We start from the raw sequence: 72089 nt of genomic DNA on the forward strand, positions 1-72089 counted from the left end.
ACGAATCCAGCTCCTTCTAGAGTTTTCACCTTGTCGCCTAGTAAGGTTTGTGCCTTTTTGAACTAGCTAAATACTTGGAGATGGAGTAAGAAGGAGGGAGCTATGGAGAGCTCACCCTTAACCTCATGTAACAAGCATGCAAAAGGGACTTGGTAGATAGCAAAGAGAGGGTAGAGAAGAAGAGAGATGAGAGCATCACCATCCCTACTTACATACACCGACAATCAAGCACACAAGCAAGTAAAAACACAAGCTAACATACATCCACAAGCTCAAATGAGAGAGAGAGAAAAGGCAAGCTCAAATGAGACTAATGGGATTGTCCCTTTTCATATTCAATAAAATGACTTATATACAAGAGCTTATAGTTACAATGGCCGGCTGCCCATTTACAATTAGGGGTCCAAAACTAGTCTTTCTAGCTCTATGTACAACTATTTCTCATGACCGGCATTACACAAGCCATAAGATCAGTCATCCCATGTCTCTTGTACAATAAGCACATTACGCGGTTACAAAAGATAGATTACAAAGTGTGTAAAAAGTAATGTTAACCAGAGTGGTTAACATACCCCTCTCTCTAATACAGGTTCGTCCTCGAAGTTGGCCAAATCTATATTTTAGTAGATCGAGTAGGTGTTCATGAAATTGTGGCGCAAGGTTGGAGTAGGGGGGGCTTGATGGAAGACTTTGTAACTGGTCCAGAAGGTCATCTCCATCATGTCTTCAAAGGTCTGTAGGCGCCAGGCGGGCATCCACATGATCCACTCGTAATAATAGCCAAAAATTTGCTTGAGGACCCTACGCGTCTTCATGGTAGTGGTCCTAATCCAGAAATGACTCTAGGAATGTGATGTTCAACTAGAAATCGTTGTTGCGGCGGATGAATTTGTTGAAGCGTTGGATCATTTTATCTTCGGTACATGGCTGCTCCAAACCAAGGAAAGTTGAACTGCAGCTTTGGGTTCTTCTTTTTCTCCTCGTGGAAAACATTCCACGCCCACCATCTTTGTATAGGAAGGTAGTCCGGGTTGATGTGAAGTGCATGGGGCGTGTTGCAAATAGGTGTCCCAAATGCATGGCTTGAGGAGGAAGGGGTGCCTCCAGGCCGGCTGCTTGCCCCTGAGTTCGAACGTGATGAGGCAAGCAGTGGCGGGTGGCCAATGGTATCCTCCACGCTCCCTTGGTGGGTGTTCCTGCTGCTACTAATGTGGTGATGCTTGGCCTCAAGGTAAGGGCACATCACATGGATGTCCATGGGGTCTGTTATGCGGGTGATGGGTGCTGCTTGGAGCTATCACTTGACCAGGATGGCAATTTCCTACTCAAAATCTATGCGGTCAAGGGGGTACCGCTAGGTAAGAGGGTTTAGTGGAGGTTCAACCTCCTCACGCTCCAATGGTGGGGCGAGGACGGCGGTGGCAGAATCATTCCCTCTTCGAGTTGTGGTTTGGGAGGGGGCTGTGGTGTTGATAGGGGTGGAGGGTCCCATGGGCGAGGTGTGCATTGAAGAGTGGTGGGGGTTTTGTTGAGGTGGACGGGATGTCGCGGAAGGTGGTGTCCATGCCCAGCTACTATAATGATAAAAAGGGTGGTGAAGATGGGGTTGGTGAGGGAGGCTGTGTGGTAAAATGAATGGGGGGAGAAGAAGTTTGGGGATGGAAGAGTGGAAGGGTGGATGGAAGAGTGGAAGGGTGGATGTGCAAGAGGGGGGTGGGGATGGAAGAGTGGAAGGGTGGATGTGCAAGAGGGGGGGTGGATGTGCAAGAGGGGGGTGGGGATGGTGGGGGTTGGTTGGTATTTGGGGTAGAGGAACTGGGTGTGGTGGAGAGGGAGGTGGGGGAGATAAGGATTGTAGGGGTGATGGTGGGAGGCTTCCTTGGCCATCGTTACCTCTGTCTTGGGTGTCAGGGGCAGGAGCTGCTTCTGTTGTGTCTGCGTTGAGCCGTGGGATCTAAAAAAAGCTTTGACAGCTTCAGCTTCCTTGGAGGTAATATCCACAAGAAAAGCAACGTGTGAATAGTCAAACTGGTAGATGCTAGTGGCGGCCATCACTTGCATTTGCTCGTAGCACCTGTGGTATAAGATGAGGAGGCCTTCAGCACACAATAAGGTGGAAGAGCATCAGCGTGGAGGGAGAGGCAAGGACTGTTTACCACGTGCCATCCCATATCCTGTAGATAAAGCAAAGCCTCTGTCGTCCTCTGGGAGGAGTGGGGGTATGGGCATAGACCATCCGAAACAGATAGGTCTAGCGAGGGGAAGCCAAAATGGAGAAGGTGACTCCAACTGATAAAAATGACTTGCAGAGGGTTTTGAGGGAGTTCGTAGAAGTTGTATGTGTGGGTGAAGGAGATGAGGCCCTGAAAATAAAAGTGGGGGATAAGGGTGATGCTGGCGATGGGGAGCTTGGTGAAGAAGTAGGAGTAAATCTGGTGGGAGAGGGGCTCATCTAAATATACGTTGTGTTGGAGGAGGTTCAGCCAAATGCTCTTGTAAAATGGAGGTTAAGGAGCTGAAATGGGCTTTGTGGGGGGAGGGCAAGGACTGGGAGCTCCGTGACTGTATCCATCAATGCATCCACCTTCTGATCCATGGCGCTAGAGGAGGGAGTAGAGGGGGTGGAAGGTGGCTGTATTACGTGCTTAACATCAGTACAGTAATACGTGAATGATTACCCTCTTAGCACACACCATTAATTGGAAAGGTGACTTATAATGCTAAATGAATACAGAAACGATTATACACAGTGCGACATAGTTAATGCTCCACTAACATAGACTACTGAATTATCGCATGAAACACTGATTGATTGATTGCTTGATTGCTCTGAATACACAGGCATATAGCCTTTTAAAGAGTTACATAGTTGCGGGATTCAAACAGGCGCGACCTGCTGTCCAATAATGACTTTTCATGTAAGGTATGCACTACGGCATTACGCTTGCAGTCCAGACTTCAGACTTGCGGTGTGCAGTCTTGTGGTGCGGCCCACATAACACTTGGCATGCACGGTGGACTATGCGAACCCACCAAAAAAGAACTGCTGCAATCCACAAAACAGCAACAATTCTACTGCGGCCGATCCGCACCACGTCGATGCATTCTAGAATCTGCATTAGAAGTGTTGGCACACGACTTGATGATCCTTCATGAGTTTGCTGAGAACTTCCCAAAATCATCCAGCAAACTACTGACTTTCACTGGTTTGGATCCCTTATCTTTTATAGGGGACACCCTACCCAGATCAACGGTTGTCAACAAGGACTAGTGAAAATTTGGAACAAGCTTAAGTAATTGTCCCAACTTGATCTGAAGTGGTGCTTGCAAGAGTTCATCCTAGTCATTGCCTTCTTTTGATTGCTGCCCCGCTGTGCTGTTGAGGCCGTGTAGATCCCTCCGGCACCTGAGCGGACTACTTCTGGGGAGACGACTCAGAAGAATCTGCAATCACTATAACGTTTTCCCGAAAGTGAACCACATGTGAGGTTTTCACAGCCTCAGCTTTGGGTGCTTGCTCTCCTAAACCCAAGAGGTAACTTGATGCGGCACTTCTTCCTGTGCTGGCCAATCAATGTTAGCCTGTTCTGCTGCTTGAAATAGAGGCCCGACTCTTCTTACTAAAGCACGTTACCACACAAACTTCTGGATCTCCCTGCTCATCAAGAGACTCAATTTGAACCATAGATACACTTGGTTGCTTCCCCGGCCTTTTCTTGTTTCTCTGCCTTCCTGCGTGGTCATACTCCTATGCCTCTGGGCACTCTGATCGCCAACACCCTTCCTCTGTGTGTAGAACAAACAGATGCACAGTCGATCACTGCCTCGGCCACCCCGACCCCGACCATGGCCTCCTCCTCAGCCCTAGCCTCCACTGGAGTAGCCACAAGCATTATTCGAACTGCCTACTGTTTGAGCAAATGCCACCGCAGGATCTTTTTCCTCTTTATCCTTCCATTGAATGGGGCTTCTAGCCCGTCGGCCCCTCCCATTATAATAACAATCACTGGTATTATGAGAATTAGAAGTGTAGATGGCACACCATTTCTCATTGAGTGCACACTCTGTAGAGCAGGATGACCCGAATTGCGGCACGTCAAGCACCAGACCTCTTTCAACGACTTAGCAGTCAAGGATTCCCCAGACACCGCCGTGCTGACCTTCCCGCCCTTGTGGGTCTTCCTGGTCGCTTTCACCGGTTCGTCATCCGAATCTTCGCTCTACTATTGTCAGAAGAATCTTGATCTGGACTCTCCTCATCCGAATGTGCTTCCTCCCATGAGATGAGCTTTTCCCTGACTTCTTTGTGGATTTCCACCTATTGGGCATGCCTTTGTCCTCTAGGGATTCTCAAGCCAAGATTGCCCTCACAATCACATTTGGCAGCGCTGTGGCAACCTTATCCACAGTCGTTATTATTAAGGCTGTTCGGAGATCCTTAGACAAGCCCTTGTTGAGAAAATAGTCATTGAGCACCTCTTGTGCCTGGATGTTGGTTTTGAGGAACCCACTGTAGCATGACCCAAAACCGAGCTGCATAATCCTCCATCGTGCACTTGCCCTGCGTACGCATGCGTAGTTTTTCCAAATTTTGGGCGACAATCTTTTCCACTGGAAAGCGCTGCAAGAACACCATCCTCACTGCATTAAAATTCTGACAATGATACACAGGGTATTCCGCCAACCATCAGGAAGCCTTCCCACTCAGAGTGGACTCAAACACGGATTCCATACGTAATTGATCCAGTGGGGGCAACACATTAAGGTTGTATGTCTTCTCAAATTGTCGGATGTGAGCATCTAGATCCTTAGAAGATTTCCCACCGCAAAACTTTGCATACTTAATTTGTCCATGTGGTTGGGCCATCTGTTGGACGGGGGGAACTACCAGTGGTGGCTGTGTTGGTCCCGAGAACAGTTGTGCCAAACCACCGCAGTTGGTGAACTCAGAGGAGTTAACAACCACCTCTCCTCTCGCGGAACATGGGGAGGGGGGCAAGAATAGCTGCGCTATCGCTCGGGGAATGCCATTGGGAGCGGCATCCCACCTTGGCAATTGCAAAGAAAAGGAACAAGAATCATCTGCCGCATCATCGCCCATCATCCTTCGAATGATGACGCCGTGGCCACCCCGTGGGGTAGGAACCATCAAATCACGAGGTCCGTGAGAATGCGTGCGCATGCAATCGCATCATCAAGAGAACATCATGGTCGCCAAGTGTATTACGTGCTTAACATCAGTACAGTAATACGAGAATGATTACCCTCTTAGCATACAACATTAATTGGAAAGGTGACTTATAATGCTAAATGAATAATATGGAAATGATTATACACAATGAGACATCGTTAATGCTCCACTAACACAGACTACTTTGAATTATCACATGAAACAATGATTGATTGATTGCTTGATTACTCTGAATACACATGCATATAGCCTTTTAAAGAGTTACATAGTCGCAATGGGATTCAAACAGGCACGACCTCCTATTTACACCCCTTGAGATCCAATAATGACTTTTCATGTAAGGTACGCACTGCGGCATTACACTTGCGATCCAGACTTCAGACTTGCAGTGTGTGGTCTTGCAGTGCGGCCCACATAACAGTGGCTATGCTGCTTGGGCCCTTCGGCTTCCTCCATCTGGTGGATGGTGTCTTGTGAAACCTCCCGGTATCTCTGAAAATCCTACTTGGTCTCAAGGGCCCCTCCGCAGAGTATCAGCTTTAGCTTGATCTTGGGCTTCATAGGCAAGGTTCTCTACGATTGTGAGTTCATGGTGTGCCCACCACTGAGGAGCTTTACAAGCTTGTTGGAGTTGTTGCCTTCCTAGAGGTCAGTGATTCTAGCAAGGGCATGCTCGAGCTGTTGTGTCTATGCATCAAATTTGGCCTCGAGCTTCATGTTATGCAAGCACACTTAGTAGAGATCTTCAGACACCTGTCTCTCATGTGCCTTGGCTAGAAACATCTCTCTTTGTGAAGAAACGGCAACCACTTCCTATTGTTGACGGTAGATACAATCCATCATTGATCAACTGCCTCGCCAAGTGTGAAAATCCTAAGGCAAAATTTGGCATGTCGCCATGGGTTGCATGGATGCTCTCGATGTAGGCACGGCAGGATCGGAAGCTACTTGAGTGTGGTGTAGCGTATTCTACTGGGAAGCATTGGAGGAGGGTGGTCTAGCCTCAGTGAAATATGGAAACTCTATAAAGTGATGTGGGGGTGGTGTCTCATATAGGTTTTGCTGGAAGAAATCTTGCTTCTACTTCTTCTCTTCCTCCGTGGCTTTTGTGGTTGTTTGTAGTTTGCCAGCTCCTCCTATATGTAAGGCTTGGACTATAGGTGGTTACCTGCTCTGTGCCCATGGATTCTTGGTGGTGCCTCTTTGCTGGTGGGGAGAGGGTAGATGTTTGGGGCGAGGGCAGAGACATGATGACTGCATTATGGCCACTTAGCTGAATGGCACGGGGTAACTCCTCCCACTCAGCCATATGATAAATGACTTTAGTAAGTAAAGTAGCTACTTCTTCTAGCTTCCCCTATGGGTTCGAACAAACTACATGAAGCTCTTTGAAAAGATACTCCACCCAATTCACCATCTGGCCCTGGTGCACACGGGCCAATGTGGTCATGCTACACCTGCTAAACCTGTCCGTCTATGGTGTGGTAAAAATTGCAGGGCACATGTTGGCATAATCAAATCCTCTTTGGTTATGTTTTCCCACTCGACCCCATCTTTGTTCGAGTTGCCTCTGTATATGCCCCTGGTGAGCTTGGGGGCATTGGTGAGCCTAACATATGGCTGGTCTAGGTTGGGGAGCTGCAAGGCATCTCTGATGAGCTCTATGCTGAGTTGTACCCTATGTCTCTTGCCTTCATTGTCCAAAACCTCCACTATGTGCAGGTTGGCATCATAGATTTCTGTGAAGTACAAACTGTTATAGAGATCAGGTCCCCATGGCTCCAAATTAGGCAATCTCCCTAGGCCCAGGTGCTCTAGCTTCAATACAACCGCGGGGTTGGCTGCTACTACCCGGTAGCATGGCCTTATGAAATAGAGGAGCTTGTGCTCCACCTTGTGGTTATTCTTCATTAAGGAGTGCACGGTGTGGCTATTCACCTACTTCATCAAGGCCTCCCCTAGATGGGAAAATCGTGTGGGGTGGCATACATACTCCTCAAATCTTCTCCTTGTCGGGCACCTCCCTAGAGGAGTTTGAGGTGTCAGTCATGGTGCAGAAAGGGTGAGAGGATGTGAAAGCTCAAGAGAAACTTTTGCAAGAGTCTAGCTAGAAGGAAAGTGAGGAAATGAGGGGGTGGGGTCCATATTTATATATTTTCAGAAGGGTATGGTCGTGGCATCACTAGCGATGACCGTGGAAACTGGAATGAACGAGCACATGATATGGATCAAATGGACATGGCATGTGGAAAACTAAAGCAAATGGGTGTGGCATCTCTAGCAAACAACCATGGCATCATGATCAAACGGTCGTTGCCTCCTATGGTGTTGGTATGGGCATGGCATGTTGAAACCTAAAGTGAACGGGCGCGACATCTTCAGCAAAACAACCGTAGCATCATGATCAAACAACCATGGCAGATGGTTGAGGAAGGAATAGCTAGGGCATTTCACTTTATGCTTTAGAACAGTCGTGGTGGCAAACTTGGAATGGCCGGCTGTGGAATTTCTATTATTTATTTATTTGGGCACCTTGAATCAATTTTTGTACCCATAGGCTATGCTGATAGCACCCCATTGTGGGTTTTGTACTGATAGTGTGCCCAATTCGCCAAGGTGAGAAGCTGATTCCAATTTGGTGATGGCGAGGTGGGGGGAGGTACTTCCTTGAGGAATTTAGAAGCTGTTGAAAAGGGAGTACCTGAGACTAAAGGAGTTGGTAATGGCGTTGTAGTACTCCATTGTAACCTCACAATGACAGATGGAGGAGTTGCTGACATTGAGGGTATATCATTAGTCAGCTTTGTTGGTGGAAGAATGGGTGTTAGAGTGCCATTGTGAAGCTTCTGCTTCCCTTTTTCTTGGGCAGTATTTGTGGCGGAGGCCACCTTGGGTTTCCATTCAAAGATAGGGGACTGCTGATGAGTGACACGAGGTGGAAGTTGGGGTTGGGGAGATTTGAGCTAATTTTTGGACAAAGCTCGTCGGGGTGGTCATTCCTAACCATAACCAAGCTAGCTTCACCTCCCATTCTTCTTCTTCAAGGTCAAAAATTTGAATCTCAGGACCAAAATTGGGGAATATTTTCCTAATTAGGTTTAGTTGCTAATCAAAATGTTTTTTCTTCCCTAACGCAGTTGTGAGGACCTTACACATAGTGATATATGTTGCAAAGTGCCCCCCATCACAAGCAAAGTGAGCCTGTTTAAGAAGGAGTACATACTCGTTTGCTTCTTCTCTCACTGAACCATCAGCATTGTGCTTGACTTTATACACCCACTTACATCCAATTGCCTTATTTTCCTTAGCAAAGGCACTAACTCCAATGTTGCATTTGCATCCAATGCTACCATCTCCTCATCCATGGCATCTTCCCATTTCTTATTTCAAATTTCTTGCTCAAAGCAAGTGGGCTCAATCTCATGTATTGATTTTACCATGTAAGCATAATGATGGGTTGTATATCCATCATATCTCAACCTGTCAACAGGGTATCTAACCCTTGTAGACTTGCATACACTTGGATCACTGCCAGGTATCCTCGAAAAAGCCCTGGTTCCCCTTACACCAGGAGTAGCCACACAGACGGAATGCCAAGCTCCTCATCAAGGCTCTGCTTAGAGCCACTAGAGTCACCATCCACATATGACAGGTATCCTCGAAAAAGCCCTGGTTCTCCTTACACCAGGAGTAACCACAGACGGAATGCCAAGCTCCTCATCAAGGCTCTACTTAGAGCCACTAGAGTCACCATCCACATATGAGTGACCTGCTGTGATAGATCAGGCACAAAAGGTTGATCTAACTTTTCCTTCCCTTTTCATGATACATGTGTACCTGCATCATTCCTCAACTTGCCTGTTGTTGTTGCTGACCACGGGCTAACCACGGGCTAACATTGGATCCACTACTCGAGGACTCCCCAGGTCCACTCAACACCTGTGTACCTGTTGTTGTTGCTGACCACGGGCTAACCACCCACGGGCTAACATTGGATCCACTACTCGAGGACTCCCCAGGTCCACTCAACACCTGTGATTGTTGCTCTACATGTGGTGCAACAACGCTTCTTACATCCACATCTTCTGTTGCCTTCACTATTGGTTGTGATGTGATGTAAAGAGATGTGGATGAAATGTGAGATGATGTGAATATATGTGGATGTGAAGTGATAGATGTGAATGTATGGATAGATGTGGATAGTCATGTATGTGAATGATTGGATGGATGTGGATGAATGAGATGGCATGTGTATGAATGAGATATGATGTGGATGAATGAGATGGCATGTGTATGAATGAGATATGATGTGGATGTGATGTAAAGTGGATGGAATGAATGAGATATGATGTGGATAGATGTGGACGTGATGTAATGTGGATAGAATGTATGTGATGGAATGGGGATACAATGAATCTGATGAATGTGAATGGATGTGATGTGATGTGATAAGTGTGAATGGGTGAGATGTGATGTGAAATGGATGTGATGTGATATGATGTAAATTGGGATAGATGTGAATGGATGATATGTGATGTGAATGGATGTGATGTGATGTGATGTGATGTGATGTGAATCGGGATAGATGTGAATGAATGAGATGTGATGTAAAATGGATGTGATGTGATTGATGTAAATTGGGATAGATGTAAATGGATTATATGTGATATGAATGGATGTGATGTGATATGATGTGAATGGATGAGATGTGAATCGAGATAGATGTGATTTGATGTGAATGGATGAGATGTGAATCGAGATAGATGTGAATGAATGAGATGTGATGTGAATGGATGAGATGTGAATCGGGATAGATGTGAATGAATGAGATGTGAGGTGAAATGGATGTGATGTGGATTGGGGTAGATATGAATGGATGAGATGTGAATGAATGTGATGTGATGAGATGTGGATATGGGTAGATGCGAGTGAATGAGATGTGATGAGTATAAATGTGGAAAGATGTGATGAGATCGAAAATGGTATGATTGGATGAGAATGGATGAAGGACGTTGGAAATACATATGATTGGACTTGGATTAAGTAATGTGGATTGATGTGGAACAATGTGGAAAGACGAGAGTTTGTTACTGAAACTGTATTTATGACCTGTTTTTAAATGACTGTTTTATGTCAAGAATGCTGGTGAAGCATTTTGACCGTCTTATGAGGACGTCTCACATAGAATGGCCGGCCGAGGTCTTGACCAGCCTCGGTTTGATTTAAATGGTGAGCTTCCGGTAGTGGATGAGGGACCAAGGAAGCGGCCTATGAGTGAAGTGCTAGGTGACCTGCGAAGAGTCCTAGAGGGTGCTAACCATACAGTGCTCAGGCTCTGGGTCGCCAAAGATACCCATTCGTGGGTCAAGATCTGCTGGTTGATCTTGTTGATCTTCAACGGAGAGTCCTTGTGGATTTTTATAAGTGAATATATTTCCGAGTACTGTGAGCTAGACTATTGAAAAGGCCCCTGAGTGGACAGGTGGTGAGCGTTCTGGTTGCTAATGATGCCATAGGTACACCGATGAAGGAATGATTAGAAACTAGAATTCAACCGGATACTTTGGAGGATTATGATCAGTGATACTATGATTTCATTAAAAGATTGTTTTAAAGTGAGCTGAATTTGTGAAACAGGCAATTTCATATTGAGCGTGTAAGTGGTGTAACTATCTTGAAGTTTGCATGAAGCCCCAGCTAGGGGGCTTGGGAACTCTTTTTCCTTGTACCCGGGATAAAAAATAACCAAATTCCTAAACGGATTCTATCACTACAGTGGTTGGGCGGTTGGCTAACCCATGGGACTGGATGGGGTTATATGCTGGACTAATGGATCCCTAAAATGAGACTCAATTCTGTTATGGTACGATAGATGAAGTAAATCCCAGACAGTCCTTGTTCTATGGAAAAGAATCAACGGTTATGCCTCTCAATGAGGAAAAAAGCGTTGGTCTCTATGATCCAAGTGCAAGTCTTTTCCTTGATCTGATCATGTGACTTACGGGTTTGGTCGGGTTAGTTTGGTTAGTGGATGACCTTAACTACGTTAGAATAAAAATATCACAGAGGAATCATCCATGCTTTCTGGGGGCGAGGGAAGTTTTTCCGGGTGTGGTTTTGGAAGTATTGAGAGATTAGTCTCTTGTCCGGATATCCGTGGGCGAGGCCTCGAGTGAGAGGCTCTGTCCCGCGCAAGAAGTGCTACTTCCACTACTAGCACCCCTGAATTCGTTGCGCGGAGGGGGCAGGGATCTTTCATACAAGGCAAGATTGGTTGCCTAGGGCTATGCGCAAACTTATGGCATAGACTATGAGGAGAGATTCAATCCGATTGCAAGAATGGCACCTGTGAGAGCTGTCATTGTTATGGCTGCAGCGAAGGGTTGGTCTTTACATCAAATGGATGTAAAGAATGCTTTCTTGCATGGTGATTTGCAAGAAGAAGCTTACATGATGCAGCCACGAGGTTATGAGAGTGATGCACATCCAGATCTTATGTGCAGGTCACACAAAGCCTTGTATGGCTTGAAGCACGCACCCAGAGCATGGTCAAACAAGATCGGGGAGTATCTTGTTACCATTGGATATCCAATGTAGATTTTTCACAATATGTGAAAAAGACAGATAGATGGATCATGCTATTAGTCATCTATGTGGATGACTTGATTATCACTAGTGATAATGATGCATATACATGATGTCAAGATGCTTTTGAAGCAGAAGTTTGAGATGAAGGATTTGGGTGAGCTACGGTATTTCTTGGGCATAGAGGTGGTGAGATCACTCATGGCATTTTGCTATTACAGAGGTAGTATGGCTTGGACATGTTGTCCAAGTATGGTATGATAGGCTGTAAGCCTATTTCAATGCCATTGGAGTAGAACACAAAGCTTTCCGCAGATACAGGTGAGCTTTTGGAGGACCCCATCCACTACATATATAGGCGCATAGTGGGTAGTTTATCTACATAACCATTACGAGGCCAGACTTGAGCTATGTTGTTAGACTTGTGAGTCAGTTTATGCAGGCTCCTAGGAAGGCACACTTGGATGTGGCTAGACGGATCCTCAGGTACATAAAGTCCACAATTAATTATGGACTTTTCTATGAGGCTGGTACAGAGATACAGCTGCATGGGTACACAGATGCTGATTGGGTTGGTAGTATTACAGATAGGAGATCTACCAGAGGCAGAGTACAGGGGTGCTGCTATGGCATCTTGTGAGGTAGCTTGGTTTGAGAAGCTACTTGGTGACATGGGAGAGCCCGTGGATAGGGCAATTGTCATAGATTGTGATAACATAAGCAGCATACAATTAGTAACCTAGTATATCATGCTAGAACAAAGAACATTGAGGTGCATTATCACTTTTTGAGGGAGAAGGTTCTAGATCTAGTATATGTCAACACACATAGGATCAGGTGGCTGACATCTTCACGAAGGTATTGGGCACAGAGAAGCTCCACAGGTTTAGGAGCTTGCTTGGAGTATAGTGTGTGGAGTTGAGCTCGAGAGGGAGTGTTGAGATATCGAGCTCAACTAGTGCTATGGCAGACTTTGATGACCCCGCCTGGGTGATAGCTTCCGCATCTACACCACTGGCATGGTTGGTGAGATTATGGGTGATATGCGGACAGTGGGATGATAGGCTGTGTGATAGCCATTTTGGATTACTAGAGACTGGCATAGTTATACCACCAACCCATTTAGTCGGGTTTACATTATGGACCGATCCTTGTATGTTGTAGTAGTTGAGTACTAAACCATATAGTGTGTACTCTTATCTTTATGTTATGTTGGTTGAGTAGAGACGAAGAAGATAGATGAAAATTCAGCTATCCATCTCTCTCTTGTGTCTTGCTCTCTCTTGTGTGTGTGTGTTTTCTTGCTACTGTTTGAAGCTCTCCCTCTCCCCCACATTTTGGGCCTACATAGATTTCAGAAGTGGCACGTGCCTTCATGGCTGAAAAGAATATGCCACATTACTTTTGGGCAGAAGCAATAGCAATTGCTGTGTACATTATTATGAACATAACACTCACTGCAGTTGTTCATGATATGACTCCTAAACAGAAGTTTACAAGCATAAGACCGGATGTGTCTCACTTGAAAGTGTTTGGGTGTATTGCATATGTACATGTTCCTGATGGAGTGAGAACAAAGTTGGATCCAAAGCTAGAGAAATGCATCTTCATTGGTTATGCTATGGAGAAAAAAGGTTATAGATGCTATAACCCTACCACCCATGAGATGCGTGTAAGAAAAGATGTTATCTTTGATGTGAGATGAGCAACTGGTCCATTAATTCCAATATGCTAATAATTTCACTTTTACTATTTAAATGATTGCATTCCAAATGTCATGGGAATTCCTCTTTTATCATTTAAATATTTCTCATGCATAAAATAAATTGATCTAAAACTCCTCTTTGAATTTAAATAAAATATCCATTAATTCCAATATGCTAAGAATTCCACTCTTCCTATTTAAATGATTGAATTCCAAATGTCATGGGAATTCTTCTTTTATTATTTAAATATTTCTTATGCATAAAATAAATTTATCCAAAACTCCTCTTTGAATTTAAATAAAATATCCATTAATTCCAATATGCTAAGAATTCCACTCTTCCTATTTAAATGATTGAATTCCAAATGTCATGGGAATTCCTTTTTTATCATTTAAATAAAATTACCATAATTTTCTCTTTTCTTAATTGTTTAATTATACATAAACCTTAAAAATTTATTTTCCATTGAATGTGATGAAAATCATTCTTTTAGCCTAGGATATTCAATCCTAGAATATGGTAGGAAGTCCCCTTTTCACATTATGCATAAGAATGAATTATGTATCAATTTCTTAAAAATTTTACCATAGCTCCGCTACTATTACTGACAATTTTTAATATTTTTGAAAAGAATAAGACTTAGTAATGTAATTATGATAGTATAACTATATTTTAATCTTAAATCCAATTTATGGATTTAACTCATAATATTACCATAATTTAGTAGCATATAAGTATAAAAACCATTTTCTTAACCTCTAGCTTCACAAGCCTAGAGTTTGATTTGTGAATTGAGAATTTCTCCATGAGAAGCATCAATTCAACAGAGAATTGGTCATAGGAATGACCATTCTTTGGGGGAGAGAGAGATAAACATAAAAAGCATCCTAATTAAGCATAAATGTAAACTTTTCTTAATTATTCATTTACAAATCTTAAGAAAAGCTTGATTTGCATTATAAACACTTAATTTAGAAACTTCTCAAGCGCTTGAGAGGGAATGAGAAGTGAAAACATTGAGAATAGTAGAGAAAAACCATAAAATTACACTTTACCTCTTATTTTTGCTTGCTTCTCTATCTTAATCAATTGATTAGTGTGTTGAAAGGAAAGCTCCAAGGATGGTTGAAGAGAGAAAGAGAGAGGCTCCACTCTCTCCAAAAGTAGAGGATTTTTAAGGGATAATAAAAAATATCATTATTTTAATGTGATACTGGCATGGTATAGTTTAGAGATTGTTTTTACAAAAGACCAAGGATCTATTCATAATCAATGGAGGCCTCTAACCAAGTCCAACTAGGTTCTAAAATTTTCCAGGTTCAGTTTGGCTGAATTTGGACAAGATTTGGACCTAGTCTAGCTTCCTTTTTAATTTGGTTTAATCCAGGAGAGAGGAGAGATAAAAATATCTCAATTTTTTTGAGCTAAAAACGCCACCACATGTGTGAAATAGACGCCTCCTTGAAGTCTCCCCCCTTCTTATTACCAAGGTGTCAAAAATGTATCATTATACCAAAATATCTCATTTGTTTAGTAATATCTCATAGTTTTTTTAACTAATAAACCTTGTACTCAGTCAACTCTTCATCTTATGTGGGCATTTACTCATTTTTGGTTATTCTCTTTTATTCATTGGATTTATCTCCTCCCCACACTTGGATTGATCCTATTGGCCCATAGGAACCTTAATTGGACCATAATCCAAAAATTTCTGAAAATCTAGACCCTTAGGCTAAGGTGCTTTATACACATTTTCAATTAATTCTAATTGCACATTGGAAAGTTCTTTTTGAATTTTTGTTTCAGGGGAAACCATTTTAGACACTAGGAGGATTTTTATATCAAAAAATATCTCAATTTTGGATTATCTCTCTCTAGATATTTTCTCTCTCGAGGCCAAAACAGGATCTTTCTTCTATTTCAGAGAGGGGAATAATTACAAGATCAGAAAGGAAGGTTCTTACACCTGTACACCTCAAAAGCTCGAGGGAGGAATCTAACATCCTACCCCACTTAAAAAACGTGATATGTCCTCATCTCATAGTTGGAGGACAAACTCTTTCCTATAAGATCCCAACTGATTTTAGGATTCCTTATAGTCTGGTCAACCCAACAAAATCATGGGATAAAGATCCCTTCATATAGAACTCATTATCAGATAACAATGCATTCAGAACATATCATTTATATCCTTAACACAATAATGGTCCATTAGACCGAAAATTCCATCTGAACATTCCTCCATGGGAATTTCAGTTATGCAGGTTTTTAATTTGTCATCCCTTAACTTGATCCACTGGGTCAAGTGTTAATAGTAGCAATCTGTCAGCACAATCCACTAATCTCATAGGGATTTGATGAAGTCACAATCATCATTCCAGTTATCATCATTCCAGTTATTATCATCATCACTGGGATTCGTCCCATTCATCCTCATTGTGCCTTTGTTAAACTAGAATTCAGGAATCATTATCTTTCAATCGGAATCCAAATTAACTCATCAATTCTCAACCAGGATTCTAAAATCATATAAACCAGCATTCGAATTCATCATCTGGATGGCAATTTTTGCTTATAATTTCAAGGTCTTAGATTTACTTGTATATACTGCCAGTAAAGAGCTGCAGTTATACCCTCAGTATATACGGGTAGTCACGGTCCTTGGAATTATAAGGTAAATACCATCATGTCTAGGCCTCAAGTCAGGGATTCCATACAATTGTGGTACTTCCATCTGAAGACCCAATTACAAATTTATGAATCTTCATTCTGAATATCAATTTGTATGAATTTCATCACACAATTACAACCTTTTACTGCTACTTCAAAAAATTTTGACATTTTTGGCTTCTCAATTGATCCACTTTAGCCAATTCGCTCTGATACTAGCTGAAAGATCCATGCTCCCTTCATGCAAGGAATTTGGGATGCTAGTAGTGGAAGTAGCTTTTCTTATGCAGGACAGAGCCTCTCACTCGGGGCCTCGCCACCGAATATCTAGACAAGAGACTAATCCCTCGGTTCTTCCAAAACCGCACCCGGAAAAACTTCCCTCGCCCAGAAAGCACGGGCAATTTCTCTGTGATATTTTTATTCTAACCTAGTCAACGTCATCACTAACCAAACTGACTCGACCGAACCCGTAAGTCACATGGTGAGATCAAGGAAAAGACTTGCACTTGGATCATAGAGACCAACGCTTTTTTCCTCATCGAGAGGCACAGCCGTTGATTCTTTTCCATAGAACAAGGACTGTCCAGGATTTACTTCATCTATCATACCATAACAAAATTGAGTCTCATTTTAGGGACCATTAGTCCAGCCTAGCCCCATCCCAGTCCCATGGGTTAGCCAACCGCCCAACCACTGTAGTGATAGAATCTGTTTAGGAATTTGGTTATGTTTTGTCCCGGGTGTACCTAGAAAAAGAGTTCCTAGGCCCCCTAGCCGGCGCTTCATGAAAACTTCAAGATAGTCACACCACTTATACACCCAATATGAAATTGCTTGTTTCACAGATTCAGCTAACTTTAAAACAATCTGTTAATGAAATCATAGTATCATTGATCATAATCCTCCAAAATATCTGGTTCAATTCTAGTTTCCAATCATTCCTTCATCGGTGTACCTATGGCATCATTGGCAACCAGAACGCTCACCACCTGTCCACTCAGGGGCCTTTTCAATAGTTTTTAGCTCATAGTACCCGAAAATGTATTCACTTATAAAAATCCAGATGGACTCTCCGTTGAAGATCAGCAAGATCAACCAACAGATCCATATAAAAGAGCCATGGACTCATCCGTTGAGGACCAACAAGGTCAATCAACCAGATCCATACCCGAATTCAGAAAACAACTCTTACTCCTTGTTCCAATATCTTCCTCGATGCACACATGGGTATCTTTGGTGACCCAGAGCCCGAGCACCGTATGGTCAGCACCCTCTAGGATCCTTCGCAGGTCACCTAGCGCTTCACTCATAGGCCGCTTCCTTGGTCCCTCATCCACAATTCCGGAAGCTCACCATTTAAATCGAACTGAGGCTAGTCAAGACCTCGGCCGACCGTGCTACGTGAGACGTCCTCCGTTGACTCTCTGTTAGTTGTTGCAACTTTATTACTTAGGTCTCCACGACCTCATTCATAAGACGGTCAAAATGCTTCCCCAGCATTCTTGACATAAAACAGTCATTTAAAAATAGGTCATAAATACAGTTTCCATAACAAACTCTCATCTTTCCACATCAATCCACATTACCTGATATTAAACAGTCATTTAAAAACAGGTCATAAATACAGTTTCCATAACAAACTCTCGTCTTTCCACATCAATCCACATTACTTAATCCAAGTCCAATGATATGTATTTCCATCGTCCTTCATCCATTCTCATCCAATCACACCATTTTTCATCTCATCACATCTTTCCACATTTATACTCATCACATCTCATTCACTCGCATCTACCCATACTCACATCTCATCACATCACATTCATTCACATCTCATCCATTCATATTTACCCCGATCTACATCACATCACATCCATTTTACCTCACATCTCATTCATTCATATCTATCCCGATTCACATCCCATCACATCTCATCCATTCACATCGCATCTCATTCATTCACATCTATCATCCCGATTCACATCACATCACATCACATCACATCACATCACATCACATATAATCCATTCACATCTATCCCAATTTACATCATATCACATCACATCCATTTCACATCACATCTCATTCATTCACATCTATCCCAATTCACATCACATCACATCCATTCACATCACATCCATTCACATCACATCACATCCACATCACTTTCACATCCACATCCCTTTACATTACATTCTTTCACATACACATTCACATCCATTTACATCACATTTACATCCATTCACATCCATTTACATCACATTCTTTCACATACACATTCACATCCATTTACATCACATTCTTTCACATACACATTCACATCCATTTACATCACATTCTTTCATATATACATCCACCTCCATTTTCATCACATTCTTTCACATACACATCCACATCCATTTACATCACATTCTTTTACATACACATATACATCCACATATATTTACTTCCCATCTCACCCTTTCACATATCCTCTCATCTCATTCTCATCTCATCATTCACATCCACATCCATTTACTTCACATCTCATCCACATTCATTTTCATCACGCCACATCCTATCACTTCCCATTCACATCTTATCACATCCATTCACATCCTATCGCATCCCATTTACATCTTATCACATCTATTCACATCCTATCACATCCCATTCACATCTTATTCCCATTTAGTAGCTTTTCCTACTTCGATACCGATAATGGGACTTTTTTCTAAATTTTTGCCAATTGTTTGGCTTAGATAAAGGTTCTTTTTCTCGACGACTATTTCCATATTCTTTCTCAATTTCTTAAATGAATCATATTCAATATTCCTCTTTTGAATAAAAGAATTCATGGGATATACAAAAATCAATTCTACCCATATTTCCACTTTTGATAAATATTCATAAATTGAATTATACTAAAAATTTCTCTTTTTTCCATTTAATTTCTTGGATCTCAAATATCATGGGAATTCCTTTTTTTTACAGTTAATTGCTTGAATTCTAAATGTCATGGGAATTCCTCTTTTATCATCAAATAAATTTATCTAAAATCCCTCTTTTCTTTAATAAAAATATCCATTAATTCAATATGCCAAGAATTTCACTTTTACTATTTAAATGATTGAATTCCAAATTTCATGGGAATTCCTCTTTTATTGTTTAAATATTTCTCATAAAATAAATTTATCTAAAATCACATTCACATCTACATCTCTTTTCAGCACACCACATCTCATCCACATCCACATCACTTTCACATCCACATCTCTTTACATTACATTCTTTCACATACACATCCACATCCATTAACATCACATTCTTTCACATACACATCCACATCCTTTTTCATCACATTCTTTCACATACACATCCACATCCATTTTCATCACATTCTTTCACATACACATCCACATCCATTTACATCACATTCTTTCACATACACATCCACATTCATTTACTTCCTATCTCACCCTTTCACATATCCTCTCATCTCATTCTCATCTTATTATTCACATCGACATCCATTTACTTCACATCTCAGCCACATTCATTTTTATCACGCCACATCCAATTACATCCCATTCACATCCTATCGCATCCCATTTACATCTTATCACATCTATTCACATCCCATTCACATCTTATTCCCATTTAGTAGCTTTTCCTACTTCGATACTGATAGTGGGACTTTTTTCTAAATTTCTACCAATTGTTTGGCTTAGATTAAGGTTCTTTTTCTCGACGGCTATTTGCATATTCTTTCTCATTTTCTTAAATGAATTATATTCAATATTCCTCTTTTGAATAAAAGAATTCATGGGATTTACAAAAATCAGTTCTACCCATATTTTTACTTTTGATAAATATTCGTAAATTGAATTATACTAAAAATTCCTCTTTTTCCCATTTAATTTCTTGGATCTCAAATATCGTGGGAGTTCCTCTTTTTACATTTAATTGCTTGAATTCTAAATGTCATGGAAATTCCTCTTTTATCATCAAATAAATTTATCTAAAATTCCTCTTTTCTTTAATAAAAATATCCATTCATTCAATATGCCATGAATTTCACTTTTACTATTTAAATAATTGAATTCCAAATGTCATGGGAATTCCTCTTTTATCATTTAAATATTTCTCATAAAATAAATTTATCTAAAATAAAATATCCATTAATTCCAATATGCTAATAATTTCACTTTTACTATTTAAATGATTGAATTCCAAATGTTATGGGAATTTCTCTTTTATCATTTAAATATTTCTCATGCATAAAATGAATTTATCTAAAACTCCTCTTTGAATTTCAATAAAATATCTATTAATTTCAATATGCTAAGAATTCCACTCTTCCTATTTAAATAATTGAATTCCAAATATCATGGGAATTTTTCTTTTATTATTTAAATATTTCTCATGCATAAAATAAATTTATCTAAAACTCCTCTTTGAATTTAAATAAAATATCCATTAATTTCAATATGCTAAGAATTCCACTCTTCCTATTTAAATGATTGAATTCCAAATGTCATGGGAATTCCTCTTTTATCATTTAAATAAAATTACCATAATTTTCTCTTTTCTTAATTGTTTAATTATACATAAATCTTAAAAATTAGTTTTCCATTGAATGTGATGAAAATCATTCTTTTAGCCCAGGATATTCAATCCTAGAATATGGTAGGAAGTCCTCTTTTCATGTTATGCATAAGAATGAATTATGTATCAATTGAATAGAGAATTGGTCATAGGAATGACCATTCTTTGCGGGAGAGAGAGATAAACATAAAAAGCATTCTAATTAAGCATAAATGTAAAATTTTCTTAATTATTCATTATTACAACTCTTAAGAAAAGCTTGATTTGCATTATAAACACTTAGTTTAGAAACTTCTCAAGCTTGAGAGGGGTTGAGAAGTGAAAACATTGAGAATAGTAGAGAAAAACCATAAAATTACACTTTACCTCTTATTTTTGCTTGCTTCTCTATCTTAGAAGAAGACCCCAACCAATCAATTGATTAGTGTGTTGAAAGGAAAGCTCCAAGGATTGTTGAAGAGAGACAGAGGCTCCAGTCTCTCTAAAAGTAGAGGATTTTTAAGGGATAATAAAAATATCATTATTTTAATGTAATAATGGCATGGTATAGTTCACAGATTTTTTTACAAAAGACTAAGGATCTATTTATAGGTGATGGAGGCCTCTAACCAAGTCCAACTAGGTTCTAGAATTTTTGAGGTTCAGTTTGGCTAAATTTGGACAAGATTTGGACCTAGTTTAGCTCCCTTTTGATTTGGTTTGATCTAGGAGAGAGGAGAGATAAAAATATCACACTTTTTTTGAGTTAAAAACTCCACCACATGTGTGAAATAGACGCCTTCTTGAAGTCTCCCCCCTCCTTACCAAGGTGTCAAAAATGTATCATTATACCAAAATATCTCATTTTTTTAGTAATATCTCATAGTTTTTAACTAATAAACATTGTACTCAGTCAACTCTTCATCTTATGTGGGCATTTACTCATTTTTGGGTATTTTCTTTTTTATTCATTGGATTTATCTCCTCCCCACACTTGGATTGATCCTATTGGCCCATCCAAAAATTTTTAAAAATCTAGACCCTTAGGCTAATTGAAAATCTACACATTTTCAATTAATTCTAATTGCACATTGGAAAGCTCTTTTTGAATTTCTGTTTCAGGGGAAACCATTTTAGACACTAGGAGGATTTTTATATAAAAAAATATCTCAATTTTGGATTACCTCTCTCTAGATATTTTCTCTCTCTTGAGGCCAAAACAGGATCTTTCTTCTAATTTAGAGAGGGGAATAATTACAAGATCAGAAGGGGAGGTTCTTACATCTGTACACCTCAAAAGCTAGAGGGAGGAATCTTACATCCTACCCCACTTAAAAAACGCGAGATGTCCTCATCTCGCAGCTGTGGAGGACAAACTCTTTCCCTTAAGATCCAACTGATTCTGGGGTTTTTATAGTCTGGTCAACCCAACAGAATCATGGGATAAAGATCCCTTCATATAAAACTCATTATCAGATAACAATTCATTTAGAACATATCATTCATATCCTTAACACAATAATGGTCCATTAGACGGAAAACGCCATCCGAACATTCCTCCATGGGAATTTCAGTTATGGAGGTCCCTTAACTTGATCCACGGTCAAGTGTTAATAGTAGCAATCTGTCAGCACAATCCACTAATCTCATACGGATTTGCTGAAGTCACAATCATCATTCCAGTTATTATCATCATCACTGGGATTCGTCCCATTCATCCTCATTGTGGCTTTGTTAAACTTATCTTTTTTCAACTAGAATTCAAGAATCATTATCTTTCAATCAGAATCCAAATCAATTCATTAATTCTCAACCAGAATTCTAAAATCATATCAACCAGCATTCGAATTCATCATCTGGGATGTCATTTTTGCTTATAATTTCAAGGTCTTAGATTTACTCGTATATACTGCCAATAAAGAGCTGCAGTTATATCCTCAGTATATACGAGTAATCACGGTCTTTGGAATTATAAGGTAAATACCATCATGTCTAGGCCTCAAGCAAGTCAGGGATTCCATAGCATTGCGGTACTTCCATCTGAAGTGTAAGATCCCTGTCCCCACCGTGCAACATTTTCAGGGGTGCTAGCAACGGAAGTAGCACTTCTTGCACGGGGCAAGGTCCCACACTCGGGGCCTCGTCCATGGATATCTGAACAAGAGACTAATCCATCGGTTTTTCCAAAACCGAACCCGGAAAAACTTCCTTTGCCCAGAAAGCACGGGCGATTCCAACAGGATTACTTTTCCCTAATGTAGTCAAAAGCCTTAACTAACTGAGCTCATCTGACCGAACCCGTAAGTCCCATAGTCAGATCAAGGAAAAAGACTGTGTACTTGGATCATAGAGACCAACGCTTTTTCCTCATTGAGAGGCACAACCGTTGATTCTTTTCCACAGAATAACTTTTGTCCGGGATTTACTTCATCTATCGAACTAAACAGAAATTTATTCGTCTCGATTTACGGATCCATCACTCCAGCCTAACCCCATCCAGTTCCATGGGTTAGCCAACCGCCAATTAGGAGTTTGGTTAGGTTTTGTCCCGGGTACTAGGGAAAAGAGTTCCCAGGCCCCCTAGCCGGATTTTAAAGCAAATTTAACTCCAGTCACAACACTTACACACCCAGTATGAAATTGCCTTTTTCCTAGATTCAAATGTATTTAATTCAGTCATTTAATGAAATCATAGTGTTACTGATCATAAACTTCCAAGTATCCGGTTGAATCTTAATTTCCAATCATTACTTCATCGGAGTATCTATAGAATCATTGGCAACCAGAACGCTCACCACCTGTTCACTCAGGGGCCGTTTCGATAGTTCCTAGCTCATAGTACCCGACAGATAATCACTTATCAAGATGGAATCCTCGTTGAAGATCAGCAAGATCAACCAACAGATCCATATAAGAGAGCTATGGACTCATCAGTTGAGGACCAGCAAGGTCAATCAACCAGATCCATACTCGGTTTCAGAAAACAACTCTTACTCCTTGTTCCAATATCTTCCACGATGCACGTGTGGGTATCTTCGGCGACCCAGAGCCCGAGCACCGTATGGTCAGCACTCTCTAGGATTCTTCGCAGGTCACCTAGCGCTTCACTCATAGGCCACTTCCTTGGTCCCTCATCCACTGTAATGGAAGCTCACCATTTAAATCGAACTGAGGCTGGTCAAGACCTCGGCCGACCTTGCTACACGAGACGTTCTCCGTTGACTCTTCGTCAGTTGTTGCAACTTTATCAGGTAGGTCTCCACCACCCACGACCACATTCTCAAGACAGTTAAAATGCTTCCTCAGCATTCTTGACATAAAACAGTCATTTACAAACAGTTCACAAATACAGTTTCTATAATGAACTCTCGTCTTTCCAGATTGTTCCACATTAATCCATTTTACTTAACCTAAAACCAAATCATATGCGTATCCATTCTTAACCAAATACATCATTTTCAATCCCATCACATCAGATTCATTCACTTCACATAACATCCATTCCTATCTTTCTTAAATTACATTACGTCTCATCACATCCATTTCTCATTACATCTCATTCATTCACATCTTATATCATTCATTCACATTATGATTCACATGACATTTCATCTCATCCATTCGCTCATATCGACGTCATATCCATTCACATATATATTCGCATTCATTATTCCACATACACATCCACATTCATACATCCACATCCACATCTACATCCATACATCCATTTTCATATCCACATTCATACATCCACATCCACATCCACATTCACATCCACATCCACATCGACATCCATACATCCATTTTCACATCCACATCCACATTCACATCTACATCCATACATTCATTTTCACATCCACATCCACATTCATACATCCACATTCACATTCACATTCATACATCCACATCCACATCCACATCCATATTCATACATCCACATCTATACATCCATTTCCACATCCATATTCATACATCCACATCCACATTCATACATCCACATTCACATCTACATCCATGCATCCATTTTCACATCCACATCCACATCCATACATCCATTTCCACATCCACATCCACATTCATACATCCACATTCACATCTACATCCATACATCCATTTTCACATCCACATTCATACATCCACATCCACATCCACATCTATACATCACATTCATACATCCACATCCACATCTACATTCATACTTACACATCCATATCCACATCCACATCCACATCCACATCTACATTCATACATACACATCCACATCTACATTCATACATACACATCCATATCCACATCCATACATCCACATCCATATCTACATTCATACATACACATCTATATTCATACATCCACATTCACATTCATACATCCACATCCACATCTACATTCATACATACACATCCATATTCATACATCCACATCCACATCTACATTCATACATACACATCCATATTCATACATCCACATCCACATTCATACATCCACATCCACATTCATACATCCACTACATCAATCTGATTCTTATCACATCTCATCACATCTATTTATAGAATGTAAGAGAATTCTAATTTTTTGATATAAAGATTCTTTACGCATCTAATTAGACATAAAGATAACTTTAGTAGGAATAACACTTTAAAAATCCTTTTATGCATCTATTTAGGCATAAGTTCAATTTTAAGGAAAATAACACTTTTGAATTAAAAATAAACCTTTTGTGCATTTTACTATGCATAAATTCCATTTTAATGAGAATAACACTTTCAAAATAAAAATAAATCTTATATGCATTTTACCATGCATAAATTTAATTTCAATGAAAATAATACTTTTGAAGTAGAAATAAATCTTTTATACATCTTTCTATGCATAAAATCAAAATAACTCTTTTGAATTAAAAATAAAATTCTTTATGCATCTTTCTATGCATAAAATCAAAATTGATGAAAATAACTCTTTTTGAATTAAAAATAAAATTCTTTATGCATCTATTTATGCATAAAATCAAAATTGATGAGAATAACACTTTTGTATTAAAATAAATTCTTTATGCATCTTTCCATGCATAAATCCAATTTAGTAGGAATTACACTTTTAGAATAAAAGAATTTCTCTTATGCATCTAATTTATGCATAAAATCCATTTATGATGAAAATCACACTTTTAATATAAAAAATATCTTTTATGCATATGTTTATGCATACAAATCATTTATGATGAAAATCACTCTTTTAATATAAAAGAATTTCTTTTATGCATCTATTTATGCATAAAAATCATTTATGAGATGAAAATCACACTTTTAATATGAAAAAATATCTTTTATGCATATGTTTATGCATACAAATCATTTATGATGACAATCACTCTTTTAATATAAAAGAATTTATTTTATGTATTTATTTATGCATAAAAATTATTTATGATAAAAATCACACTTTTAATATAAAAAAATATCTTTTATGCATAGATTTATGCATACAAATCATTTATGATAAAAAAAACACTTTTATAATCAAAATAACAATTTCAATATACTTTCTTCTATGCGTAGAATTTAATTCTAAAGAAAGTAACACTTTTTTAATAAAATATTTTTAGTATGCATTTTCTTATACCTAGGATGAAAATTAACACTTTAAGAATACATATACGATGGGAATTACTCTTTTTGAATTAAAAAAAATAAAACTTTTTTTTCACAATTTTAGAAAATTTTGCCATAACCTCCTTTGTATGGTTGATCATTTTGTAATTTTTTAATTCTCTAAAATTAATTGGAAGTTCACCAAGAGTATTGAAATCATTCTAATGTAAACATTTTCTACTTGTCAAAGCGAAACATTATGAAAAACTTGATTTTATTCATTAATCATTAAAGAATGGTTAGATTTACTAAAGAAGAGAGGGGAATGCCTTTTTTCAATGTGGCATAACATCATAATCATTTTAGAGAAGACAAAAATACTAAAAAACCATAAAATGAAATAGAAAAGAGAAGAATCTCTAACTTACAAGGAAAATTTGAGAGCTTTCCTTTGGCTTGATGGTTTGAGGGATCTACTCTTGTTTGAAACAAGAGTGGCTACCAATCTTTAGAAGAGGGACGGTCAAAAACTAATGAATTATAAGTAAATTCACAGTTTTTGGCTCTTGGGAGAAGCAGCGTAACATTGCAAAAAACACTATTAAGCTTCAACAAAGGGGGAGGCTTCTATTTATAGGAAAAAGAGAGCCTCTAACCAAGCAAACTGATTCTAGAATTTTCCAGATCAGTTTGGTCAATTTTTGACCATTTTTAGGTCAGTTTAGCTTACTTTTTGGATCTAGTTGAAACAGGAGAGAGGAGAGATAAAAATATCTCATTATTTGGGAGTTTAAAACTCTCCCACACAAGTGAAATAGGCACCTCCTTCATGAGGGGAATTCCCCTATACTGAGGTGTCAAAAATGCATCATTTCTTCTAAATATCTCTCTTTTTAAACTAATAACCTTGTCCTTAGTCAACTCTTCATCTTATGTGAGTATTTACTCATTTTTGGGAGAATTTTCTTTATTTCTTCCATTTATCTCCTCCACACATTTGGATGAATCTTATTGGCCCATAGGAACCTTAATTTAAAATTTCGAAAAAATCTTGACTCTCAAGATAAGGCCTCTTGAACAGATTATACTTGATTTCTAATGCACCTTCTGAAAATCTTTTTGAACTTCTGTTTTGGGGGAGCTTATTTTAATAAGAAGAGATATTTTTCCATCCAAAAATATTTAAAAACTAAATTACCACTCTCTAGAAGATTTTCTCTCTCTAGGCCAAAACTAGTAGAAACAAGATCTTTTATATTTTTGAAGAGGGATTTGACTATAGGGAAAGATACTGGACATCCTGAGAGGTTAGGGAGGAATCTTACATTCTACCCCACTTAAAAAACGCGAGATGTCCTCATCTCGCAGGTGGAGTATGATCTCTTTTATCATCTTCTTCTTCTTCTTCAATCACTTCCAGCGTTACTGCCTTGGAAGTGGACGGCCGATTTGGGAACAACTCTCTTTGACTTCCTCTATTATGAGGTGGAGGTCTTGCATTACCTTGGATTCTAAAATAAAATATCCATTAATTTCAATATGCTAATAATTTTACTTTTATTATTTAAATGATTGAATTTCAAATATCATGGAAATTCCTCTTTTATCATTTAAATATTTCTCATGCATAAAATAAACTTATCTAAAACTCCTCTTTGAAATTAAGGATGGCAAAGTGAAGTACCTTGCAGATATACTTCATCATGTTCCGAACAAAACAAAGAATCTGGTTTTAGTTGGCCAGATGATTGAGTAGGGTTTGCAGGTTCGGTTTAACCCTGATGGTTGTTATGTGGAGGAAGACTTTAAAGACAAGTGCAAGTTGGTTGCAAAAGAGGTAACAGAGTGGGCAGAATGTTTACATTGAATGTAAACATGCCTGAAGTGAGTGCTGCGATGTTTGCAAATGGTTCAGGAATTGTTGCAGGCACAGACATTTGGCATAAAAGAATTGGACATGTGAATGTGCAGAGAATGAAGTCTATGCAGACTAAAGGAATTGTGACAGGGCTGCCAAAGTTGAAAGTTGAAGGTATGCAGAAAATATGTGAAGCATGCCAATTTGGAAAGCAAACAAAGCATGTATTTCCACGTGACAAAAATGTGAGCAGAAATGCACTAGATGTTGTGCATTCAGATGTATGAGGTCCTACGAAGACCATGTCTATGGGAGGCTGCAAGTATTATATGTGACATTTATTGATGACCACACAAGGAAAGTGTGGGTATACTTCATGAAGGAGAAAAATGAGGTGTTCACTCATTTTCAGAATTTCAGAGTTATGGTTAAAAAGCAACCAAGGAAACATGTAAAGTGTCTAAGGTCAGATGGAGGGGGAGAGTACTTCTCCAATGAGTTCTCTGAATTTTTGAAGAAGAATGGTATTCAGAGGAGACATTTTACATGCAGATACAATCCGCAGCAAAATGGAGTTGCTTTGATGAGCGGAAAAACAGGCACATTGCTGAGATTGCGTGAGCATTGATGGGAGAGAAAAACATATCGCATAGCTATTGGACTGAGGCTGTTTTTACAGTAGTTTACATCATGAACAAGACTCCAACTGCAGCCATACATGATGTAACTCCAGAGGAGAGGTTTACTGGCAAAAAACCTGATTTGTCTCATCTGAAAGTCTTTGGATGCATTGCATATGTGCATGTGCCAGATGAGCTGAGAACTAAGCTAGATCCAAAAGCTAAAAAATGTGTGTTTATTGGGTATTCCCTTGAGCAAAAGGGATACAGGTGTTATAATCCTGCTACATGTGAGTTGAGGGTAAGCAGGGATGTTGTTTTTTATGAGATAAGTAGCTGGTATGCTGCTGAAAAAGAAGCTATTGGACTGATGTGAGTGGAAATGTGATTGCACAGAATGCAAGTCAGCAATCACAGTCTTTGAGTGGACCAGGAGAGTCCTCATCTACTGGTTGAGTTGATAGACCATCATGGAGTGGTAGGTTGCGTCATAATACCAATCCTGCAAATGTGATTAGTACATCACATAAAGGTAAAGAGAAAGTGGTTGAGCCCCTTAGTATGCCTGACATTTATGCAGGGCATTCTCATGTTGATGGAGAGTCTAGTGGCTCAGAGATGAGCCTTGATAGGATCTTGGGATACCAGCTATGAGAACACCTGGTGTAAAGAAGGCTATGGAAGCCATGAATGCCATTAGGGAAAATTTGGACTCAAAAAGGGGCCTTGTAAGAGATCCCTTGGGATGGTGATGTGGACAAAGCAAGCCAATAAACCCACATATAATATTGGAGGGTACATGCGTCATTTTTGAGTTCTTTATTCCATTAACTGACATGTAGGGTGTTTTTTAACTCAAAACAATGCCTCTTAAGTATAGTTTTTTAATTCAAAACAATGCCTCTTAAGTATAGTTTTTTATTCCCACTATGGTGCCTTATTTTATTAAAAAAAGACACCACTCTCTTTCTTCATTACACTTTTGAATGTAACCAAGCCAATTTTGCTTACCAAACTTGAACCGAACTTCGTCCCTGCAACCCATCATCTTGCATTGTCTCCCTCATTGTCTTCCCGACTCCACAACCACAACCACTCCAAATCCGAATTGTTTTGAGCGGGAGGTTTTTGATTTTCTCTTCTTCTCAAGGCGGCAAGTTTTGAAAAAGGATGGAAAAGTATTTGTTCTTCATGCGCTATACCTGCTTGTGCATGAATAACAATCCCATTTCTTACCTTTTTCAAGTGAGGGTTATGCTTACAAGTATTCTGTACATTTTGGTGCATCTAGGATACCAACAAGTTTGTTTGATGGACAAGGAGGTATTATTTAGTGATGTTGTCTTTTGGTTTTAATGAAGCAATCTTCTTCACGGGAGATAAGTGTAATATCTTTTGTTTCTTTTGGTTAAAGTGTAAGTTCATGATGCTTTTTGGTGTTGTTAAAGCACAGAACAATGCAATGGAACCTGTGAAACAAAAGAAGAAAAAGGTGGACATCCACTTCCAAGTAGAAGCCGATTATGCTCCCTGCTGTAAGAGAAATTGGTCTAGGCCAGCATGCGAAGCCCACATTACTAAGCTTCGAAATGAAGGAAAGAAAAATATGGACATATGGTTGGATGGTAGTATTTACCCACCAGATCCAACCTCCTCTCAATCTCCATCATTCTTTGGGTTGACAAGTTTCTTCAAGTTTGTGTGTGAGGGTGAAAATGGATTGCTTGGATATTGCAAAAGATTGTTTGGCCAATGTCAAAGTATCTTTGAAAGACATTTGAGTGATAGAGATGCCAGAATAAAAATGCTTGAAGGTGCGAATTTTTACTTGGCATCGATCACAACAGCTTTGCAAGCTTCAAATGAGGACAAAGCAAAAGTTTGTGCTGGGTTACAAAAAGAGTTTGATCATTTGCAACAGACTATTCGTAAGATGCAGGACACTATTAAAGAGAAGAATGAAATTTTGGCAGTTCAAGAAATCAATAATCACATTAGAGAGTGAGAATGCACACCTACGAAAACAACTTGAAAAGTTTGTGCTGGGTTACAAAAAGAGTTTGATCATTTGCAGAAGCAGACTATTCGTAAGATGCAGGACACTATTAAAGATAAGAATGAAATTTTGGCAGTTCGAGAAATCAATAATCACATTAGAGAGTGAGAATGCACACCTACGAAAACAACTTGAAAAGTTCAACAAAAAATTACAAGGCAGAGCGGAAGCAGCTCCCTCATGCGCGGGGCAAGGTTTCCCACTCGGGGCCTCCCCCTCAAATGTCTGGGCACAAGACTAAGCTGGTGGTCATTCCGAAAACCGAAACCGGGAAAATTTTCCATGCCCGAAAAACGGGGACAATTTCACCATTTTTATTTTTTTAATGAATTTTTCTAACAAAGTCAAGATACACTGAACTAACCTTCATCTAAATAAACCAGATAGAAGGGAAACTATTACAAACTTAACTTGAAGGGATCAACACTTTTTTCCTAATTGAATCGAGCACAGCCGCCGTTGATCTATTAATTAGATAAGTCTTTAGGCTTTTATTTAGTTGTAAACGTATTCCTATTATTCAATTTTATTATTAAAACTCTACTGATTCCAGCCTATCTGGCCCATGGGTTAGCCACCGCCCCAACCACTGGAATTGGTAGAACTAGACAAGTACTCACCCACCCAATGCCTTTCTTAACTTTTGCTTTAGAATACACATACGCACACACTCCTCTTTAGACTTTATCTTATAAAACAATCCATTGACAAACAATTATTGGTTACACATGTCATAACTCAAAATTTCCATTCAATCCTTGTTTCTCACAAAAAAAATAGTATCACTCTGGACTCTCCGTTGAGACCAGCTGGTCAGCAGCAACGAGATCCAGTAATAACAGATTACAATAAACATTAGTCCATCATATAATATATATCTTCCACGACATACGCATGGGTGTTCTAAGCACCGCGAGCCCGTGCATCGCCTAGTCAGAACCCTCTAGGATCCTCCTTAGGTGTGTTGGCACTTCACTCAGGGACCGCTTCGTTGGCCCTCGCCCATCGTACCGGGAGCACACCATTTTTCACCATACCAAGGTTGGTCAAGACCTGGGCAAGTTTTTACCGCGTGAGCCGTCCTTTGAACACTCCTCGCTAGCTGTTGCAACCGAACTTCCCTTAGAAAAATACATATACCAAATGCTTCCTCCACTATTCTGGCATAAGACAGTCCTTTAAGAAAACATGGTTTCTATGTAAGTTTTGAGTTTTGAGTTTCTTTTGAATACAATGAGTAAATCTTAAATCCGTATCCCAATACTTCTAGATCGCAAGTCTGAATTCCAACAGAATTTCATGAATTCTGTAACCTTGATCCTCAGATCCGAATCAAAGGCTCTTAACTTGATTTTAGATTCGGTGGGTGATTAGAGTGAATTTTTGTGAATTGGTCACATTGTCTTTTCTTGAAAATGACGAAGGAGTTATGTCTTCGTCATAGTCTGATTCAGGGTTTGAGTCTGGAAAGGTTCTCCCTGAACTATCTTTCCCGAAGGGTAATATTTCAATTACTACTTTACTAAATTTCATTCATTGAGTATTTGCTTAACTGAATTCAAAACTAATCGCAAATTCCTATGAGGAATAAATTAATCATTTATCTAAAATTCTGACTTTGATAGTTTTTCTGAGTTTTCTCATTATCATCCTAGCGAATATAAAACGGTAGAATTTTCTCTCACAGAGCATTTACTTATTCATTTACCAATATTCATGGGATTTAAACATAGGATTAAAGAGAACTCTTATTTTGATATAAAAATTATGTATGCATCTATTTATGCATAAAATCCAACTTCTATGGAAATAATACTTTTATATAAAAGAAAATCCTTTTATGCATCTATTTATGCATAAAAATCAATTTTGATGAAAGTAACACTTTTATAATAAAAAACATTCTTTTATGCATCTATTTATGCATAAAAATCAATTTTGATGAAAGTAACACTTTTATAATTAAAAAAAATCTTTTATGCATCTATTTAGGCATAAAAATCAATTTTGATGAAAGTAACACTTTTATAATAAAGAAAATTCTTTTATGCATCTATTTATGCATAAAAATCAATTTTGATGAAAGTAACACTTTTATAATAAAAAAATTCTTTTATGCATCTATTTATGCATAAAAATCAATTTTGATGAAAGTAACACTTTTATAATAAAAAAAATTCTTTTATGCATCTATTTATGCTTAAAAATTAATTTTGATGAAATTAACACTTTTATAATAATAAAAAATTCTTTTATGCATCTATTTATGCATGAAAATCAAATTTGATGAAATTAACACTTTTAGAATTAAAAAAATCTCCAATATGCATCTTTCTATGCATAGAAATTAATTCTAATGAAAATAACACTTTTATAATAAAAATTGATTTTTGTAAATCCCATTAATCTTTTATTCACAAAAAGAAGAATATTGAATATATCTTATTCGAGAAATTTGAGAAAGAATATGAAAATATCCATCGAGAAAACTTGGATAATTCTTAATCAGAAAAGGAAATCTAGAATCCTTGGGAGGATCAAAGATCCAATAAAAAAACGAAAGTTTAGATTTAATCCTCATTAATGAAGCTTAAAGAATGAAAACACAATATGTAAATGCTCTTTCTGAGTTTTTACTATAAAATTCTAGTAAGGTTCATTATGCCTCTTGATGAGGAAAAAAGTGTTGGTCTCTATGATCCAAGTGCAAGTCTCTTCCTTGATCTGACCATGTGACTTACGGGTTCGATCGAATCAGTTTGGTTAGTTAAGACCTTGACTCGTTAGATTAATTCTCGCATTAGATGATTTTCTTGGTGGAATCGTCTGTGTCTTCCGGGCGAGGTAAGTTTTTCCGGGTTCAGTAATGGAAGAACCGAGGGGTTAGTCTCTTGTCCGGATATTCGTGGGCAAGGCCCCAAGTGGGAGACTCTGCCCTACATAAGAAGTGCTACTTTCACTTTGCTAGCACCCCTGAATTCGTCGATGTGCAGTGGGGGCAGGGATCTTTGAGCTGGTATCAGAGGGAATTGGCTAAAGTGGATCAACCGAGAAGCAAGAAATGTCAAAATTTTATAAAGTACCAGTAAAAGATTATAATTGTTTGATGAAGTTCATACAAATTGATATTCAGAATAAAGATTCATAAATTAAAAATTGGGTCTTCAGAAGGAAGTACCGCAATTGTGTGGAATCCCTGACTTGCTCTTGAGGCCTAGATATGATGGTATTTACCTTATAGTTCCAAGGACCGTGATTACCCGTATATACCGTGTGTATAACTGTAGCTCTTTACTGGCAATATATATGAGTAAATCTAAGACCTTGATATTATAAGCAAAAATGCTATCTAGATGATGAATTCGAATGCTGGTTGATATGATTTTGGAATTCTGGTTGAGAATTGATGAATTGATTTGGATTCTAATTGAAAGATGATGATTTCTGAATTCTGGTTGAAAGAAGATAAGTTGAATAAAGCCACAATGAGGATGAATGGGATGAATCCCAGTGATGATATTAGTAACTCAAAGAGGATTATGACTTTCAACAGATCACTATGAGATTAGTGGGGATTATGCTGACAGATTGTTGTTGTTTGACCTTTGACCCAGTGGATCTAATCAAGGAATGACAAATTGAGAACCTACATAACTGAAATTTTCTTGGGGAATGTTCAGATGGAATTTTCGGTCTGATGGGACATTATTGTGTTAAGAATATGAATGAATTATTCTCTGGTAATGAGTTCTATATGTTCTTCTTGTAGATCTTTATCCCAGGATTTTGTGGGGAGCTAACCAAACTATAAAGAGCCCCAGAATCAGTTGGATCTAAAGTCGGATTCGAATTATAAATAAAGTGGTTATTTCACCTGAGCATCTTGGTTAATATGGAAAAAAGAGACTTAACAAGAATTATCGTATTGATAGGATCATGGATCGAGGTCGTTGTGGTAGGAATTTTAACCCCCAACTCGATGAGGAAGAGCTCAACCCAGATGTTCGTAAAACTCTTCATAGATCGTAGCCTAGACCTTTCAAGGGTGAAATTTCAAGGGTGAAGGGGAAAACTTGGGCAAGGCTATGGAGAAGTGGATCGAAGCAATGGAAGAATACTTCGATGTCACTGGGTACAATGAGAAGAGTAAAATGGATCTTGCAAGGCTGAAGATAGTAGAAACAGCCAGAGTGGCATGGAGAAACCACTGCGAGACAAACCGTCTAGATCGAAACACCCAGACATGGAATGATCTCAAGATTTACCTAAGGAAGAGATTATGTCCTCCCGGCTTTTTGGAAACCAAGATGAACAAATTCTTCGAGTTAACCCAGGGGAGCAGAACTATTAAAGTGTATCATTAGGCATTTGCTCTCCTCCTCAAGTACTCGCCACCGAAGAATAGCTGATGGCTAGGTTCATTCGGGGAATGAACGAACCCTTGAATACCCTAGTGAAGAACGCCAAGCTAGTTTCTATGGCTGAAGCCGTATGGATGGCGAAGGATTTCACCAAGGCCTTTGTTGTCTCAAGGTCTCACCAAAGCCAGCACCATCATCTTTCAAAAGATTTCTAGCTCTGGAAGGTGATTCCAACTTTCCAACGCCTAAGAGACAAGAAGGTCAAACTCAAGATATGGGAAGTTCCATAATGGAAGAAAGGTCTTTTTCCCATAACACAATCCCCTGGAATTCAACTTTAGGAGTTCCACCCTTGAACAAAGAAGTTAAATGCTATAATTGTCAAGGATACGAACATCGCAGTATGGATTGCCCAACTCCTTTTGGATAAAAGTCAGGGACCAAGATTCTAGACTCCAGCTCCTTCCTTCCAGAGTAATCAGGTTCCTTTCTATCAAAATGAGGGAAATCCCAGAGGTAGACCCTCTAACCAACCCTTAATTTCAATGGAAAGTAATGCAAGACCTCAGTCTAAGAATTAGGAAAATCAAAGAGAGAAGCTCCCAAACCATCCGTCCACTTCCAAGGCAGTAACGCTGGAAGTGATTGAAGAAGAAGAAGAAGAAAGAGATTATCCTCCAGTTTGCGAGATGAGGACATCTCATGTTTTTTAAGTGGAGGATGTAAGATTTTTCCCTCCAACTTTTGAGGTGTAATGGTGTAAGAACCTCCCCTTCTATTCTTGTAATCATCCCCTCTCTGAAATAGAAGAAAGATCTTGTTTTACCCTGTTTTAGCCTAGAGAGAGAAAATGTCTAGAGAAAGGTAATTCAAAATTGAGATATTTTTGGATACAAAAATTCTCTCAATGTTGAAAATGGATTCCTCTGAATCAGAAGTTCAAAATGAACTTTCCAACGTGCATTAGGAATTAATTGAAAATGTGTATAAGGGACCTTAGCCTAAGGGTCTACATTTTTAGGAATTTTTGGATTATGGTCCAATTAAGGTTCCAATGGAACAATAGGATTAATACAAGTGTTAGGATGAGAAATAATTCAAAGAATAAAAAAAATACCCAAAAATGAGTAAATGCTCACTTAAGATGAAGAGTTGACTGAGTACAAGGTTTATTAGTTAAAAAAAAAGAGATATTTAGGTGAAATAATGCATTTTTGACACCTTGGTTAGGAGACGGAGACTCTTGAGGTGGGTACCTTTTTCACGTGTGCTTGGGTTTTTTAATTCAAAAAAATGTGATATTTTTATCTCTCCTCTCTCTTGGAGCAAACTAGATCAAAAAGGGAGCCAAACTGACTTGTCCAAATTGAGTCAAACTGAAGCTGAAAATTTCTAGAACCCAGTTGGACTTGGTTAATAGACCCTCATTCCTTTGTATTCTCATCTTTGAGCTATACCATGCCAGTATTATCTTAAAATAAGTATATTTTCTATTATCTCTTAATTTTCCTCTTCTCTTGGGAACTTGGAGTTTCTCTCTCTCTCTCCAACAACTCTTGGAAATTTCTCTTCTCCTCTTGGTGGCCAATTGATTGGTTGGGGGCTTCACTGCTAATTAAAGAATCAAGCCAAACTTGGAGGGTTTTTTTCAATTATCTCAATGACTTTCTTCTTCTCAACCCCTCTCTCAGGCTTGAGAAGCTTTCAAAATGATGATTTTTATTCAAATCAAGCTTTCCCAAAGATTTTTAATGTCTAATTAGTATTTCACAAAATTTAAGAAAATTTTACCATAACTTCCTTTGTATGGCTGACCTTTTTTCAATTTTTTTCATTCTCAAGTTACTTAGAAATTATCCCAAATGGTTTAAAGCATTCTAAACTAATCAAATTCCACTTTTTAAAAAGAAACAATATGAAAAGTTTAATTCTAATAATTTGATTACATATCTAGGATAAAGAAAGGCTGAATTCAAGAATGAAGAGAGGGGGAAAGCCTTTCCAACAAGGCATAACATCATTTTTCATTTTAAAGAAAACAAAAATTAGAAAACCATTAAATGGAATAAAGAAAAAGTAGGATTTCTAGCTTACATGAATTTTTGTGAGCTTTCCTTTGGCTTTGATGGTTTGAGGGATCTACTCTTGTTTGCAACAAGAGTGGCCACTGATTCTTTTGAAGAGGAAATGGTCAAAAACTAATGAATTATCAATAAATTCACTGTTTTTGGCTCTAGGGAGGAGTAGAGTAACAATGCATAAAACACTATTAAGCTTCTACAAAGGGGGAGGCTTCTATTTATAGGAAAAAGTGAGCTTCTAACCAAGCAAATTGATTCTAGAATTTTCTAGATCAGTTTGGTCAATTTTTGACCATTTTTGGCTGGTGAGTTTAGTTCACTTTTTGGATCCAGTTTTGAATAAGGAGAGAGGATAGATGAAATATCTAATTTTATTGATTTAAAATTCAAAAGCAATGATGGGAAAAAGGCACCTACTTCATGAGGAAGCTTGCGAAGTGGATATGGAAAGAGAGACTCTGAGCTTAGAAGCTGCTCTATGCCGTTGCTTGGGAGTCATGTGGGCCATAAATGCCCGATACTCCTCGTCAGTGAGAGGGACAACCATATGACCTAGACAAAACCACACATGATTACTAGGCATGCTTGTGGCTTAGATACATGATTAGGCTCTATGGGGATGTATAGAGCCATGGGCATGCATGCATACAGCCATGGGCATCCATGCCTCCATTCTTAGGCTCTATGCATGCGTAGAGAAATCATGCATGCATACATGCATGCATATGCCTCTATCCATGCATCTCAGGCTCTAGCATGGATAGAGGCATGCATATGCCTCTATCCATGCATAGAGCTTGAGATGCATGGATAGAGGCATATGCATGCATGATTTCTCTATACATGCATGATTGATCTATGCATGCATCTTAGACTCTATGCATGCATAGAGCCATGGACATGCATACATGCCCATGGCCATAGTCATGACTCCATTCTTAGGCTTTATGGGCATGCATAGAGCCATGGACATGCATGCATCTTAGGCTCTATGCATGCATAGAGCCATGGGCATGCATGCATGCCCATGGCCATAGTCATCATCATGACTCGCTGCATAGAGCCATGCCTCTATGTTTTGGACATGGGCTATGGCTATGGCTATGGCTATGACTATGCCCAAAAAATAAGGAACTTGAAAAAAATATAAGAGAAAGAGAGAGGGGTTTGGAGCATACCTTGGAGAGTGGAAGAAAAAACCTATAAAACCATAGCCATAAAAAGCTTAGCAAAACATATAAAACAATAGCCATAAAAAGCTAGAGTGGAGAGAGAGGTAGAGAAGAGAGATGCCAAGGAAAGTAGATAAAGAGGGAGAGACTCTTACCTTTGGAGAGTGGAAAGAGAGGAAGTGGGAGAAAGCAAAAACCTAAAAAACTATAGACAAAAAGAGATTAGCAAAACCAAAAAGAGATTAGAGTTGAGAGAGAGGTAGAGAGGGAGAGAGTCTTACCTTTGGGTAGTGGAAATACAAAAGAACACCAAACTTGCAAAACAAAGAAAACAAGGACATATGCCCAAAAAGATCAGTACCTACAGTGAAAAACAAAGAGAAGGTTGGAGAGAGAGAGAAGGAGAGGGAAAGACAAAGAGAAAGGGAGGGGAGAGAGAGAGAGAAGGGGGGGGGGGGGAGGAGGAGGAGGAGAAGGGTGGCTTACCACATATCTCCAAAACAATCCAAAACTCACTATACCACACATGTTATACCACCGCGCGGGTTTTTTAAAATTTTCTAGTGTCAGTATTTGGGTCGGTATCAAAGTTGGAATTAGCCTTGGTAATGTCTATAAGGAGAGTTGGTAATGGCATCGGTAGTATTAGAGTCAGTAGTAATGGCACCGGCGGTATTAGAGTCAGTATTACCGACTCGAATACCGACTCAGATACCAACCTAAATACTGAGTCATATACCGACCCTAATACACCAATGCTTGACAATTTCACATAATAATGTAACCGACTTGGTACAAGTCATGGTACATATTAAGATGACATTTGAAAATGCACACTTTGAACATCAAATCTCTCTCTCTCTCTCTCCCTTTGGCCCTTTCACACTTTGAACATCAAATCTCTCTCTCTCTCTCTCTCTCTCTCTCTCCCTTTGCCCCTTTCACATTCACTCTTCAAATTCATCATGCCCACATCCTCATCATCTAGCGAAGAGCACCCGGGTTGGGTGTGATGCCTATCTTTCTCAAAGAATCCTTTGCTCTTGTAATGAATGTAAGTGGACCATGAGAAGGGAGCGACAAATGACACTGTGACATGTTCGAGATCATGGACAATTTGATCCAGTGCTCATAGATCAAATAGTGGAGCTCATCTGTGAGTTTTTCATAAATATGCGTGTTTTTGTGCATGTTTATGTATGTTTATGCATGCATGTGTGTGTATGTACACATGTGTGTGTGTGTGTGTGTGTTTATGCGTGTGTGTGTTCATGTTATATTGTGCGTGTGTGTGCTTAAGCCTCAATTTTACTTTTATAGGACTCTGGTAATGATATGGAGTACAACATCTTATAGCCTACAACTCAAAGGCGCACTAGAAAACAACACCATCTACAAATATACCCCATCCTAATAAATATGTTGAAATATTAGATCAACAATATAATGAGGGAAGTGACGCAGATGCCAATATAGAAGAAGAACCGCAATATGCACATAATGCGCAAGAAATTGACGAAATGATCGACGCTCTATTTGAAGACCACGGTGGACAAACTGACCCAATTGAAAAAGCATTGAAAGCAAAAGGCCGGAACTCTATTGTATGATGGATCTTGAATATCAAAGCTTAAAACCTTCCTTGCATTGTTGAATCTACAATCCATTTATGGGTGGAGTGATAAAAGTGTTACTGAATTGTTCAGGTATGTATTTCGTTCTCTCTAAGTAATTTGAAACAATGCTGTGTTCTTACCATGATGTTAAATGTCTTTGTAGGCTATTAAAGGAGACTATTTTACCAGAGAGAAATAATATGCATCTTCAAGAGAGACAAGGCTAAAAAAATACTACGGAGCTTAGGAATGGACTACAATTGCATCCATGCATGTCCCAATGATTGCATCTTGTTTCAAAATGAATGTGTAGAACTAGATAAGTGTCCCAAGTGTGGTTCAAATAGGTACCGACAAGATCTACAAGGAGCCACTACCCCAATAAAAACACTAAGACACTTTCCCAATAATCCCTCACATTCATCAACATCATATGTTCAAGTGCAAGTCTATTTCTGAGCTATTGACATGGAATTCAAATAACCATTCCACGGATGGTGTATTACACATTCATGCTAATTGTGTTACTTGGAATCATATAGAGGATCGATGGCGGGAGTTTAAGAGAGAACCACATAATTTGCATTTAGGTCTTGCTACTATGGATGGAGTGAATCCATTCGGGTTGCGCTCTACATCTTACCAGTAGTTTTGGTAAATTATAATATTCCTCCTTGGATCAAAAAGGACATCTTCTATTAGCCTTGTTGGTCCCTGGCAAGTACAAGGCTAACAATATGGATGTGTTCTTACGACCACTTGTGGATAAGCTTCAAGTTTTATGGGATCGAATGACCATTTATGACATGAGCAAGCCTTAAAATAAATGTCAAGCACACATTAAGGGAATTTTAATGTGGACAATGCATGACTTTCTTGGCTATGGAGAGTGCTTAGATAATGTATGTTTTCTTAATAGAAAGATATGTTTTCTTAATACAAATGTATGTTCTAATGAAATTTTCTCAATGATTCTTAGGGCTTGTGACTAGTGGATATCATGATTGTCCTATTTGCGGACCAATGTTGAATGCAAGGAGATCAAAAGCCTTAAAAATGATATATCAAGGACATAAAATCTTTCTCCCTAGATCATGACTTAAGAGAAGGATTGCTTAAATAACCACCAAGGCCAATGAAAGCAAGCGATTGGAAAGCACTATGGTTGGAGGGTAGGGGTACATATTTTCCATTTGGTATTAAAAGGCTTTCTATTCTTCATAACCTCCCATATTGGGATGATTTATTGATTAATCACCTCTTAGATCCCATGCACATATTTGAAAATGTAGGGAGTCTAATATGGGATCATCTCATAAGGGCAAAGGATAGTATATCTGCACGTGAAGACCTTAGGGAAGCCAACATCATGGAAAGATATTGGGCAAGAGTACATGGAGATGGGATGATTGAATTACCTAAGGTCCCTTGGATCCTTACCAACAAAAAGGAACAGAAAAGTGTGAAAGGGGTTATTTCATCATTTCGTATTCCTATAGGATGCATGCATTGCCTTCGTAGTGCATTTACAAAGAACGACAAGCTCAGTGGTCTAAATCACATGACTAGCACAAATTTCTCTAGGTAAATTCTAATTCTTTGATGATATTCTACATATTTGATTACTATAACTTTCTTATGTGAGCTTGTGAAAAAATTCTTACATAACAATTTGTTTCTTGTAGTTTGTTTTAACGGTGGCGATTCGTGATTTCTCGACTCTTGACCTCCGTTCAACCATATACAAGTTGTCATCCCTTGTTCGATGGATTTCACAGAAGGAGATTCCCATTTCTTCATCGAACAAGCCAAGCTTAACTCAATCAAAGTAGTTTGTCTTCTTGAGATGTACTTTCTGACAAGCATCCTAATAGTCCAAGTGCATCTACTAGTACATGTGGTGGACAAAGTATCTATAGCAAGTACTGCACATAGCCATTGGATGTTTTTCTTGGAAAGATTCATGAAAACTCTTAAAGGTTTTGTGCGGCCAAGAGCAAGACCCTCGATCGAAAGGACAAGGGTATGCCTCCTCTATTGTGGACAAATAAGGATAATGAGAAGATAGTTGGTGAGGTCCCTCAATGTAAAGGAAAGGACCAAAGAATGAAGTCAACACTAGCAGAGAAGATCAACAAGTTTTTATTATTGAATCATCGTGCCATGGAAAAGTGGCTTCAAAAGTATGAAGATGTGAAGGTGGAATGAAGAAATGCATGACAAGCCTTTAGGAGTCAAAATAGACAATGAAATATCAAGTACCTTGAGGAATTGGAGGATTTGCCTCCTTTCATGAGCCTAAGATGGCTAGACAATGCTTTAACAAAGGCTCGAGAAGAGGGTCAAAGAGTCACTGACTTCAAATGGGAGTTCTCTTGAGGTTGCAGTGAAAAGGTATATAATTAATGATCATTACTACATTACTTGTATTTATTGTATGACTCTTTCATGAATGCAAATAATTACTACATTCTTTATTTGCAAAAATAAAGATGATTATTATCTCACGTTGGTGTGTGTTACTTTGTAGTATTTATCATTTGGATCATTACGATCATACGGACGACATTTCTGAGTGGAGCAGATAGACAAAAATTGTACAACATTTAACTGTGGAGTGACAGCAAAGTTTGAGCAACAAAGCCAAACAAGTGTAAGTGACACAAGCATATGTATATCAGATATAGAATATTTTGGCTTGATTCAAGATATTCTAAAAATAGATTTTTGGTTAACCTTTTACATGTTCATCTTTGATGTGCAATGGTTTAAAGTGATCATGGAAGGACAAGGTACAACTCTCCATTGAGATAGATCAGGTTTCATGGAAGTTGACTCCACAAAATTATGGACTGATCTACGTGATACATTCGTTCTTGCACAACATTGTGAATAGGTATATATAAATGATGTTATATTGATAATGATTAATTAGCTATTCTTGCATACATTTTATATATACATATAATTTATATGTATGGTCAAAATATAAATATAAGGTCGTTTTTCAACCAAATCCGGTTGATAAAAAGTGGTGGTACCTTATTGAAGTTGCTCCTCTTCCAAGAAAATTTATGAAGATAAAGAGCTTATACATGGCCTATGGATACTTCAACAATAAGTATGACACTATAAATGACCAATGTCAAAAATGAAGAGAACGACTCTAATACTACCGAGCCTAATTCTGACTTTGATACTGACTCTTATATCGAGGCTATTATCGACTCTAATATCGAGCCCTAATGCTGATCCTTATTACTCAGACTCTGATACCGACCCTAATATTGAGCCCCATAACTTTCATCAAAAAGTTGATCCCCAAAAAATTATCTGCCCAAACCGTCACGTGATTAGCCTCGATATTTGGCCAAGATGTTGTGGTGATTATATGTGTGACATGAGCAGTGATGTAAGGAAGGGGAACTCACTCTCTCTCTAGCTTATCTCTTTCTCTCTTTATCTTATTGTCAACTCCAACACAATAGTAATGCCTTATATCTTTGACCCTCCATAGGTGCTACACTATAAACCCCTACTCATTGGTTCTCCATGATGTACATATCTTTGACCATTCATAGGTGTTGCACTGTAAACCCTAGCCATTTCTTCTCCATTATGTACATATTTAAAAATGCCACTACTACTCTTTGTGATTAGTGACAAACATAGTAAGGCTATACGAGATGATTTAATGCACGTTCAGAGGATGGAGGTTCGATGGGCCACAATCGAGTGATGGCAAAGAATCTACCATGTGCACCTTTAGGAGAGAAGAGTGAAGAAGTAAGTGTGTCTAGCACACCAATAGGCCATATGCATTGTCTTCTTCAAAGGAGATCAAATTGCAATCCATTGAAGAGAACACACAAGGTGAGAGGCTGAAAATCTTCTTCTTCTTCACATAACACTCAACACACCATATACAAAGATAAGAGTACACACTATGAAAAGGTACTCAACCAAATACATACTAGGGTTCTCTATAGTGTGAACCCAACTAAATGAGCTGGCGTTACAACTATGACAGTCTCTAGAATGGCTGTCACACAGCCTGTCATCCCACTGGCCGCATATCACCCATGATCTCACCAACCATGCTAGTGGTGTAAGTGTGGGGCCTATCCCCTAGGCGGGTCAATGTCCACCGCCTCACTAGATGAGCTCGATATCTCAACACTCCCCCTTGAGCTCAACTCCATCTCATGTACACCAAGCGAAGCCCTGAATCTGCGGAGCTTCTCTGTACCCAATGCTTTGGTGAAGATGTCAGCTACCTGATCTTGTGTGCTGACATAAACAAGGTCAACATCTCCTGCCAAAACCTTCTCTCTGACAAAATAGTAGTGGACCTCTATATGCTTCATGCGAGCATGAAAAACTAGGTTCGTGGCCAACTGTATACTGCTAATGTCACAGAAAATGACAACTTGTCTATCCACTGATAGACCCAAATATGCAAGTAGCTTTCTCAACCAAGCTACCTCACATGCTGCCATAGCAGTACCTCTGTACTCAACCTCTGTACAAGATAGAGGCTGCTTCTTGCTGCTCCAAGTCACAGCAGCACTCCCCAAAGAAAACATGAAGCCACTAGTAGATCTTCTATCTGAGATACTACCAACCCACCAATCAGCATATGTGTACCCATGTACACATATCTTTGTCCCAGTTTCATAAAATAGTCCACAATGCAAAGTAGACCTCACATACCTTAGTATGCATCTCAATGCATCCAAATGCGGCTTCCGAGGAACCTGCATAAACTGACTCACCAACCCAACAACATAGCTCAAATCTGGCCTGGTGATCGTCATGTAGATCAAGCTTCCTACTATGCGCCTATACATAGTAGGATCCTCCAAAATCTCTCTTGAATTTGCACTCAACTTGCCATTCTGATCCAATCGCACTGAGATAGGCTTACAGCCTGTCATACCATACTTGGACAACATATCCAAGCCATACTGTCTTTGCAGTAATCTAATACCATGTGGTGACCGAATCACCTCAATGCCCAAGAAATATCTGAGCTCCCCAGATCCTTCATCTCAAACTTCTGTCTAAGCAAGATCTTTACATCAAATATCTCTCCATCATGGTCCCCCGTAATGATCAGGTCATCTACATAGATGATAACAAGCACAACCCCTCTATCACTGTGTCTCACATACAGCGAGAAATCTGCATTGGCCACATGATTGCCAATAGTGACAAGATATTCAAAAATCTTGTTAGACCATGCTCTTGGTGCTTGTTTTAAGCCATACAAGGCTTTCTTCAACCTGCAAATATGCTCGAGGTGACTCACATCCTCATAACTAGGTGTCTGCAACATATACAACTCTTCCTGCAAATCCCTATGCAAGAATGCATTCTTTACATCCATCTGATGTAAAGACCATTGCTTTGTCGTAGCCACTGCTATACAACTCTCACTGTTGCCATCTTGGCAACTGGGCTGAAAGTTTCCTCATAATCAATGCCATATGTCCGCGCATATCCTTTGGCTACCAATCTAGCCTTGTTCCTGTTTATGCTTCCATCACACTGTTATGTTTTACTTTGTACACCCACTTGCATCGAATGGCTTTTTTGCCTTGAGGCAATTGCGCTAAATCCCAAGTCTCATTTCCATATAGTGCATCCATCTCCTCATCCATAGCAGCTTTCTCCCAACACACATTTCCAACAACAGCCTCATCAATGCATGTGGGCTCTACAACCTGCACAACTTTTGCCATGTATGCATAGTGATGTGCCACATAACCATCATAGGTAAACCTCTGCACAAGATTCTTCACTCTCCCCCCCCAGATCTTCGCAGCTTTGCATTCATGGCTTCCATAGCCTTCTTTACACCAGGTGTTCTAGCTGGTATCCCAAGATCCTCATCAAGGCTCATCTCTGAGCCACTAGACTCTCCATCAACATGAGAATGCCCTGTAGAAATGTTAGGCATTCTAAGGGGCTCAACTACTTTCTCTTTGCCTTTATGTGATGTACTAATCACATTTGTAGGATTGGTATTATGACACAGCCTGCCACTCCATGGTCTTTCAACTGAACCACTAGATGAGGACTCTCCTGGTCCACTCAAAGACTGTGATTGCTGGCTTGCATTCTGTGCAACCACATTTCCACTCACATCAGCCCCAACAGCTTCTTTTTCAGCAGCATACCAGCTGATCATCTTATCAAAAACAACATTCCTGCTTACCCTCAACTCACGTGTAGCACGGTTATAACACTTGTATCCCTTTTGCTTAAGGGAATATCCAATAAACACACAATTTTCAGCTTTTGGATCTAGCTTAGTTCTCAGCTCATCTGGCACATGCACATATGCAATGCATCCAAAGACTTTTAGATGAGACAAATCAGGTTTTCTGCCAGTAAACATCTCCTCTGGAGTTACATCATGTATGGCTGCAGTTGGAGTCCTGTTCATTGTCATGAGAATATATTTTAAGTCCTCTAGAAAAATATTATTTATCCCCTCTTGAGTAATTTGGGGACGCCTAGATTCCTCTTGCGTCATGTCGGCTAGGTTAATATCGTGGGTGATACCACTATAAATATTAATACGTGCGGTATATGACGTATGTTTGAGGCCACCTATAATTATTTCAGCTAGGTTTGTATGGCAGGGTGATTCCTGGGGTACTTACGCCTGGTAGTCATGAGTTGGTGATGATTTGTGCCTGTTTAATATTTGTGGGATTAATTTAATAATTAATTGGGCTTATATTTTCAGGTGATAAAGACTATGGGAATTGAAGAGTTTACTTTGGAAGAAATGTCTTGGTTCATCACATTTCATTTTTGGCAAGCATAGTAGCTTGTAACCTTATCAAATGATTTTTCCATTTTGAACTTTAGGAAAGATACATTTATTTATGTGGAATTTATTAAAGCCTATGGCTTTACCCTAGTCCCAATTTGACACTCTATTTTTGTTAAAGAAGAGTGCCGTGCTCTCTAAAAAGCACATCTTGTATATTTTGGGGGCTATGGCCTAATTTTGGTGAAAAAGAAAGCTAATAAAGAAATACTTTTGTGTGGGGAGAGGCCACGCACAAGAGGGGGGAAGATTGCACCCAATATGGTCTATGAGCTAAGTATTTTTAATTTTGTTTAAGTGTTTAAATTTCAATTGATTTGATTTAGTTGAAGCTTACAAAAAGCAATGGTTTTTATGATTGAATTAATTCTCCTCTTCCACAATCAATTCCTAGAATAAGATTCCGGTTGCATCATGATGTAAACTGCTGTAGAAACAGCCTCTAGCTATGTGGCATATTCTTCTCTCCCATCAATGCTCGCGCAATCTTAGCAATGTGCTTGTTTTTCTGCTCAGCAACTCCATTTTGCTACGGAGTGTATCTGCATATAAATTGTCTCTGAATACCATTCTTCTGCAAAAATTCAGAGAGCTCATTAGGTAAGTACTCTCCCCCTCCATCTGACCTTAGGCACTTTACATGTTTCCCTGTTTGCTTTTCAACCATAACTTTGAATTTAATTTTAAAAATGAGTGAACCTCACTCTTCTCCTTCATGAAGTATACCCATACTTTCCTTGTGTGGTCATTCAATAAATGTCACATAATACCTGCAGCCTCCCATAGACATGGTCTTCGCCTATACATCTAAATGCACAACATCTAGTGCATTTCTGCTCACATTTCTGTCACGTGGAAATACATGCTTTGTTTGCTTTCCAAATTGGCATGCTTCACATATTTTTTGCATACCTTCAACTTTAAACTTTGGCAGCCCTGTCACAATTCCTTTAGTCTACATAGACTTCATTCTCTGCACATTCACATGTCCAATTCTTTTATGCCAAATGTCTGTGTCTGCAACAATTCCTGAACCATTTGCAAACATCTCAGCACTCACTTTAGGCATGTTTACATTCAATGTAAACATTCTACCCACTCTGTTGCCTTTTGCAACCAACCTGCACTAGTCTTTAAAGTCTTTAACATAATAACGATCAGGGTTAAACCGAACCTGCAAACCCTGCTCAATCATCTGGCCAACTGAAACCAGATTCTTTGTTATGTTCGGAACATGAAGTACATCTGCAAGGTACTTCACTTTGCCATCCTACATAGACAATGGCACATCTCCAACATGGGCAATTCGATGAGCAGTGTCATCCCTTGTTTCCACAAAACCTGGTCTTTCAAGGTTTTTCATCTCCTTGAACCACTCCCCAACATGACTTGTCATGTGGTTCGATCAAAGATCCTTGCCCCCTCCGTGCAATGGATTCGGGGTTGCTAGCAGCGGAAGTAGCACTCCTTGTGCGGTGCAGGGTCTTCTCACTCGGGGCCTCGCAAATGGATATCCGGACAAGAGACTAATCCCTCGGTTAACCTTGCTCGGAAAAACTTCCCTTGCCGGAAAGCACATGATATTTTTACTCTAACGTAGTCAAGGTCATTACACTGACCAAACTGATCCGACTGAACCTAAAGTCACTTGGTCAGCTCAAGGAAGAAACTTGCACTTGGATCATAGAGATCAACGCTTTTTTCGCCACCATCGAGAGGCATAGACGTTGATTCCTTTTTCCATATAACAATTACTAAAAGCTGAAGCCTTATTTTGTACGCAAGCTTCAAGATCGGTACACTTGTTGTTGCATCACACATGTCTAGATGTCATTCTTACGAGATGCTATCAACCATTTACGCCAAGCTGGTCTAGGTGTGCATGGAAAAGAGTGTATATGTCAATGTAACATTTGTGGTGTTGTTGGAGAAAAATGCACAGCTCACACATAAACTTACTCAAGCCTTACAAATTTGTGGGAATCAGTATTGTGTTTGAAGCCTAGCAATTCAGACTTCTTTGCTTTGAAGTGTTTGATGGAAGAGTGCCCATCTTGTGGACCCTCAAAGAAGCATCGACGTGTCCTAAGGAGGAATCAAGTAGCGTACGCACAATAAAGGTGAAGATTTTTGAAGACATTCAAGTTGGTGAAATAGATTCTGGCAAGAAAAAGAAAAGAAAAGTTCTCTCCCACAAGGAGATGCAACCTGGGGAACTATTTGACCTCTTTAGGGATCACTTACAAAAGTTCATAAAGCACACTTTATCTATAGATGGCAAGCTGAGCAATTTAAAGGTCTACGTGTATTTCCTGACGATGTGGTTGTTTCAGTTGTAGACTTTGCTGAAAATTATACATTCAAAGAACAAAATGAGATTCAATCAATGCATTGGTTTTCTTGCTAAGTTACAATATTTGTCCATATCTTATATGTGCAGATTGCAGGAAGTCTTCAAAAGTATTATCATTTTTACATTTCTGATGATAAAACTCATGATACTCTTTTTGTTCAACATTGCTTCATGCTCCATCATGGATGGTTGAAAGAGCTAGGCTTATCCCTCAAGGAGCATGGGTGTGGTCAGACGAGGCAGCCTCACAGTTTAAGGCAAAGAGGCCTTTCTACTTTGTTGCCCGATATGGGACTCTCATAGGGTTAAAGATGACACATAATTTCTTGGGATCTGGTCATGGGAAGGGTGAACATGATGGTGCAGGTGTTGTTATCAAAAGACATTTGACTCAAGAGCAGCTTAAGCCAGACTGTAGAAAATTGCAATGTGTAGAGGATGTGGTTGCCTTTTTAAGACAAACCATGTGTGATGGGGCTGCTGCCACTTATGCATCCAAAGTAAGACTAGTTACCAGGGTGTTTTGGGAAGTTAAGGAAGGAGACGTGGATAGAAGCAAGAAGTGGGACTGCAAATCTGTGGATGGCGCTCGTGGGATACATTGTGTCTCAGGTTACTCTTTAACAAATGGAAAAGCTCTCAGATGCAGGCAGCTATCATGCTTTTGAAATTCTTGTATGCAAGGCCTTTGGAGGAGGTGCTCTAGGAAGTCACATGTCAAGAAGTGGGAGTATGTTACCCTTGAACCTTCAGAAGATGTTAAAGATGCTAATGAAGTTGAAGATTTTCCATACGAAGGACACCATGATGCTTTGAGTGATGCACTTTGCATTGGTGACAATTTTGCTGTCATAGCTCCTCATGACAATGAGGAGCTTGCAGATTTTTATGTCTTGAAATGCACAGCTCAGAAGCAAAAATTTGATACTAAGCTAATAGATGGCTGGGGGAATGTTTTTCTTGCTGGTTCATTTGTTGTCAAGGGAATATGGTACAAACAAGAGAAAGGAAATCCCTATGAGTATAAGCTATTACAGCACAAGCCTGAAGCTATTTTGCCATCCCACCTTGTAAGATCCATCAAGTTCCCAATGGAAAAGGTTCAAGGAGTTGGGATGAGATTTTTGATTTCCCCAGAAGCATATGAGGCTATTTACAATAGCACTCCCTTTGATGTATAGCTTGCTGAAAATAATTCAAGCTGTTTCTTTTGGACATACTTGTTTTTTTTGGATCCTCGTCTACTCATGCTGATCTCTTGCAGGCAAGGGTCACCAAGAGCCACACCAGGCTTGTGGGCATCTGTGAATGATAATTAAGCTTGCTTGATCTTTCTTAGGGATGCTCAAATTGTGGTACATGGTAAATCTTACTAGGCACATTCCATACATGTCAAGGTATTCTTTTACACTATGGGTCTTATGATGTGGCATGACCATATTGCTCAAGCTGCACAATTAATGAGCTTCTAAAGTATACCACTATACCAGTACCTAGTAGGAGGACCTTGGTAGCACTTGGTAGTAGCACCTAGGTAGCACCAAGATAGCAGAAGATAGTGATATGGTATCAAGCAGGTAGTAGTATAGTAGCACCTGCATACTAGCCTGGCAGCACCTCGGAATAAACCAAGCATCTGTATACTAACCTAGCAACATCTACAATAAATCTATCACCCACCAGTATACCAATACCTAGCAGCAGGAACTTGGTAGCACTTGGTAGTAGCCTGCAAGCACCTAGGTAGCACCAAGGTAGCAGTCTACAGATTATATTAGTGTTTCAAATTTAGTAGTGCAAAAACATTATAGCAAAAATTGAAAAACTTTACATTATACCAGTGTTTCAAATTTAGACTAAATGATACCTGTAATCAAGACAATAACTTATATATTCAGTCTATAGCTTCGCAAGAGTGCAAAAACGGCCATCGCATTATGTCAGTTAGAACACTTCTACAACATATCCAAGGTTCCAAAGTGGACTCCATAATAAAAATTACATTTAGTTTGTTGGGAACAAAATGGGCTGATCACAAGTCTCGCTATACTATAGTTCGTTCATATGTTCGTACATCCACCTCCTTTGCACAACTATGCTGTCATCATCTTTCATGATTGGTAGCAGTGTATCTATAGTATAGGTGAGGCGATCCTCGACACCAAGCCACCATCATCTATCAAGCCAGCCTCTGAGGACTGTCGTAAGATAAGCCTACATTTCCCCAGGGTCTTGATCTTCCATTTTCTTTACTATACATGCGGTTCCTTGAGGATTCCATAAAGTTTTGTACTCGCTATCATCCACCATGATAGTGTTTGTTGGTGAATACTGAGGATAAGCCTCCCAAAACACGGTCAACTTCTTATAAAACACTGGTTTCTTGGTAATTCTCTGGAACTTAGTCTCCTCTGTGCAAAACTCTTGCGTAAGCATGCCTTTGAACCAGTGGATGTGAAAAGGCATAAAGCACCTCAAAATTCTTTTTGCATTGACCTTGTTAGCACAAGTCCATATAAAGACATCAAAGCGTTCCAAGCACCATTGCACAAACCTCTCAGCATCATGCTTTTGCCCTAACAGCTTCCTGCCACCCATATCTGTCACTTCAAGCATATTCCAATAGGGGGGGTTTGTGCATATCTGCAGTCAACCATTGTGAGTAGCACTCCATTGAGATCCAAAATTAAAGCTGGTCGTAATTGAAATGAAGGGCTGGTTGGATCCTCCTAGGCACGATACATCTTTGCATTAGGATGTCTCATAATACCACATGCAATCGATTCAATAACATCTCTCAGTTCAGTTCTCTGATTACTCTCATGCTTTTCAAACAACTCTGATGCTTTCTGATCAACAACAATATGGGCACTTACATCACCCTCCACTGGAAGCTGTGTCTTATGCCTCATAATGCTCCTTGAACACATAGTTCTCTGCAGCATTTTCTGAGCTCTGAGAGCTATCCTCTTCAGTCCCACATTCACCTTTTACCTCACTTTTCCCCTCAAATGCATCATAAAAACTAATAGCCTGTGCTTTAATCTGTCTTAGCATGTCAGCAGCATTGTCTACGGGAACACCACAATCCTATGTTTTCCTTGCATTCTGTACTATGGCTGCAAGGCATGATGTCTGGTGGACAAAACACCAAAAACCCGCCTTTTCCCAAACATCATTATCCTCCTCTGTGACTTTATTACCATCCTGCACTATATTAACATCGTGCACTTTTTCACCATCCTGCACTTTATCACCACCATCCTGCACTTTTTCACCATCATCCTGCACTTTATCACCACCGTCCTGCTTTTTATGACCATCCTGCACTTTATTTACACCATCATGCACTTTATCACTATCTTGTAGTGTATCATCATTCTGGCTTGTGAGGACATTGCCAGATATTTCAGCTAGTCCATCCACACTGACAGTGTCTACAATGATAAATTTCATACATTGGAAAAGAAATGAATGAAATACATAACAATGAGAGATATATAAGAAACAAAATAGTCGGACTCTTTTCATTCATTAAATAGAAAATGTCAACAATTTGGTTACAAAGCCAGAATGGCTATTGATGGTGGGACAAACCCAAAAAAGGGGGTAGACATGCATTCATGGGGAGAACTAGCAGAATTTAGGGTTGCAATCTTTTTTTGACTTTGGCAGTAGCACCTTTTCGTCCCGATCCCTTGGAGATATTGGCAGGTTCCTCCTTGTCCGGTTGATCATCTGTTATATTGGAAGCTTTATCTAAGTCCTTATTGCTTGAAGTTGGAGGACGCTGGCTAGAAGATCCTCCTGCATAGAAAACAATCATTAGCAAGTGAAAACATATTAGTCTACATCCAATTATAAAAGTGAACACAACCTTTCGTTTTCCTCTTTCTTCCCCTTTTCAACATTTTAAAGGCTTGTAGCAGTGAAGGACTCTCTTCTTGATGATTCTCCTTGTCCATGTCACTATCTACAGGACTTTCTACACCCAAGTCCACAAGTTCTCTCTCCAAGGTTGATACTGTCATCCTTTGGATCAGGTTCCTTGTTTTTTCCAAGGAAATCTACCACGGTCTCAAGTTCCGTGTCCAACTGTAAATTTTCTACATTACAACCTGGTGTTGAAAAAACTTCATCCATTGGCTGAATGTTTTTGGCATCCTCATTATCTGCAATAAATTCAATCATTAGAAAATATTTTCCCACCTTAGTAGACAGTAAACCATACCAAATTGAAAGTAGATCCTCACAACTTAACACAAGCTCTATCGATTCCAGCTACAAAAGTTACATACTAGAAGCTATCATACTTACCTTCAAAATAGGTGGTACACTAGCTACCAGATTTCAGGGTTGGGTGCTGGGAGGTAGCTCACTTGGTAGCCATAGGAATGTTGGGAATTTTAAAAGACTTCAATAAGTTTTTTAATTTATTCAATTCAGGGTGCGGCAAAATCAAAGGAGTGGGGGCACTACCTTTGCATGTCTCGCAACCATCATGAGGAGTGCCCGTCGTCGGTTGCAGCAGCAGCAGAGCAGGGGCCCTCATCTGGGGGGGAAGCTTGCCAGCGTGGAAATTTGAGGAGTGCCCGTCAATTGCAGCAGCAGGGGCCCTCGTTTGGGGGGAAAGCTTGCCAGCATGGAAATGCTAGAAGTTTGAGAGCAACAAGAAAGCAACCGAGAGGGAGGTCAGACACCAGGACACACAGGGGAAATGCTGCAGGCAAAACTTCCTCTCCCACTTCTTCTCCTGCTCCCTCAGGCTTTGAATCTCCTCTAGAGCCATCCCCAGCCAGGAAATCTCATAGGGTGCTAGCTTCCTCCTCTCCTTCCTCAGCTGCAGCAAAAGCCAAAGGAGCTATAAGAAAGGGGCATTATCCTCTTACACCCAAATCACCTACTACACCAAGCAAGAAGTTCAACATGCAGCTGGGCTCATATGCCACTCCAAGCACAGAGGTGAGCATCTTTACACATGTTGTTGTGCAGCCAATTTTTGTTCAGGTTCTTGGCTTGTGTGAATTTTTTTAGAGGTGTGTTGCACATGCATGCTAGGGTATTACCATGCTGTTCTAGGGGGTAATGGAGTGAGTGTGCTCACAATGTCATCCATGAAACAATGTCCCTATTGAATACCTTACAAAATAATTTTTTTGCTTCAATGATGACTCCTCACTTGTCGTGTATTGTAATAAGTGTGTTGCATACCAAAACATCCCTTGAAAAATTCAATTTGTGGGCAATAGTGCTTTATTGAGTTTTAGTGACACTACATTGCATATTGCATGCTGACAACACACTAGAGAACACATTTTCTACACCTTTGATACTCCCACACTTTCTATACATGCACACAAGCATTGTTAACATAAGCGCCCCTAAGCAAAAGCCTGCTAGTTAAGCTGTGGCATGCAAAGAGCTTCCAATTTCTAGAGATGTTGACTTGGTTGATTCTTCTCCTCCTTTATTAGCAAGAACACCACATGCTTGAGGAGAAAATACAAACATTAGATGGTCTAACGTTGCTTCTTCTCTATGCATTTGCCTAAATGATTGCATTGCCTTGCTTGCTAGGCCTTTATCAACATATGCCCCAAGCATAGCATTTCATACTATAGCCTTGTGTTTGAGGTGTGTTGCACATGCATGTTAGGGTATTACCATGCATGTTAGGGTATTACCATGCTGTTCCAGGGGGTAATGGAGTGAGTGTGCTCACAATGTCATCCATGAAACAACGTCATGATTGAATACCTTATAAAACAATTTTTTTGCTTCAATGATGACTCCTCACTTGTCATGTATTGTAATAAGTGTGTTGCATACCAAAACATCCCTTGAAAAATTCAAGTTGTGGGCAATAGTGCTTTATTGAGATTTCGTGACACTACATTGCATATTGCATGCTGACAACACACTGGAGAACACATTTTCTACACCTTTGATACTCCCACACTTTCTATACATGCGCACAAGCATTGTTAACATAAGCATACTTGTAGCCTCATGCATATATATGGAAGGTGCATGTCCAAAGCAAGCAGATCATACATGAAAATATGTTACCACATGTAGATCTGGGCTTATCGAATGCGCACAATATTTGTTCTGCTTGTGGATTGGTCATGTATGATGCAGATGGTCTTTGCATGTTTATACTTGCTTGTGGTCATGCTTATCATATTTATTTTTTTGCTCACCTTGCTACAAGCAAAGAGATTTGCATGGCTATGGGATGCACGCAAATGATCTTGCCTACTACAAGGTCTTTGGTGATGCTTGGCCACATTGATGCCCTCGGTTATGCAAGGGAGTCACGAAGCACAATACCCTCCATGCTTCCAAACACTGCTGCCAAATCGTGCTTTTCCCACGGTACGTACCATACTGTTTTGCTCTCTAACCCTTGAGACTGGGTTTTTTTGTATACCTTTTTGTAAGGTGGGCGAGGGTAAGATGCATGTGGATAAATGATACCACCTAGAGTTGTCATCTGTAGCACGGCGGCTGATTCTGGTAGCAAGGTAGCTATCTTATGCTGCTTGGGAGCTACATTGATGGGTTGGTACCTAGATTGTGAGCCTAGAAGGTACCACAAATAAGAGTATATGTACAGATCTATTCCTTTGGTGACTATAACTGCTTATTTGGTAGTTGTGAGTGCCTACCTTGACTGGTAGATACCAGTGTGGCTCTGGTAGCTTTTACTTTGAAGACTGGTATTAACCCTTGGAAACCTGATAGCTATCTGTTAGCTAGTTTTGAAGCCTGTCAGCCACCTTTAAGAGCCTAATAGCTACCCTGGGAAGCTTGGTATTTTCTTGCTACCTACCCTTGAAGCTTGTCAGCTATCCTTAATAGCCTGAGAGCTACCCCATTGAAGCCTGGTAGGTACCTGGTATCTACCCTTAAAATCCTGGTAGCTACCAAGACTTTGCTGCCAGCTACTAAGGCAAGGCTACAAGCTTTGAATGAAAGCATGGAAACTACAAAGTAGAGCCTAGAAGCTACCAAGGCAAGCATGAAAGCTTTCAAGTACAGCATGGAAGCTACCAAGGGAATCTTGGTAGCTGCCAATAGTCATGGTAGCCACCAATAGAGTCCTGGTAGCTCCCAGTGTAGCCATGGAAATTACCCTTTCATGCCTAGTAGCTACACTTTAAAGATTGCCATTAACCCTTGGAAGCCTAGAAGCCTGGTGGCTATCTGGTAAGCCTATCAGCTACCCTTATAAGCTTGAAATCCTGGTAGTTACTTGGTATCTACCTATAAAATCTTGAGAGCTACTCCATTGAAGCCTGGTGGCTACTTGGTATCATTCCTTAAAAGCTTGACAGCTACCCTTGGAAACCTAGTAGCTGCCTATGAACCTTGTAATTACCAAGACATTGACTACCAAGACGAGCTTGAAAGCGTTGAATGAAAGCATGGAAACGACCAAGTAAGGCCTGGAAGCTACCAAGGCAAGCCTGAAAGCTTTCAAGGATAGCATGGAAGCTACCAAGGGAATCTAGTAGCTGGTAATAGAGTCATGGTAGCCACCACTATAGTCCTGGTAGCTAGCAGTGTAGTTAGTTAGGAATTTACCCTTTGTGATGCCTGATAGTAGGTAGGTACCCTTTGAAGACTGATATTAACCCTTAGATTCGTGGTAGCTACCTGGAAAGGCTATCAGCTACCCTTAAAAGCCTGATAGCTACCCTTTGAAGCCTGATAGCTACTCTTTGAAGACTGCTGTTAACCTTGAAAGCTTGGTAGCTACCTTCAAAGACTGGTGTTAACCTTGAAAGCTTGGTAGCTACCTTCAAAGCCTGTCAGCTACCCTTAATAGCCTAAAAGTTACATTTGGAATCGTGGTAGTTACCTGGTAGCTACATTCTAGCTTTTCAACTACCCTTAAAAGCCCGAGAGCTTCCCCATGGAAGCCTGGTAGGTACCTGGTAACTATCCTTGAAGCCTCTCAACTATCCTTAAAAGCCTGATAGCTACCCTTTGAAGCCTGGTAGCTACCTTTGGAAGCGTAATAGCTACCCTAGCTACCAAGGGATGCCTAAAAGCTACCAAGATATGCTTGAGTCTTCCATGCTAAAAGCCTGGTAGCTACCAAGGGATACCAAGATGTTAAGGCATGCTGAAAGCTACCAAGGCCTCCAATTGCTGGGTATTCATGCATATACCTAGCAATGATTATGAGGAACCATACCTATGCCATAAGCTATATGTTTAGAAAATGGGCTTCTTTTACAGTTGTATCATTTTTTAAATGGATTGAAGATGGAAATAATAAACATTGTCTCTATTTTGGCATGTTTTTTGAAAACTTATTATTAGATTTTTAATTATAATCTCAAAAAGTAAGCAAAACAAAGTCTTTTTTTTCATGTCCATTTTTCTAATAAGAAACATGTAAAGTGCCCAAAATATTATCGTTTTTTGGCAGTGTTGTACACATGCGTAGACCACTTTTTAAAAAGAGGTAAAAAACTGATCTTTTTTGATGGAATCTTTGAAAGATGCCAAATCTTTCTCGTTTTCAGGAAATATTACCTATTTTGTCTGCAATAGTGTTGATGTATACCTTGAGCCCTTGATTGATGAGCTCGAGCCATTATGGAGAGGCATAAGGGTGCATGATGTTTCTCGTCCAATTTCATGTTGCAATGCAATGGTCAAGGGTATCTTGATGTGGACTATGTGTGCCTGATTTTCCATGCTATAGGGAGATCTCAAGTATATCGCTAAATAAATTGATTCTTATTTATGTATGCATAACTTCCATTTATAACTATAATGTATTATAATGTCTATTAACTTTCAATTCTTACATGCCATTTTGGTAGGTCTCACAACTTCAAGATATAATGCATGTCTGATTTGTGGACCATCAATTGTATCCAAACAAACATATGTACTAAAGAAAATGGTGTATGATGAACATCGTAGACTTATTCCTCTAAACCACCCTAATTAGTCTCCATCAAAGGATTCTTTGATTTTCATGAAAGGTGCAGAGAGTGGGAGGCCATGTGGAATTCGCCTCCTACAATGCCACTAGAGGGAAAATGGAGAGATGGAGAGTGGGATGAAAGATGGAGGGTGACTCCCATCACAAAACCCGCGGGCATGAAAAGGTACTCAATCTTCTATCCTCTATCATATTAGACAGGGTTAAGAATAAATCATCTTTTGGATCCAATACACATTTTTAAGAATGTAGCATCAATGATTTGGGCCCATCTAATTAGTAAAAAACACACCAATTCAATATAAGGGATGACCTAAATATTAAGAGACTAAGGTTTTGTAAAAGGGGAAGAGAAGGGTGTGTGTGTGGTGTGAATGGACTTATGGTCCACTAGCTCACCTATTTAAAGGTGGAGCTAGAAGGCATTGTAAGGAGCATGAAGCTTAGTTGTATTTTGAGCAACTTAATAAGCAATATTTTTTCTTGTATTTTGGGTATCTCTCCTCCCACATATTTGATCTAGCATGAGCACCACGAAATTCTATCATGGTATCTAGAGCTTGGGTAGATTAGGTCACATTTTGGTTGGTGTAGACTAGGTTATCCACTTTTTCATCTTTTGTGGAGAAGAACCCCCAGCCAATGGAGGCCCTCCAACATCTTGAGGAGGCCGAATCTCGGCATGATCTCAACTAAGAAAGTGAAGAAGACCTCCAGGCGCTCGAGCTCGTACAGCCAATTGACGGATTTTTCTTCTCCTAGACGCGGCATTGCACTTGGTTCAAAAACGGCGCTCGTTTCTACAGCACAGTAGTTCGTACAGCCATACGCCATGTGTAGGCGATTGTAGGCTAAGGGGGCTTAGGGCTTTTGAAGCCCATGGTCTCAAGAATCTACAGTCAAGATTTCAGCCCTAATGGCGCGCACGCTACAACAAAAAAACCAGGCTACTCTCTTTGAAAGCCATTGAAGCTTCCATTAAAGCTTCAAAATCAAGTGTCTTTTTTGCACTAATCCTCTCCTCTTAACTCAAATCTCTTAAGTGCCTCTTGAAGTGTTATGCTCCAGATTCTGTGATGTTGTGGGCATAAACCATGAGGTATTCATAAGCCTCATTGTCATCAAGCTTCATCAACATCTTCAAGTGCATAAAGCTTCTCAAAGTGTGCTTATAAGCACTAATAGTGTTGATTAACACTAATGAGGCTTCTAATCCAGCAAAGGGGAGTCATTCCAAAGTGTTTCTAAACACTAAGAGTGTTCTCTAAGGTTATTGATCAAACTAAGGCTGAAGAAGATATTGAAGATGATGAGAGGGCACAAGCCATCATCATGCTACTTCATCTTGATGAGGCTCTCATTCACCATGTGGACCAGCTTCTGACTGCAAAGGAGAAATGGGATGAGCTTGATAAGCTCTATGGAGCTCGTGTAAGAATTCCAAGATCTCACTTAAAATTGAATTTTTCAGCTTGGAAATCAAAGAGGGAGACAGCATTGGAGCTTTCATCTCTCACTTGAAGGGCCTTATGGCTCAACTTGCATCAGTGAATGCAAGAATGGATGAAGATGATGCAGTGGCTGTTTTGCTAAAAGCAGTCAAGAAGGTGTACCCCACCTTAGTCACCACCCTGAAGAACATTCCTAATCCTACCCTTGAAGGAGTCATTGAATCTTGTCTTGGATGAAGAAAAGAGGCCAAAGGGAGGAGCTGAATCTTCAAATGCAACAACTTCATCGAATATCGAACAAGCTTTGTCACATCAAGTGATCAAAGTAAGATGTGTCCATTGCAAAAAGGTGGGTCATTTGGCAAATAATTGTTGTATGAGATATCCCAACAAAATGAAATGTAACAAGTGTAAACAAATGGGACATATCACTTCTAAATGTCCTAACAAAGAGTCAGAGGCTAACTTTGTATCAGTCTCTAACTCCACTGAGAAATTGTTTTAAATCTCAATGTAACCACACCTATATTCCTAGCGTTGTACGCCTAATGTTATAAAGGCAACCTATGTCCAATACCACCTATTCCAATTTTCTTTCATAGTTGGTATTGAGGGGGGGTATTAAGAGACTAAGGTTTTTTAAAAGGGGAAGAGAAGGGTGTGTGTGTGTGAATGGACTTATGGTCCACTAGCTCACCTATTTAAAGGTGGAGCTAGAAGGCATTGTAAGGAGCATGAAGCTTAGTTGTATTTTGAGCAACTTAATAAGCAAGATTTTTTCTTGTATTTTGGGTCTCTCTCCTCCAAATATTTGATCTAGCATGAGCACCACGAAATTCTATCACTAAAGGATATCAAATGCATGGAAAATACATGTCCAAGGGTAGTCAATGACAAGGTGATTTTACCAAAGGCACCATGGAGGTTGATCAGGCAAGAGGAAAAGAATGTCAAGAATCAAATTTCATCTTTTCGTACACCAACCGATGTAATGCACTCATTAAAGGGTGCATTTACAATAACAAAGAAGAAGGGTGAACATCAATTGTATGGTCTCAAATCACATTATTGGCACAAGATGATGTAGGTACGTACATAACTATATTTATTTTTTGGGCACTTCTCGGTTTATGTTGTGTGGAATCTATCATTTGATCTTTTATTGTTTTCAAAAATGGATTTCACTAGTTCATACTTCCAATATCAATTGATGGGTGCGGAGAAGAGAAAGCTTAGAATGTCATCTATAAAATAGGTGGACTGGCAAGGTGAGTCCTAGTCAAAACAAAGATTTATGCTTTTGGTATAACATATAGCTTTGAAATTATCTATTCTTGTTTAATATATCATTTCTTCCTTTGTCCATAGAGATCCTAATTGGTGGTGTGTAATACAAGTTTCTCCTCAATCTAGATGTATACTTCAAGATCAAGATGTTGAAGAAGAAATGCATGGTGGGGACCACCATGAGGACCAAGAAATGGAACAAATCCATTTAGAATTTGAGGAATGCAATACAAATGAAGATCTAATACCTTTGGTTTCATCAAATGAAATCAATGAGCCTATGTGTCAAAATAATGATGATAATACCTCTACATTTTCTTCAAGTAGTGGAACAGGACTTTGTATTGATATAGGACCCATCAAAACGATGGATTTAGAGATAGACCCATTGGCATTCATGGATGTATTACAAGATGGATTTGATGATGGTATTAATTATATATATATATATATATCATAACATCTGTGTTTATAACGATTTGGTGATTTTGTTGTTTTATTTCAAAATGTTTTGGATGTTTGTCAAGATTTTTGCTCTTTCATTTATTTTAATTTTTAATTTTCACTCAAGTTAAACTTTTTTATTTTTTTTTACAGCATCACTGAGCAGCTTTATACCAGCATTTATACACCGCCACTTAGTGGTGCTTATATCGAAATTTTTCCACCGCCTCTCAGTGGTGCTTATAATGGCACTTATAGCAGCGTAATATAAAATTCTGCTAATACTTGCTTCTCTTGTAGTGTATCATCTCTATAGATATGTATTGCCCAATAGCTGGGTGCGAGCACCTAGAAAAAAGAAGCGATTTCCCAACCACAAGACAGATTCTTTTGCCATCTCTAAACAAATAAAAAATGGAATCCCTAATGCCATGGAGCTTTTCCACCTCAGGGTAGGTTAATCCATGTGAAAATCTAGTGGTATGTTATGTCTCTAGCCACTCGTCTATAAAAGCTATGCCACCTAGGCTTGACAACATCACCTCTAGGTCTCCCCACAATGTGTAAGGTAGATGGTGTGCCACCCATACTCACACGGACCGTAAATAGCTCTTGGTAGTAAATCATGGCTATGAGGTCCTCAATGGACTAATGTGAGTCCAGGCTAAAGAGGATGATGTGAGGCCACCTTAATAAAATCCCTAACCTAGGTGTGAAAGTGATCAAAAATTCTAATGGAGATTAGGTAAGATCTAATGGAGACTAGGTTATGTGAAAAGCTAATGTAGATTAGGAAGGGAGGGAGATTTAAAAGTGAATAGTGAGAATGGTAGGGAAGGGGATTTTTATACCTCGACCAAGTTAGGGTTAGGGTTTTTAACACAAGGGACACATGGCATCCCACGATTAGTTATCGGATAACTTGATCAAGTTCCACAAAATTTACAAAAAATTAAACCTATTAGACACGTCTCAATCATCTAATAGTTATCCGCATAACGTTGAGTTTCATGAAAACATCAAAAAAAATAAATTGGGTAAAACATTACACACGTTTACATAACTTCGTGGAAATTACATTTTTTAAATTCCTCCCAAGAATTAAAATGAACACATGTACATCATAGGTTGGTTATCCCCACGTAACTCAGTCGAGCTACCTGGAAAATTAAATTTTTTGAATTATACATTTTATGCAATGTCATTGAGGTGCATGAATGCCATGGGTTATGTAAGTAACTTAATCGAGTTACATATTGGACATCCACATAGGCAACTTATATATATCGATGGAATTCTATGGTGAGTGGATGTGCATCATGTAACTTGATTAAGTTACATGGTACCTATGTGGATGTCCACCACATAACCCATTCGAGTTACGTGGATGTCCACCTCCTACCTTGATTAAATATACATGGATGTCCACCATGTAACTCAATCAAGTTACACAGTGCCTTTGTGGATGTCTACCATGAAATTCAATTGAGGTATGTGGTCAATCAGTAGTGTCCAAGGTGGTAGGGGTGGTAACTCAGTCAAGTTACCTCCCAAGTCTTAAATGACTGCCACCAAGTCATCATGCACAATGTCTTATGTGGCAACAAGGGGTGGTAACTCGATCGAGTTACCTTGCCACTTAGTATGATATGATTGGAAGCATAACTCAATCAAGCTATGTAAATGGTGTCCTATCCGCACAAAATGATCCTAAAGTGAGGACCCTTATTATATAACCATCCAACGTATAACTCGATCAAGCTACATCAACGGTGTCCATTTGCATGACATAATCCCAAAGTGTGAGGACCCTTGTGCAGTGTATATTTATTGTTTATGATATCATGTAGAGTTACTTCATTTATTTAGGCATGAGCTGATATTTTGTTACTATGCCTGCCTTGAATTTTATATAGTTGATGGGATGTGTAATATTTTGTGCATACATGAGTGCTATTATTTATGATTACAACCTTAACTACAAGACTTATGGTTATTTTTGTAACACTACAAGAGATCATCCCATGACTACCAACGTTTTAAAGAGAGAGTCGTTTTAGGTACGAAATATTAAGGGCTTGGTATATACGTCAGTACATTATAATCGTTGCTATATGCATTCGTATCTGCTTTGATATTTATGTCAATAAAGTTTATGCATCGGTACTTACATCAAAATTGTGTTGGTATTTACAAAATAGAACTTTAGTGCTTGCCTGAAAAAACAAAATAACCCAATTAGTTTCAATATCATTAGACATGAAAGAGAGATGTTCTAAGTAGCTTTCAGAGAGGCATAGAATGTGTATCTTCCAGGAATCATTTAAAAGAACACTTGGCCACATGTAAACAAAACTTGGGAGGAGAAAAATGTGTTTAGGCATGAAATGCATGCTCACCTAGCATTGAAAGATAGATGTCCAATTTGACAAAATGTGCTCTATAGAAAACATAGAGGTCTAGGCTATGGAGGTTCATAATGTGAATGTGTGCATGCAGGAGATTAGGCTTGAGGGAGAAGAGATATGGAGCTCAAGCCATGGCCTTGAAGCACAAGGATTAGAGGGAGAGAGAGAGAGAGAGAGACAGTAAGAGAGATAGAGAGATGTAATCGAGCTCAACTATGAGAGATAGATTTCACAACTTGAATGTTACATTAGTGTAAGAATGAAGGACCTAAGGACATGATTTTATAGGCACTAGGGCCTTATCTTTTGACCTAACCCTTAATAAGGAGTGTTCACACCTAAGAGGGGGTGTTCACACTAACCAAACTAAGTAGACCTAAACAATCCTTTCACAATGAGACTCTAATAATTCCAACATCCCCTGGGAGCGAACGTGGTGATGCCTGAATGCAAAAGAAGCAACCAACCTCCAACTCCATCACATCACTATAGAGAGGTAACCTAGCCATGTGCAGCTCATGTGCCATAACTATCCCTCAATTATCTTATGTTGAAAGCTAAGATTATTGCTTATTAATCACCCCCTTGACTCCTAACTAGGATAAGAATATATATTTGCCTTTTATAGCATCATTAAGGCATTACAATAACTCCAAATGTCATCCAAAATAACTCCAAAAAGACATCCAAAATAACTCCAAAAAGACACCCAAAATACATATTTTCCTTGTATAGCATCAAGGCATTATAATAACTCCAAAAAGACATCCAAAATATTTAGATTTAAGGGGACATATTGGGCAAAGGCAGAGAAATAAAACATAAATAGAAACTTAAAATTGAGGAAGGATCCTCTTTTTCCTTGTGGTACCTCTCCAACTACTTGGTTGTCATTTTTTTAATGTGCCAATGTTAAGGAATTCTGAGATATATATACCAATGATTCTCATACTAACTACTTGTGGTACCTCTCCAACTACTTGGTCGTCATTTTTTTAAAGGTATATATGGATCTATTTGGATAAGGAATTCTGAGATATATATACCAATGATTCATACTAACCAACCTAATCCCTTCGAGCCTTGCTATTTGCCTCACAAAACCCTTTAAGGTCTTCATAAATCTCTCTAAAAATAACATCCATTGACTATGCATAGTACCTGCTATATTGAAACCTCATTCACTATATGTACTAATAATTCTAATTGGTTGGAAAATGCTTCTCAATTAATCACACAACTTCTATTGAGTTAATTCTTTCTTACAACTTTGACTTAGGGTTTGTTGTGGTTGGCAGTTAATTCTATTGTAAGAAAGAATTAACTTCTATTGAGTTAATTCTTTCTTACAGCTTTGACTTAGGGTTTCTTTCTTACAGCTTTGACTTAGGGTTTGTTGTGGTTGGCGGTTGGGCTTTAGAGATGTCCATTTGGGAATCCAGAGTTCTTTCTAGCCATCGTAGAACCCTTTAGCTGTAAGAAGATTCTTAGGCACCCACCATTGATTGTCATGATAAAGGTAAGAGGTCTTGGTGCTTGTTGTGTGGGTGGTCGAGGATGTAAAGTTTAGGGGGATTCTCGATGGTGACGAAGCTTGATCATTAGTGTTGGATGGTGTCGATAGTGCCCGATCGACCGGCTTTGGTGAGGCATGGGGTGTGGTCAGAGGGGAGACTACCGAGGTGTGGATCATAGGATGTATGTGGGCTTGCCACCATTGTAGACCATTTGCAATTTCGGGAGTCCAATCCATATTCTTGGTGGGTTGAGTTCTAGTGGTAGTTCAATGGAAGTGGAAGACTTAACAATTATTATGGTGGGCGGTGTGAGAGTACCTTGTGTGGAAGCAGTTGGTGGGGGAAGATGATTGGATTCGATGCACTCTCTGTCCCAGAGGATCATTGTTACCTTGCCGTTTGGAAGCTTGCGGGTAGTTGTGTCACAGTGGAGTTGATTTTACTTGTATCATTTTGTAGTATTTTGGACCCAACTTCCACCAAGGACGACGGCTTCTTTTGTTTCACCTGTGGGAACCTTATAAAACTTAGAAGCCAATGGGTTAGAGACAATATGTACAGTTTGTGTAAAAGACCCAACGCTTTGAATGAGTTGTTCACCAGGCAACTGAATTTTGGCATGGGAAATTTTAAGAGATGGTTTTATAATAGAGGGCTAATATAAATCCTACAATTTAGAGATTTTTAAATCATCGCTCTCAAAGAAAAATGTGTTGCACCAATTTCAAGAGAGGGAAGAAGATTAAAGTCATATATATATAGATATATATATATATTCCCCTCCAAATTTTCTCTCCTCTTCCTCTAATTCATCCGGATGACAGTTTTGTTTCTTCCCCTGTATTCGGCGATGGTAGTTTTGTTTCCTCCCCTCTATTCGGCAATGGTGGCATCGGATGAGCGCTAGTTCTTTTTATTTTCATTTTTTTTAAAATGAAAAGAGCGGAGCGCTATTTTAAATCCATGGGGACACTTGTTACTTGAAGGCTTTAGTTAAGCTTTAGTTAAATCTTAATACTAAATTAGAGATATGTATACACATATAGAGCCTTATGTTTCTAAATGTGCTCACCGCACTGGCTGAAATTTGGATGTGATAAAAAGCTTTAAACCCCTTTTACCTTCTTTAAGCTTTAAAATCTTTATATTAAAGCTTTGTGAATATAAATCTTTGTGTAAAACCTTAAGTTCAAACTATTTATTAAAAAAAACAAAAAAAAAACTTTAGTTTGAAGCTTTAATCTTAGAAGTTTTTATCTATTTCTAGTTGAGAATCTTTTACAAAAGCTATGTATATTTATATACATAAGATTTGATAGCTTATAGCTCCATCCCTCAAAAACCAAGATTTCAACCCTTGTCCTAGGTCACATAATTTTCTTTGGTTGCAAAATTAAGTCGTAGATTGTCTTGTTTAAAAAAGAACGAAAGTTTGGTCAAAGCTTTACTCCCTTGTCCTTTGTTTTCTTAAATTGGCCACCTTTGTTTTTTATCCCTTCCTTATTTTATCACCTTTCAATGTTTTCTGACCACGATTAATTTTGACCCAAGTTTTAAATATGAAGCATATAACTAGAGCTTTAAAGCCTTAAAGCTTTATATTGTGACCTTATAAGTCTTCCACAAAATCACCTCTTCAACTAAATTCAAATGATTCCAAAGATCCAAGACAAGCAACATGAGATTTTCAAAAGCTTTGTCGAGGTTTGCTTCTTATAGATTTCATCAAGGATTGTTGTTTATCACGAGTCAACAATGAGAACGATAACTTCTTTTTCGGCCAAGAGGGTAATTATCAACATCAAGGTATTTATGATAATCCAGGTATGCCTAAACCTCAATAGCTAATCTTCAAAAAAGGTTTTAAAACTAGTTCATATAGGTGTGATAATATAGTTTTTAATTTATGTATATTTTATTAAAAATAGATATTATATGAGAAATTTACATATATATGTATGGATTATATATAAATTAAATACATATATATTTACATGCATGTGAAACTATGAATGGATGCACCCATGCATGGGGTGATGATGACATGGAAACTCAAGTTTATAATATGGGAAGGAAGATATTGACATGGCATACACATGTGACATGTGTCATCAACTCAAGATGATGTGATATATCCAGATGGTGGATGTTTTGATGACATAGACTAATGATGTGGCAATTAGAGTGAGGTGGTAGCTCTTCATCCTTGATGATGTGTTAATGCATGTGATATGGCATCTAATGAGGTGACATGCCATGTGATCATTAATAAGGTGGCATGCTAGGTCAACAATGATGAGGTGGCATAATAAAGTGGCACATTGAGATGGAATATTAAGGTAGAATGCATGCCATGTATAGGTGACATGTCAAACACGTGGGCACATGCATGACCATCTGAGGGGTATCCACCTAGGATTGGTACCCTACCTAACCTAGGTTATCAAGCCTAGTTAGGCTTGGAAGGAAAGAAACTACTCAACTAGAGCTATTTTCACATAAAATGAATGAAAATAAACCTTTTCTTACTCAAATTAGACCAATTTATTTTTTCATAGATTCACCGTGATTAGTACTACTTTTCACGTAAGAATATTGCATAATCACATGAAAATGAATTTTTATATCTAATTTACTATTATGTTGAATTGCGCTAAGATTTACGAGAGTACCATAAGGTGAGCTACTAGGTTGTACTAGTTATCCTGCTTGACATTGGATTTCTTTTTGTTCTAGCATATTGACTCTCTATAAGGTGCATTGCAAGGTAGTGTATTACCAGGGGAGAACCTCAATCTTATGGTCTTTGGGTCTAGAGTATGGAAGTGAGGGAAGGAAAATTCTCTAAGAAACAATCCTTGAACTTAGAGAGGAATGCTTATTATATGAGGGACTAACAAGTGTAGTTTCCATGGCTCTAATCTTGTTTTAAAACCAACACCATGTAAGTTTTTTTCCTTTTACATAAATCCCTCTTAGTCTGGATGTGGCTAAGGAATGATCTAAGATTATCTTTCATTTGACCCCATAAACATAAACTCTTACCATCATTGTTGCTAATCCACATAGTATGTATATCATAGTCAATTTTGTTGAGATATTGAACACATCTAGTGAGGCGGTGGACACTGATGACCCGCCTGGGGGATAGGCCCCACACTTACACCACTGGCATGGTTGGTGAGATCATGGGTGATATGCGGCCAGTGGGATGACAGGCTGTGTGTGACAGCCATTCTAGAGATTGGCATAGTTATAGCGCTAGCTCATTTTAGTTGGGTTCACACTATAGAGAACCCTAGTATGTATTTGGTTGAGTACCATTTTCATATGGAGTGTACTCTTATCTTTGTATATGGTGTGTTGAGTGAAGAAGAAGAAGATTTTCAGCCTCTCACCTTGTGTGTTATCTTTTAGGATTTTGTGAGTGTGTGTGTGCTTGCAAGAGCTCAAGCTCTCTTCTCCCCTGCATCTTTTCATGGTATCAGAGCCTGGTTCATGCTAAGGGCTGAGCTGCAAGCAAGCAAGAGAAGCACAGGAAGCGGTACGAGGGTAAGAGCTTCAACTACTCTTCCCTATTTGTGTTGGTGACTACACCCTTTGTCGGGAGCTCTACTGGAGGCACCGGCAAACGATCTCTGATTGAGAAGTTTTTTTCGCAGGAGTAGAGCTATAGGGCAACTATATTGTCGTATTGGACTACATTTTTCCGGCCAAAAATGCGTTTCGGGCACGTTACGACCTCCGTTTCTTAGAAAGCAGGTGATTTCGAGCACTGTGGGTAAGTCATCGATTCTCTGCAGAACTTTGCTTTAAGAACTGCAAGAAGACAGATTGGTTGTGCAGACATTGTTTGTGCTGCAAGGAGGTCAACAGTTGCCATTGGGTGTATGTATGCACATTGAGATCACTGGTTGTGACATTTGAGTGTAGTATAGTACCGCTGTAGAAAATACAGCAGTTTGTGCAGGACAACAAACCAGAGTGTTGTTTTTGATAAATTTGTATGTCTGGCAAGATGTCAAATGATGGCATAAATGAGATAGTTGCTGAGAAGCTTGATAAGAACAACTTCCATGCTTGGAGGTTTAGGTTGACGAATTTTCTGATGGGAAAGGGTTACTGGGACTACATAGAAGGTGAGCATGAAGAGGCACCGGAGATACTGGAGATCAATCCGACTGCTGTAGATGTGAAAGAGTTCAAGGATTGGAACCAAGGAGCCAGGAAAGTTATGTATTGGCTCTCTATCACTATACAAGACACCATGATTGGTGGGCACATACAAGATGCCAAGTCCCCCAAGGAGGCATGGGACACCTTGGTAAAACTCTATGAGAAAAAGAGTATGTCTATGAGAAAAAGAGTATGTCTATGAATGACTATGCATTGAAGATCAAGGGTATTGTGGAATCCCCTTGCATCTATTAGTGTTTCAATAGATGATGATGATAAGGTGGAAGTCTGTCTACGTGGTCTCGGTCCACAATACAAGGCGTTCGAGACGTCTATTCAAACTCAGGAAAACATTCCCAATTTCACAGATTTGGTGTCTATGTTGATTATAGAAGAGAAGAGCTTGGGTGAAGACCAATAGTCTTCACAAAACAAAAACAGTTCAGAGCAACAGGCCTTCTACACAAGTTCACGAAGAGGACGAGGTAGAGGAGGCCGTGAACGCGGCCAAGGAGGTGGCCAAACAGGTAATCAGAATTATGGCCAACAGCAGCAACAACAACAGTCCCAGAATTCACAACAACAACAACACGTAGGTGGAAGAGGCCAATTCAAAGGCAGGGGGAGTCAAAGAGGTCGTGGAAATTGGCAAAGGCATTATAATCATACATGTGGATGCTTTTATTGTGGTAAGCCTGGACATGTGCAGGCAAATTGCTATAAGAAGCAGGCTGACATGCAAAATGGAAAATTGCAGCAAAACAACTATGTATCCTCGAGCAAAAACAATGAGGATAAAGAAAGGTTGTTTGTCATGCAGCATGTTGTTAATGCCATGTTTGAAAATGTTGAAGCAGCACATAAAGATGATGTATGGTACGTTAATTCAGGTGCTTCGAACCACATGACAAGTCATGGTGAGTGATTCAAGGAGATGAAAAACCTTGAAAGACCAGGTTTTGTGGAAACAATTGGATGACACTGCTTATCCAATTGCCCATGTTGGAGATGTGCCATTGTCTATGTAGGATGGCAAAGTGAAGTACCTTGCAGATGTACTTCATGTTCCGAACATAACAAAGAATTTGGTTTCAGTTGGCCAGATGATTGAGCAGGGTTTGCAGGTTCGGTTTAACCTTGATGGTTGTTATGTTGAAGACTTTAAAGACAGGTGCAGGTTGGTTGCAAAAGAGGCAACAGAGTGGGCAGAATGTTTACATTGAATGTAAACATGCCTGAAGTGAGTGCTGCGATGTTTGCAAATGGTTCAGGAATTGTTGCAGACACAGACATTTGGCATAAAAGAATTGGACATGTGAATGTGCAGAGAATGAAGTCTATGCAGACTAAAGGAATTATGACAGGACTGCCAAAGTTTAAAGTTGAAGGTATACAGAAAATATGTGAAGCATGCCAATTTGGAAAGCAAACAAAGCATGTATTTCCACGTCACAAAAATGTGAGCAGAAATGTACTAGATGTTGTGCATTCAGATGTATAGGGTCCTACAAAGACCATGTCTATGGGAGGCTGCAGGTATTATGTGACATTTATTGATGACCACACAAGGAAAGTGTGGGTATACTTCATGAAGGAGAAGTAGATTGGTAGCCAAAGGATATGCGCAGACATATGGCATTCATTGTGAGGAAACTTTCAGCCCAGTTGCCAAGATGGCAACAGTGAGAGTTGTGATAGCAGTGGCTGCGTCAAAGCACTGGTCTTTACATCACCAAATGGATGTAAAGAATGCATTCTTGCATAGGGATTTGCAGGAAGAGGTGTATATGTTGCAGCCTCTTGGTTATGAGGATGTGAGTTACTCCGAGCATGTGTGCACGTTGAAGAAAGCCTTGTATGGCTTAAAACAAGCACCAAGAGCCTGGTTTGACAAGATTTCTGAATATCTTGTCACTATTGGCTTTCATGTAGCCAAGGTAGATTTCTCATTGTATGTGAGACACGGTGATAGAGGGGTTGTGCTTGTTGTCATCTATGTAAATGACTTGATCATTACGGGGGACCATGATGTAGAGATCTTTGATGTAAAGATCTTGCTTAGACAGAAGTTTGAGATGAAGGATCTGGGGGAGCTCAGATATTTCTTGGGCATTGAGGTGATTAGGTCACCACATGGTATTGGATTACTGCAGAGACAGTATGGCTTGGACATGTTGTCCAAGTATGGTATGACAGGCTGTAAGCCTATCTTAGTGCCATTGGATCAGAATAGCAAGTTGAGTGCAGATTCAGGAGAGATTTTGGAGAATCCTACTATGTATAGGTGCATAGTAGGAAGCTTGATCTACATGACGATCATTAGGCCAGATTTGAGTTATACTGATGGGTTGGTGAGTCAGTTTATGCAGGTTCCTCGAAAGTCGCATTTGGATGCATTGAGACGTATACAACTTTGCATTGTGGACTATTGTAAGATTCCTCCCCAACCTCTCGGGATGTCCAGTATCTTCCCCTGTAGTCAAATCCCTCTTCAGAAATATAAAAGATCTTGTTTATACATGTTTTGGTCTAGAGAGAGAAAATCTTCTAGAGAGAGATGATTCAGTT

The 72089-nt window shown here is 39.3% G+C and overlaps 1 pseudogene; it reads left to right on the forward strand.

Annotated features, from left to right (window-relative positions):
* Positions 1 to 2086: 2086 nt before the first annotated feature.
* LOC147637169 (uncharacterized) lies at positions 2087 to 42969 on the forward strand (annotated as a pseudogene).
* The last annotated feature ends 29120 nt before the right edge of the window (positions 42970 to 72089 follow it).

Source organism: Cibotium barometz, chromosome 7 (genome assembly GCF_041138505.1).
Source record: "Cibotium barometz isolate CiBa-2024 chromosome 7, ASM4113850v1, whole genome shotgun sequence".
NCBI lineage: Eukaryota > Viridiplantae > Streptophyta > Polypodiopsida > Cyatheales > Cibotiaceae > Cibotium > Cibotium barometz.